General features: G+C 34.2%; 4 protein-coding genes, 2 long non-coding RNA genes and 1 pseudogene across 19 annotated transcripts; 2 read left to right on the forward strand and 5 right to left on the reverse strand.

The window, feature by feature from the left end:
- Window positions 1-11952: 11952 nt before the first annotated feature.
- On the reverse strand, window positions 11953-22348 carry LOC112751001 (uncharacterized). Of its 2 annotated transcripts, XM_072217054.1 has the most exons (4): window positions 22161-22348; window positions 20526-22047; window positions 19994-20047; window positions 11953-12360 (listed from the first exon to the last, which is right to left on the reverse strand). In XM_072217054.1, the coding sequence occupies exon 2, from the start codon at window positions 22025-22027 to the stop codon at window positions 20528-20530; it is 1500 nt and encodes a 499-aa protein (XP_072073155.1). In that variant the 5' UTR covers window positions 22028-22047; window positions 22161-22348; the 3' UTR covers window positions 11953-12360; window positions 19994-20047; window positions 20526-20527. The 2 variants fall into 2 exon arrangements, with proteins under 2 accessions (XP_072073155.1, XP_072073154.1); XM_072217053.1 differs by having other exon boundaries at window positions 20526-22310.
- Window positions 22349-32851: 10503 nt separating this feature from the next.
- Window positions 32852-36165, reverse strand: LOC112751007 (uncharacterized). Of its 4 annotated transcripts, XM_072217040.1 has the most exons (4): window positions 36022-36112; window positions 34365-35909; window positions 33728-33874; window positions 32852-33240 (listed from the first exon to the last, which is right to left on the reverse strand). In XM_072217040.1, the coding sequence occupies exon 2, from the start codon at window positions 35868-35870 to the stop codon at window positions 34371-34373; it is 1500 nt and encodes a 499-aa protein (XP_072073141.1). In that variant the 5' UTR covers window positions 35871-35909; window positions 36022-36112; the 3' UTR covers window positions 32852-33240; window positions 33728-33874; window positions 34365-34370. The 4 variants fall into 4 exon arrangements, with proteins under 4 accessions (XP_072073141.1, XP_029149181.1, XP_072073140.1 ...); XM_029293348.2 differs by having other exon boundaries at window positions 34365-36165; XM_072217039.1 differs by having other exon boundaries at window positions 33728-35909.
- A 99-nt stretch (window positions 36166-36264) lies between these two features.
- LOC112751010 (uncharacterized) lies at window positions 36265-38877 on the forward strand. The gene is made up of 2 exons (XR_003176157.2): window positions 36265-36448; window positions 38566-38877. It is a non-coding gene; the product is annotated as an uncharacterized lncRNA (long non-coding RNA).
- LOC112751009 (uncharacterized) lies at window positions 38844-42910 on the reverse strand. Of its 9 annotated transcripts, none has more exons than XM_072217041.1 (5): window positions 41052-42894; window positions 40654-40752; window positions 40151-40237; window positions 39670-39785; window positions 38844-39085 (listed from the first exon to the last, which is right to left on the reverse strand). In XM_072217041.1, exon 1 carries the CDS (start codon window positions 42778-42780, stop codon window positions 41113-41115), a length of 1668 nt encoding a protein of 555 aa, XP_072073142.1. In that variant the 5' UTR covers window positions 42781-42894; the 3' UTR covers window positions 38844-39085; window positions 39670-39785; window positions 40151-40237; window positions 40654-40752; window positions 41052-41112. The 9 variants fall into 9 exon arrangements, with proteins under 9 accessions (XP_072073142.1, XP_025655763.1, XP_072073143.1 ...); XM_072217042.1 differs by lacking the exon at window positions 40654-40752 and adding an exon at window positions 39887-39925 and having other exon boundaries at window positions 38953-39085; XM_072217045.1 differs by lacking the exon at window positions 38844-39085 and adding an exon at window positions 39887-39922 and having other exon boundaries at window positions 39465-39785; window positions 41052-42905.
- A 3273-nt stretch (window positions 42911-46183) lies between these two features.
- On the reverse strand, window positions 46184-49902 carry LOC140179001 (uncharacterized). The gene is made up of 4 exons (XM_072217046.1): window positions 48296-49902; window positions 47903-48173; window positions 47018-47118; window positions 46184-46929 (listed from the first exon to the last, which is right to left on the reverse strand). The coding sequence occupies exon 1, from the start codon at window positions 49900-49902 to the stop codon at window positions 48856-48858; it is 1047 nt and encodes a 348-aa protein (XP_072073147.1). The 3' UTR covers window positions 46184-46929; window positions 47018-47118; window positions 47903-48173; window positions 48296-48855.
- A 585-nt stretch (window positions 49903-50487) lies between these two features.
- On the forward strand, window positions 50488-52961 carry LOC140179002 (uncharacterized). Of its 2 annotated transcripts, none has more exons than XR_011872394.1 (3): window positions 50488-50749; window positions 52161-52292; window positions 52755-52961. It is a non-coding gene; the product is annotated as an uncharacterized lncRNA (long non-coding RNA). The 2 variants fall into 2 exon arrangements; XR_011872393.1 differs by having other exon boundaries at window positions 52761-52961.
- Window positions 52962-54384: 1423 nt separating this feature from the next.
- LOC112749100 (uncharacterized) lies at window positions 54385-56516 on the reverse strand (annotated as a pseudogene).
- Between the last annotated feature and the right edge of the window lie 2014 nt (window positions 56517-58530).

Consider the following 58530-nt stretch of genomic DNA (forward strand, 5'->3'; position numbering starts at 1 on the left):
TAATTTATATTAGTAATGATAATGATAAATTGTATTACTCAATTAGTAGTTTATTGCCTATTTTACACCTTTCTTAATTTTACATAATCTAAAATATATTTGAATAAATCTTTTTTTTTTGAAACTAAAGGAGCTCAACACACTAGGTGGAGCATTTAACATCAAACAAAACAAAAAGAATTAACTCAAAAGAAGCCAACAACCAAAATAAAGTAGCCTCGCATGTCGTCTCTGGCATAGCCATCAACAACATTTGGAATGGTCACCTCCCCACTCGTTATAACTGAGCATGGTCATATGGATAATTTCTTCTACACCTTTGGTTTGATTCTGAAATATTCTCCTGTTCCTCTCCATCCAAATGTGCCATATGATCACACAAAAGCACCTCATACGCTGATGTCGAGCCTCTTTCCCACGCAACCCCTCTGTCCAACTTAGAAAGTGGTCCTTCATCAACCTCGGGAAAGACCTTAGCTGGCCAAAGATAGATACCCAAGCATTCCACACCCGCCAAGCAAATTCACATTCAAGAAACAAGTGATTGACCTGCTCAACATCGTTAGTGCATAAAATACACCTCGTATCGTCCTGGCTAATTATCCCGAGTCGACTCAGCCGTTCCTTGGTATTCACCCTGCCTACCAGAACGAACCACGCAAATAGCTCCACTCTTGGTGGAACCAACCCTTTCCAGACGGTCTTTGTGAAGCTGTAGCTGGTGACCTCCTCAGATAGCAATCCTTCTTGTAGCACCTGCACAAAGGAGTTAGTCGAAAAAATACCAAGTCTATCAAATTTTCACACAACTCTATCCTCTCTAGTATTCACTAGCCTGACAGGTCTCAACGTCTCATGTAACTGACTCAGAAGGTCTAACTCCCATTGGAACAGCTCTCTCCTCCACAGGAAGTTCCAAACCCACTCTAACCCATCCCAAAACCCGCAATTCCCAATGACCGAACCACATTGGTTTGAAACAGAGAAGAGCCTAGGGAACCGATCTTTCAAGGGTCCACACTGTAACCAAACATCCTCCCAAAACCGAGTCCTTTGTCCATCGCCAATTTCTATGGCCAAGCCTGTGATTAGCTTATCCTTCAGATGTTGCTCCGTAATTTGCATCTGGCAAATATCCTTCCATGGGCCTCCTCTTGTAGGCACCACTTGAGTGAACAGTAACTCATTCGGCCTCAGATTATTACAGGAACAGACTATCTTCTTCCAAAGCGGGCACTCCTCCTTAACAAAGCGCCACCACCACTTAAACAACAAGGCAGTGTTACGGAGCATAGCATCTCCGACACCCAACCCACCTAGTTTTTTAGGGGCTTGCACCAACTCCCATCTCACCAACGCCATACCATGCCTTCCATCCTCTTTGCTCCATAAGAATCTTCTTTGCAGGAAAATCAACTTTTGAGCAACTGTCTTCGGCATCTTATAGAGGCTCAAATAATACACCGGAAGGCTATTCAAGACTGATTTGATGAGCACCAACTTGCCCGCTTTGCTTAACACATTCGCTTTCCAAAGGCTTAGTTTCTCCTCCACTTTCTCGATGATAGGCTTCCAGGTTTTAACCAGCCTCGGATTAGCTCCTAGGGGGACTCCAAGGTACTTGACAGGAAGGGTATCTTTCTTACAACCCCACAGTCTACACATACCACATACCCACTGCTCTTCACAATTAATAGGAATCAAGCTGGATTTTTCAAAATTGATACTGAGCCCTGATATCAACTCAAAACACCGCAGTAGCCGCTTGTAGTTCTTCATTGTCTCATCCTCAGGGGGACAAAACAGAATTGTATCATCAGCAAACTGGAGGTGTGATAACTCCACCCTGTCTCGGCCAACCACCAACGGAGAAATACGTCCGTTCCTGACAGCCACACCAACCATTCGATGCAAAACATCCACAACCAATACAAATAGGAACGGAGAAAGCGGATCACCTTGTCTCAAGTCCCTTTCCATTTTAAACGGTTTCAATGGCGACCCATTAATCAGGACCGACATAGAAGCTGTGGTCACACACTCCATAATCCACGCCCTCCACCTGCGCCCGAATCCTATTTTTTCCATCACAATATCCACAAAACTCCACTTGACTTTGTCATACGCTTTTTGAAAATCTAGCTTGATTATCACTGCCTCCTTTTTTCTCCCTTTAAGCCAGTGCACTGTTTCACACGCTATGAGAGTCCCATCATGTATTTTTCTACCCTTCACAAAAGCACTCTGAGTCTCCCCTACCAGCCTTGGCATCACTGATCTTATCCTCCGCACTAGAACCTTCGAAATAACCTTGTATACACAACCAACCATACTAATAGGTATGAGGTCTTTAATCTCCCTTGCGCTGATGAACTTAGGGGCTAGAGCCACCCATGTGATGTTGGAATATGTCGGTAATCTGGACGTCTGGAAGAACCTCATCACTGCTGTCGTAAATTCATCCCCAATCTCATCCCAGCACCTCTTAATGAAGTTCATGTTATACCCATCACAGCCTGACGCCTTTGATGACTCACAATCCCACACTGCCTCTCTAATTTCCTCAGCCGAAGGCATCGCCTCCAAGGTTACAGATTCTTCCTCCTCTATCCTTTCTACTAGACCATCTCTAAACCCCAACATGGGAGAAGTCTCCTGATGATATAGATCTTTATAAAACTCTGTAATTGCTATTTTGATCCTAGCTTGGTTCCTTATCATTCTCCCATTAACTATCAGAGTATCAATTCGATTATTCCTCTGCCGTGCAGACGCTATATGGTGGAAGTATCTTGTGTTTCTGTCCATATCTTTTGCTTGCCGAGACCGAGACATTTGTTTCCAGTGAATTTCTTTCCTCGCATACCACCTCTCACAGCAAGTAACTAGAGCCTTCCTTCTGGCCTCAATAGTCTCATCATACACTCCATTACTTACCATATCATCCACCTTTTTAATCTCTTCCTCAAACTTCTCAATCTTCTTATCCATCTCACCAAAGTTCTCCTTATGCCATCTTCCCAAAGGCACCGTTAAGGCCTTCAATTTCTCTGTAAAATCCAACTCCCCAAGACCTCTCCATTCCTCCTTGACCATTCTAAGAAAACCTTCATGTGTAAACCACGAATCAAGACTTTGAAAAGGCCTAGGCCCTCCCCTCATCCTTTTATCTTCCACAATGATAGGACAGTGATCTGACAAGCCCCGTGGTCCACCCCTTAACCGGGTCTCAGGGAACTCCTCCAACCATTCTACACTAACCAAAGCTCTATCAATCCGACTACATGAACGGCCACGGAATAACGTGAACTTGCGATCCGTAAGCGGCAGATCCACTAGGTGCATGTCTTGGATCCAGCTCCTGAATTCATCTGCTGACAGAGACAAACTAACAGTACCTTTTCGTTCTTCTACATTCACAATCTCATTAAAATCACCTATGAAACAGCAAGGAACCTGACATAAGCCAGCAATGTAACTCAACTCCTCCCACACATGACTCTTCTCTTCTCTAGTATGTGCACCATAGACTAAGAAAAAAGCACAATAAAAACTATTCTTCAGTATGATACCTTCAACGCATAACCACCTCTCACCCTTATAATAGTTATTCAGTTTAAAAAAAGCTTCATCCCAAATCAACAAGAGACCACCAGATGCACCGTCCAAACCTACATATTCCTACCCTGCCACACTATCCCCCCAAACCCTCCCAACATCAAACCTGGTCGCAACCTGTCGTTTAGTCTCAATCAAGCCTACCATACTCAAGTTATGTTTATTTTTCAATTCCTTCACCATTCTCATCTTTCCGTCACCCCTTAACCCCCTAATATTCCAAGAACCGAAATTCATTTGTAACTAACTTTACACACCTGTTTTTTGGTTTTGGGTCTGCACCTCCTCATCTTTGCCTTCTGTTTTGCCAATTTCCTTTTATGTGCTATTTCTTCATTTTGTGCCTGGAGGATTACCATTATGTCATCTTCTTCATTGCATAACACAGCTCCGGATTCCTTCGCCAGCTCCCAAGTCAATTTGTTCTCTAAGATCTGATCCTTTAAGCACTGAGAGTCACTGCCCCCGTCCTCTTGCTCCCCATCAAACTGCTCTTGTTGAACGCGTCCAATACCTTCCACTGTTTTGCCAACAGATCCACCGCCTTCATCCCGGTCCAGAATCGTCACTCGACACTGTTCCCTGTACCCTGACGTCACACCAAATTCTGGGTCTTGGACCGCATTCCACTCGCCATCTACCTCAACCTCCTGCCCCTTCCCAACGGCAGCTTCTCGGACTACCTTCCTTATCGCGCCGACCGTAGTTCCGTCACCCACAGAATGGCCGAACGGAAAACCCTTCCTACTCCAGTGGCGGCTTCCCACAGAACCGGCGCCACCTATCCCGACGTCTTCCCCATCTCGAGCGATCTCGTCGCATCTGTCTCGGCATCTTTCCGAAGCTGCTGGTTGCCGGTTCCCCCTATCGCCATCTCCAAGCCAGTAGTCATCCAGTCCCCCGACGGAGCTCCCCGCAACCAGATCTGGTTGACGCTGCGCAGGAGAAGGGAGAAGGCTCGAGCCCCCCTCCCCAACCGGGTCATGTCCAGCACCCGTGGAGCACCGGCCCAATCGGGTTCCATCATCCCATTCAATGGAGCCCCCTTTCCCAACCGGGCCTTGACCAGCATCCGTTAAAGGCCAGCCCAATTCGGTCTCCTCATCCATGTCAATGGCATTTGTTTTCCTTAGCCCAGCCTTCCTTAGGATATCTTGATTTTTTTGGTTTTCCTTGATAATGGTCCTTGCACTATAACAATATAGACTATTTTTTAGGATTATTATGTGTCAAAAAAAATTAAAATTTGTCAAAAAAATAAATTTTGATACTATTTTAACTATGAAAATATGTTAATAAAAGTTTTGTCAAAAATAGTATTTTTAACATATAAATAATTGTAAAAAAAAAGTTTAAATCTTATTTTGATAAATATTGGCCGTCAAAAATAATTTATTAGAAAAATTTGAGAATATATTTTTTGTGATACTTATTAACCGTCAAAAATACTATTTATTTTGACACTTATTGACCATAAAAAATTCTCAACAAAAATTTTTAACAAAGAATGAGATGAGATCTTGAAACTGAAGAATAAACTGAGATTTTGAAGATGAAAAATGAGTAGTATGATCCTAAACTGAGAGCAGTGTGATGCCAAAATTGACGGAGCTCAACGAAGAAAAGGAATAATAGAGTAAGTTGAAAACAAATGAGTGTCAAAATTGAGGAGTAATTTTTTACAATCAAATTATTCATAAGAAAAAATATAGAGAATTTAACATTTGTGATATTTGTCAAAAATATATATTAATTTTTACACTTAACTATGACTGTTAAAAAAAATCATGTTAAAATAGCTCTCTTTTCTTGTAGTGTTGGCAGCCCATTAAACCTTTCCAGCCCATTACAGAAAACACCATACTCCCATGTAACCGTTTTGGCCGACTCAGCCTCATCACTAGCACCGCTTTCACCTTCAGAAACAGCATTTCCTTGATTACAGCCATTAACAGATTGGTCCGTTACTAATTTACCGGGATTTTGATTTGCATTGCATTTAAACCACTCATTCAAAATATCACTAGAAATTACTAATCTGCCCTCATCTTCCTCCTCTCCCCATTGCACCACCATCATTAGTCCATCATGTTGGTCGTCCATCTTTGCTGGTTCCATCTGTCTGATCGGCCATGCACCCGTTCCCGTGGCCGGAGTTGTGATAACATGGTTCGAGATCTCACCGTCATTAGTATCATTAACAATAAACGTCCCCTGACACTGCAAGTCACATGCATGAAGACCAACTTCCTTCACTAATACGTCATAGTCCCCTAAATCAACTGTAATATGAATTCTCTCCTGAATTACTTCCATGATACACGTGTCAACTAGTATACGACCTGACGTGAACGTGCAGCACAATTCTGTCTCTTTTGCACATCTAACAACTGCTCCCCACTGTTCACTATCAATTTGAAGGTATCTGCAGACCAAGCAGCCAGCGGTACACCAAAACATTCGAGTCAGACCCTACGAGATTCACAACGCTCCAACTCTTGCCACTTCCAAACCCGGTGAAAAGTTTGTAAAAGGAAATTCAATTTGAAGGTGTATGCCTGATCTGCATTCATAACAGTATCAAAGGTCAAAAGTGCTTTGCAAGCTCCCATTTCCCGAACTTGGACAACAGAAGGTAGGGAAATAGCCACCATTTTTCTCAACGAAGTGAAATCAATAGGCCCCAATGTTACACCCACAAGACTTCTCTGCAGTCATTCCAAGTTTCCTGGCGCCACTGCAACTTCCACATTTTTTATATTACTTTTTCCGATCATGCTTCTTACCGTTTGCTTCGGTTGTAATTCATTCGCAGTCAACAAATGGCGCTCTTCACCGTCTTCCCTCTGTGACTCCAGACTCAGTCGTTGGTGCTGATCATCTCCAACCCGTCCCTTTCTGACATTTGTGGTGCCAGAAGATCTTCTGTATTTTGCCTCCTGTACCATTATAACCTTCCCTCGTAGTCTCAGCCGATTCATTTCTGCAATAACTTTCAACGCCCCTCCTCGCGTCGTGTACCGTATAAACGCAAACATATATATGTCGCCATTCTTATACTTCCAGAATAGATAGATATCGTTGATGCGCCCAGTCCAGTTAAACAAGCAAAACAACTCCCTCTTGGAAATGTCCTCTGGAAGATGATCCACAAAAATGGAGAAAGACTCGTGTTCCAACCGTCGATACTCTTTTCTGTTCCAAATCCGTGGATCCTTGTCAACTTCATGAGACCTACCCGTCCCTGTGTTTCCCCTCCTCTCTCGCGCTTTTTCTCACTCTCTCTCACATTTTCTCTTCCCACTAAATTAAAATACTTAATTTTCTATACTTTAATTTGTTTGGTTCTTCTTCAATCCTAGTCCTAGTATAATAAAAACATATATAGGGCTTTCCCTCACTTGGATTCTGAACATGACAGGGTTGTTTCCTTGTTGATCTTTTGTGCAAAAAATTTATTATCCATGTCTATCATTAAATATGATCAATATAATGTTTATTTCAATTAACTAATCCAATTAAAATTTATTCATATCAACTAAAAAAATTTACACCATAAACTATTTATATATCAACAAATATGCAATCAAACAAAAAATAAAACCCTAACAGCACAATCTCAATTTTTAACTACGACAACATATCTCATCAAGTCAATCTTACTTCTCTTTTATTAGAAAAATCATCATCGGACACTAAATACATTATCAAATGTCTTTAACTAATGATTTTGCAAGTTTATGGCAAAAAAAAAAAAAAAAAACCTTGCTTAAACAACTACTAGTACAATTTTGTCACTGAATTTTCCAAAAATCCTTGTTACATGAACGTGGGTTATTTCATCTTTATTTTAGAAACCAACCACATATGATACTAACAATTTCAATTCATTAGAACTAATATCGTCACGACTTTTTTATTCCGATAATATTTTATTACCAACATTAGAAATTAATTCAAAAAAAAAAATATACGAACAATTTTATGATCTAATATTTCTACATCTAATTACAACCCAACTTAAAAGTTAAAAAAAATGTCAATTATATATTCTATTGTTTTAGCGATATAATTACCACTTACATTTCACATTATTTTTATTTTTTTTTATGTATAATTTTTTGAGAAAAACCCAAAACAGCCCTGACAATTACCTTGAAAGACAACGAGGCTCTTGAAAAAAAAAAAATTCAACCCGATTCCTGACAATTACTTCGAAAGGATAACGAGGCCCCTGTGCCAAAAAAAAGTCAATGTTATTTTTTTTTGCACAAGGGCTAATCTGTCCCAAAAAAAAAGATCAGAGGCCGAATTGGGTGTTTTTTTTTTAGGGACTTCGTTGTCCTTTCGAGATAATTGTTAGAGGTCGGATGGGGTATTCACTCTAATTTTTTTTGTCTAAAGAATTGTTAACCACTTGTCTTTAATGTATTTATATTTCTCATCATCATACTTGTTTAGTTGTTTTCAGGAGTGTTCACATATACGAATAATTTGATTATCCATTTAAAATCGATCCAACCCGATTATATTGTTTCTGAATTTAATGATAATCAGGTAAAATCGACTCAGATTCGATTAAATCCGACCGTAATTGATTCGGGTATTAGTTTTAAGATCGCAGGATCCAAACCAATCCAATTAGTTTAATATTAATTAAAAAAATATAATCTAATAATATATATACATTTTTATTTATTAACCCAAAATTATTCTAACAACAACAACAACAACAACAACAACAACAACAACAACAACAACAACAACAACAACAACAACAATAATAATGCATTATCAATTTAAACTTAAATAACTATCATAATTTAAAATAATTTTGGGTTAATAAATAAAAATGTATATATATTATTAGATTTTATTTTTTTAATTAATATTAAATTAATTGGTTTGGTTCGAATTCTGCAATTTTAAAACCAATACTCGAACTAATTAAGGTTGGGTTTAATTGAGTCTGAGTTGATTGTACTTGATTACCCATTAAATTCAGAAACAATATAATTGGGTTGGATCAATTTTAAATGAATAATCAAATTATCCGTATCGATAAACACTCCTGAAAACAAGTAAGATGATGAGAAATACAAATACATTAAGGGCAATTGGTTAATAATTCTTTAGACAAAAAAAATTATGTATAAAAGACAAATGAAAATAATATAAAATTTATTCGTAAGTGGTAATTATACGGCTAAGGTAATAGAATATATAATTGACATTTTTTTACTTTTAAGTTAAATTGTAATTAGATGTAAAAATATTAAATTGTAAAATGGTTCGTACATTTCTTTTCGCATTAGTTCCTAATGTTAGTAATAAGATGTTATCGGGGATGAATAAATCTGATGACATTAGTTCTAATGAATTGAAATTGTTAGTAGCATACGTGATTGGTTTCTAAAATAAAAATAAAAGAACCTCATGTTCATGTAATACGTTGCAAGGATTTTTAGAGAATTAAGTGACAAAATTGTACTAGTAGTTGTTTTAGCAAGAGTTTTCTTTGTCACCATGAACTTGCAAAATCATTAGTTGAAGGCATTAGATAATATTTGTAGTATCTGATGATAATTTTTCTAATAGAAGAAAAGTAAGATTGACTTGATGAGATACAAAATTGAGATTGTGCTGTTAAGATTTTGTTGTGTTTGATTGTATATTTGTTAATGATATATAGATGATTTATGGTGTAAACTTTTTTTAGTCGATATAATTAAATTTTAATTGGATTAGTTAATTGAGGTTATATTGGTTTATATTTAATGATACACATGAATAATCATTTTTTGGGAGATATTGTAGATTTGTTTAAATATATTTTAGATTATGTAAAATTAAAAAAAAGTGCAAAATAGGACAATAAACTACTAATTGAATAATAAAATTTATCATTATCATTATTAATACAAATTATGATTATGATTATGATTATCATTATTATTTGTGGTGGATTACAAAATAATAATTTTGAATTTGAAGTTTTGGTTTTTGAAATAGAAAATCCAAATATTTTGTTTAAAATTAAGTTGAATCTAACATGAAATTTGAATAAAATGATCATGACCATCGTATTGTTAGAGAGGCTATTCAAAACTTTTTTTATTAAATTCCCCCTAACCTTTCTTTAATAGACTAAACCACTACTTGTGTTTATTGTAATTTAGGCCCAAAACATAATAACATTCTAAAAAAATATTAGTTAACCCTCATCCAAAAATTTAGCAAATCATAATCTCTCTTTAATTATTTTATTGACTATCTCCTGATAATGTCTCTTAGCACTAAAGTAAAGCGACATTAGTACTTATAATACTGCAATTTTAGACTGCATTGAGTCACTCAACTCTAGTGATTATCTTCCGTTTTATATATAACATTATATCACTCTCATATCTCAACAAGTGGCAACTACATGTGTAAAAAGAATCTTCATCCTACACCATAACATTCGCCTTTAATAAGTCCTCAATCTAAAATAAAACAAATAGATAAAATAGATGAAATTATAAATTGGGTTATTATAACTTACAGTGCTAATCACAGAAAAATATAATTCTTTTTTCCCTTTTTGATTTTTAAAGTAGAATTTGTTAATAACTTTACGAGTCATGCATATTTCTAAAAGAGAAAAAAACAAATAAATTCTTAATCTTTTGATCTGTAGATATTTAAATTTCTGATTTTTTTAAAACTTAAACATATTGATCTCTCATGTTTACTTGGGTGTGTCAGACCCAATAGAAAAATCAAACGATACTCCCGTTGTATTAACCCGGTTAATACAGATGCACACGTGAGAGAGTTTTTAAAATGAGACAAATTAGGCTCATGAATCGATATATCCAAATTTAAATGTCCACGTACTAAAAAGTCAGAGATTAATTTATCTTTTTTTTTTCTTAAATCTTTAATCATTTGGCACAAGAGAAAAGACGTATGGCCTAAACCCACCTTACTCTAAAGGAGAGAAATAGGAGAGGTCCACCAATTTTTTCTCCCTCCAACGATGGAAAAAAAATGAAGAGAAAACTAATTCTCTCTTTCTACTTCTAATATTACTCCTTTATTTTTTTTAATATATTTTGTAATATAAAGATAAAATTATCTTTTTATAACATTTCTTTCCTTCTTATTTTCCTTTCATCTAAACACATCTAAGAAAAATAAAAATATATTCAATTTCTTTTCTTTCCTTTTTTTCTTTTCTATTTCCTTTCTATTTATTTCTTTCCTTCTAACGAAACATAGCCTAACAGCCTTTTGACATGGATCCCACCGTTTGGTTGAACCTATTCTCTCACACACATCCCAATGACAGTGCATCCACATCAGATCTAAATCTCTAGATGTCTCTCGCTATCTACACCATAAAACTCTCCAAAAAAATTAACCACTAATCAATACTTTTTCTCAACAGAAGAAAAAAAAATTCCTAAAGTCGTTGGTCCAATCAGACTATCTCATATATCGGTTTGTAATTACATTTAATGTTGGGTCAAATCTAACAATACTAACATCTTTATGTCCTACAACAATTTAAACCATACATCAGGAATTTCTTACATAGTGCTTTAAAGACCATAAACAATACCAATTTACCATGTCCTAAACTTACATTTTCGGAAAATCCTTCTAATCTGAAAAGAAATTGACCAAAAAGATTCATGAAAATTGCTATAGTGGAAAATGGATACTCAAGCGTGTCTCAAAAGATTCAAAAGGTTAGATTCTCTTGATCTTCGCCATTTATCATATCCTTTTTTTATTTATAAGTTTATTTTTGTAACAAACTATTGCAAAATTGTTAGAACTTTGATAAGACTACTTCACTTAAAAAATTTTATAATATAAAATTTATTGTTATTACTGCTGAATTATAAGAATTCATAAAACAGATAATTTAATACCAAATTTTGTTAAAATTGGATGTGAATAAATGTGTAATTGAACAAGTCAGTATATGTAAATTAATAAATTTCAAACAATTATATTTCATTGATTTTATTTATACCAGTGTATCCATTTTTTTATCTATGACAAATAATAATAATAATAATAATAATAATAATAATAATAATAATAATAATAGCTAAAATTGGCTAAAATGATAAATAAATACTTATATTCTAAATTCGAACTAAAGAGCTCAAGTTTTATAAACAGCACAAGGTATTTTTATGAATATATATGATAAAAGAGCCTTTTTTTTTTGGGGGAGGGGGGGGGGGTTGGGGTACATCGTTTGCAATTCACATTATATATTCAAATGATTTTTAAATAGCATGACATTTTATCGAGACGTCTACAAGATCAAAAGTAGTAAAATAAAAATGAGGTATTTGAGATCTTACCACAAGGTAGTAAGACACCTTCAGACACCAATGGTGAGTGCTTTTATTAGAAAATTCAAAGACCAATGATCCCAAAATCAAAATATTGAGCTTTAGTCATGAGCACTATACCTCACAATCTCACATCACTTTTACATTACAATCGTAATGTATTTACGTAAAGCAAAATTGGACCTTAAATTACTTTTGGCAGTAACACTAGTGATGTAGAACTTGAATAATACTAGCTTTCATTGCCTTAAAGGACAAAGAATAAGTATAATTTTGCTGACACCACCTAACACAATATTGTATGAAAGATCCTACCATCGATTGCATCAGTATAGTAGCCAAGCATCTCTCTTGCTCTACCTCTTCGAAAATACGCTTTGACATTCTGCAGGGAAAAAGACTGGGAATTAATACCAATATATAATAAAATTCTGCACAGCTACTAGACTTTGACATTCTGCAGGAAAAAAGACAGGGAATTAATACCAATAAATAATAAAATTTGCACAGCTACTAGATCCAAGGAAGTATAGAATATGCAAGAATAAACAAAGTGCTTCCCTTGAATAAGCCCGAGTCCAAGATCTAAAGAGGAGCCGAAGGGAGAAGGCTAATAGATTGACTTGCTTTTTACCTTTCATATTTTGCGTGAACAAAGTTAGATAAAGTTTCATATGAAGTGGACTCATGATATTTGGACTTCGGATTGTAAGAAATAATTATTTGTCTGTACGTCAAGAAAATCAATCACACAGAACTTTTATTACTATCCATGTTCAGGATTATTTATAGATGTAAATCACCTTTTTGTCAAGGCTAATTGCTTTTGTACAATCCGACTCAGCTGCGAGGCAATTCGAAAAAAGATATTTTCTTAGAAGTTCATCTAAACAAGCTTCTAGTAAGTTTTATTTCTTATTTTCGACCACGGATTTTAGAAGTAATATTTCAAATTGAACCCTCTATTTTCTGTTTTCTGTTTCCGTAAGTTTGTAATTTTACATTTACCCCTACCACAAGTCTTTACTTTCCAAATTTCCTCTCTACCCTTACATATAATTTGTGATAAAAAAAAAAATTTATTCTGCTAGGGTTGCTCACGTCTCCGGTAGTCTGTCTTCTTTCGCCACTGCACAACGCTTCTGCAGACTGCACATCTCGCCGCTGCAGCCAGTTTGCACGGTCGTCGCCAGTTTACATCCAGTAGTCTGTGTACAAATTCTTTTTGTGTTTGAGGAACAATAGATTCTTAGTTTGGTATATATTAGCAGGTATGTAAGTGTAGTAGGCAAATACTTTGAATTTATATTGTTCATGTTTGATTGGAAATTTGAACGGCCCTTCTTAATCGCAAGTTGGTTTCCCTGACGTGCACTTATGTGTCTGGATCAGTTTATAATTTTTCTCTTGAATTTGTGTTGCTTTAAGTTGTGCTTCTTCTGTCTCTTTAATCCTATCTTTATTCTCATTTTCAATTGCTGAGCACTTTTCTTCAACTCTACTACTTCTTTTGTCTTTATTATCCGGGATTAAATGAATTACTTGTCATAGTATTAATTATAAAATGAAAAACAATGCATATATGCTGCTGTTTGTTGGTAACTAGGTTCATCCCATTGGTATCTGGACCTTTGTCGTAATGTTTTCTCCTGTTGAATTTCTTATTCTGACTTGTCACTTGATGGTTTGATATTGCATTCCAAACTGTGTTAGCACTTGGCAGCATTTGTGATCTTAACACTGACGAGTATATATGTTTATTTAGATGAAGAATTTTTCATTCTTCTGCAATTCTATGCAATTCTATTCTTCTGCAAATAATCATGAATTCTATTCCATGAGGCATCATTTTACAATTTTCATTTCCTACATTTCCTTCTATTTTTTGTAATTTGAATTTCCAGTGACAAATGTCATAACCTTATTTTTGAAACAAAAAAGAGGTTAAAGGTACACTCCTTTCTTTAAATTATACTATTTAAAAATATCACATAATTTTTTGGGTGAAAATTTTATTTGCAAAATGTATTGGAACTTTTAACTAAATAATTCTTTCGTTTTCATCTTTTTCCTTTTGACAGTGAAATGTAGCATTTTAAGACAGAAATTTAGACCCTTTCAGCTCCTCACTTTAGTAACTCTAGCTTGGTATTGTCTACAACAAGAACCTCTTTAATTACTATGGTACTTGCTCAATTGCTAGTTTTGTTACTTCTCTATTATAATTACAGCATTGCCTTCATCTTGCTGACCCTGCATTTCTTTTAAAGGTTGGCCCGGTTGGGGCCATAGGCCTGGTTTGGATTCGATTTAACCGGTTCGGTTCTATTCGATCCAATTTTAGACCGATTTTTTTAAAATTGGTGTCAAAATTTTCGTTTCGATGAGCTTTATCCTAATTTGATATAATATTCATATTTCTAATATTCTTTATCAATAATTAATTTATCAACTAATTATTTACTAATTTAACGGAGTTTACAAGCCCAATTGGCAATTACCACTCCAAACTATGTGTGGATGAAGGAGGCCCGGGTCATGTAACCAATTTGACCATGTGCGACATATTGGCTCCAATTGAATGAATATTTTCATTTTCAATAAAAAAAATATATTATAGATTTTATTGACATGCTTGACAAGTTGATACTTAGGTTTTATGATAAGAATCTTAGGATCATATTTTGTCATGACATAATTTATTTATTTAAAATTTGTTTTTTTTTTTTGAACGAAAGAGCTCAACACTCAAGTGGAGCAAAGAAAGACAAAACAACAAAAGAAAAATAATTTCGATGTATCTTCGGCATAGCTATCAACAACAGGAATTATTTACCACACTACTCTGCAGCACATGAAAATGTTTGACCCACACATTCTACGACTTTTGTTGTCTTGCTCTGAAATATGACATCATTCCGTCGCAACCAAATGTTCCATATAGATGAGAAGAACCCAACTAGCCAAAAATTGTGCCTCTCTTTTCTCATCGGCATTGATCTCCAACTCTCAAAGTGTTCTTTCAAAGTACCGGGGGTAGTCCACACCTATCCAAATTCTGAGATCCATGCACACCACACCTGCCAAGAGTACTCACAAGTAACAAATAAGTGTTGAATATTTTCAACATCTTTCTTGCACAACACGCACACATTATCATTCTATGGTAAGATTCCCAGCCTATTTAGCCGATCCTTTGTATTGACCCGCCCTACCAAAACAAACCAAGTGAATAACTTGACTCGAGGTGGAACTAACCTTTTCAAATTTCCTTTGTGAATCTGAATCTCAGAAGCTCCTCATCCAGAGTCTCTTCCTGCAAAACCTGCACAAATGAGTTAGTCGAATAAATGTCTTCGTTGTCAGATTTTCACACCACTCTATCTTGCACTTCTGCTATCAATTTAACAGATTGCAAGACATGAAGCATCTGGTCTAAGGTGTCTATCTCCCATTGACGTAGTTTTCTCCTCTATTGAAAGTGCCAAACCCACTCAATCCCATCCCAGAATCCACAATCCCCAATTACTGATCCTTTTTTGCTTGAAATCAAGAAGAGTCTCGCAAAATGAGTCTTTCAACTTTCCCACTTAGAGCTATGTATCCTCCCAAAACCTGGTAGATCTACCATCCCCTACTTCTATATCAAGGCCATCAATCATCTTCTGCCTTACATGTTGCTCCTTTATGTATACCTGCATACGTCTCTCCACGGGCCTCCTCTTTCTGGTAGTTTCTGAGTTGACAGCAAATGATTTGGGTTCAAGCTATTATAGGAGCACACAATCTTCTTCCATAGGGGGCAGTCCTCCTTTGAGAAGCGCCACCACCATTTAAATAGTAAAGCCGCATTACGAATTACCGCATCACCCACGCCCGATCCTCCTAACTTCTTAGGTGCCTAGATCATCTCCCACTTCACAAGAGCCATTCCAGGTCGTCCATCCTCCTTTCCCCAGAAGAACCTCCTCTGTAGAGAGATGATTCTTCGAGTAGTAAAAACTCAAGTAGTAAACAGACAGACTATTGATTACCGACTTAATGAGTACCAGCTTCCCAGCCTTACTTAGAACCTTTACTTTCCATAAGCTGAGTTTCTCTTCTACCTTATATATAACCGGCTTCCAAGTTTTTACCAACCACGGGTTTGCTCCTAAACTAATACCAAGATACCTCACCAGTAGGGCCGCCTCCTGACAACCCAGTAGCTAACACATTCGTCTTATCCACTCCTGGCTGCAGTTCACTGGTATCAAGTTGGATTTCTCAAAGTTAATGTTCAAACCAGACATAATTTCAAAGCACCTCAACAGCCTCTGATAGTTCCTCACTGTCTCCTCCTTCGGCGGACAGAATAATATAGTGTCATCAGCGAATTGTAAGTGTGATAACTCTATATTATCTCTAGGGTTGGCAATGGGTAGGGTAGGGTAGGGTTTGGATAGGGTTTGGACCCTACCCTAACCATACCCGCGGGTTGAAAATTTCATTAAAACTCTACCCGCGGGTTGAGAATCTCTCAACTCTAACCTTACCCACACCCTAAAGTTCTAAATCCTACCCTACCCTACCTTACCCGCAGAAATATCAAATTTTTTCAACGTAAATATAAAATTCAATCATTTCGAATCTTATACATATTAATAACATAAAAAATAAAAAACTAATGCTTTGAATTACTAAATTAACTAACTAGTTTAATGGTTGTTCACTTATTGTAAGTCATTACATAAGGGAGGTTATGGATTCAACTCTCACTTCCTTCACTATATACCCAATTTTTATAAAATATGTGTTATATATGAGGTGCGGGTAGGGTAGGGTAGGGTACACCCTAAACCCGTGCCATATCCTACTAAACCCGTGCCCTAATTATCTCTACCAACTAAGAATGGAGATATTCGACCGCCTCCCCAATCATTCTGTTAAGCACATCCACCACCAGAACAAACAAAAACGATGATAATGGGTCACCTTGACGGAGTCCCCTCTCCATCTTAAAAGGTTTCAATGGTGACCCATTTACCAGAATCGAGATAGATGCAGATCTAATACACTCCCTGATCCATGCCCTCCAAGTTCTACCGAAGCCCATCTTCTCTAGCACAGTATCCACAAAGCACCATTTCACTCTATCATATAAAATTTGGTTTCTTATATAAAGTAACTTCTATTTTGTTTCTTTTTTGGATTCCTACATAGTATAATAAATTTATATAAGGTTGAATAATGTTTTCCCTTTTTGGTTTTTAAGGTTGGATCAATTGATGTAATTTTGCATCTGGCTTTCAAAAATTCTTTCGTGGCTCTGTAGTTTTGCATCATTATCATTGCATATATATATATATATATATATCCATAAGTACTGGTAATTGTTGAGATCCAAGATGTGAAAAGTTCCTAAGCTTCAAAGAGAGTTCTAGCAACATTCCACTTTATAAAACCAAAGATTTTTTTTCTTCAAGCCATATTAAAAAGATTTAACATCAGATCTCTGTGTGTTTCATAAAGGGCAAGGAATTAATTAGTTCTATTAAGACACGAATTCAGAATATCCATATGCTACTATTCTGTTTTTCTTGATGAATAATTATGTTCTCTAACATTAAATGTGAACATAGTATTTAACTTGATGATTATGCCTTCTTATTTCCTCCATGTGAAATTAGATGATATAATAATTTTTAATTGTATCATATTGCAGTTACAATTTTTTTTGTATAGAAAATGAAGATGAGGCGGTTCTCTTTGGTGCTGAAGCCAAAGGCATTTGCTAGAGCAAGGCAGTTCTCCCAGGAGCTGAATCGGTTGTTGTGGAGTAATTCCAATATGGGTTTGTGTCAAATTTTTTAGCTTCTCTTTATGTTATCCCAATTTGAAACATTTTTATATAGTTGTGGTTGTTTGGAATATTGGATAATCATTAATAGTTCTGTTTTCATTGAACATGATTAGACCTTTAGTGAACCAAAATGGAAACTGGAAATAGTATCTGTGTTAAATACATGACTAAGGTAATCAGCAATTAGATTGTTTGAAAATTTACTTGCCTAACATTGTGTATTGTTACTTCTGAAATGAAGCTTCAACTGATAGTAAGCTAGAGGTTTCATAATCTCTATTTAATTTTGTTTATTTTATGCATAATTGTGGCCTTCTGGTCGGCAAATGGCTATCCTAATCATGCAACACTTGAAGTGGCTTTAAAATGCTTCTCAAATAAAGTTAGCACTGCAAGCGTTATTAAAAAAATGGTCCAAATGTAATGAAGTTTCTTTTGGCTTATGGTCTTCAGGTATCAGTCTTTAGTCAATGAATTGAAGCACCATATGTATTTTTTTAGTACATCTATTTTTCTTCTGTTTAATCAAAATGGTTGACTTAAATGTGCAAATGGAAAAGTTTACTATTGCAATATTACTTAATAAAAGCATTAAATCTGAGCAATTCATACTACCTATTCTCTTTTGTTTTTCTATAAATTTAACTGAGGGTATTTGTTTTCTGTTTCCAATTTAAAACATTGTGTAGGAAATTTTGGAAAAAGTGGAGACCCTTTTTGTCATCTTTCTATTTAAAATTTCAAAAACAAAAACTAAAAATATATCCTTTTGTTTTTCATGTTCTTGCACAATAAAATCGTTACCTTATTGATTATTTATGGATTCTGTCTTACATACAATTTGAATAACATTATAGGTGATGATGAATTCGATGAAGGTTACTTCCAACAGAAGTACATTGGAGGTAATTTTCCATTATAAATAAATAAATACATAATAAAATTGGATCTTCTAAGTTTCTCCCTCTTATATTCGTGTATTTTTTTGTTCTTACATGTAGATACCAATATCTTGCTCCTCTCTGTGTATGCTTATTAGGATGCTTTTTCTTTTTGTTGATTTTATATTATTGTGTTAAAATTTTATTTATGTAGTTGGTGCAATATTAATCATTTTATACTATTGCCTTTTCTATCTTTGAAGTCTGTAATACTATTACTTTAATTGACATCCACATCATGAAAGGACATACCACTAAACCCAGTTCAATTCAATCTAATCATGCTTGATTTTTTTAATTTTGATTATTTTATATAGGAGAGATTGGTGAAGGAGAATACTTTGCTTTCCAAAACTGTCAGGAAGCTTAGCAAAGATATCTATAAGGTGTAAATATTAGTATATAATTTTGTCTTTGAATGAATAATTCTTGGTTCCTTGGCTTCATTTAGTGATTTTATTAAAAGGTTTAGGACAAATATCCAATTCTAATTATTTTTCACTAAATTTTTAAGTTTTTACTATTTTTGTTTAAACAGTGTTTACCATAGATATATTCTTATTAAATTGTAGGTTTTGTATTCTCATTAAACTCCATGCTTTGTTATTTATGACGACAAATGAAGTATAGAGCATAATTGGGAGATATTGTGTTTCTGAAGTTCTGAATTTGTTGATATTTTTGAAAAAGCTAAGTAGTTTTTTGTTTCTGATTTATCACATTACATGCATGGGTTTGATGTGCTGATTTTAGGTTATTGTCAAGTCATTTTTTTTCTCTTTTTGATGTACTGATGAAAATTATGAACAACTTAAAAGGAAAAAATTTTAGGAGTATGATCCCTCTCAAGCATGGAAAATATCTCGGCGACTTAGCTGAAGGAAATGTAACACAGGAACATAACCTTTCCAAAGAAGATGAAAAGTGGAAGAAAACTATTACTCTAAATTGGCTTTTGCTACACTTTTCTCTTTTCTCAAGTTAATATTGGTTTAGTGCAGTTCACTAACATAAAAAATTTTTGTATGCATTGAGCGATATCCTAAATGCCATTACTTAATTACTTGATTCATGTAGTGAGTTTGCATACTCAAAAAATCTTTCCTTTGTTCCATTATATGCCAAATTGCCAATCAATAGTAGTTCAATCAAGCTTGGTTTTGTTACCCATGGATATTAGTACCTTGAATTAAAAGCAAAATTTGTTTACTCTATATAACAAGAAAATCAGTTACCTTCTTTGTCATGTTAATTGCTTTGGTACATTATGCCTCAGCCCTCAGGTATAACTGCATGAACACAGAAAAATGAGAAGATGTTTGCAAAATAACATTTGAGATTTCATCTAAAGCTACATCAGCCAGTTTGTGCTGCATGGGGGGAAATGAAAAGATTGTAAGACAATAAGAGTGCAGGGAAGCTTCACAACTAACACGTGATTCCCTTTCAATGATGAAATCAGAACCATTTCAGCTTAGTGCTAAATTAACATCAATGCATTTATATAATTACAGAAAAGAAAAAAAGAAATAATGATAGATACCCACAAGAAACGCATGACAACCATCTAGTCACTGCATAAAATAAGCAATGACAAAGAAAACGCTTAGGGTGGATAAAGCAGAATAAAGAGTAACAATCATGTCAAGCCCCAAAAGCATTAATATGTAATGGATAGATGATCCTGAAGAAGGTAACAAAACACAAGTTAAAAAGAAAGAGATACAAACAACATTTGTGATGTCTAACAAGAAGAATCTCATCTACCTTTATCCTTGCAATAGGCCTCTAGATATCATTTCACGAAGAAGTTTCTCAGCTTTATCATTTTCACCGTTTTCAAATAGAGCACAAATGATTGTTTCATAAGTCACAGCATCTGGTAAGCAACCACTGTCTTCCATTTTTGTCATGAGTGCCAATGCTTCGTGAAGCAGACCCTCTTTGCAAAGCCCATTGATCATAATGGTGTATGTCCGCACATTTGGACGATAGCCTTTAATGGAAAGATCTTGAAATATCTCTTCTGCCTTTTTAATTCTTCCACTTTTGCACAGGCCATCTATAAGTATGTTGTATGTATATATATCTGGATCAATGCCACTCTCTTTCATTTCTTTGAATAATATAAGTGCCTTGTCATGTTGTTTGATATTGAACAAAGCATCCAGCAAGGAACTGTAAGTGACTATATCAGCAGGTTGACCTCTATCATGCATCTTTTTAAGAAGCTCCACAGCACAAAGGATTCTCCTTGATTTTCCCAAGCCATCAATTAGAGTATTGTAAGTAACCATGTCCGGAACCAAGTTCCTGCAACGCATCTCTTCAAAGAGATTCAAGGCATCATCGACCATTTTACTTTTGCACAAACCATTAATCATGATATTGTAACTACAAACATTAGGCGACACACTACTTTGGGCCATTGTGTTGAATACATATTTTGCCTTATTTACCTCATTAACCAAACAATATCCATCCATTAAGCTATTATAAATATACACTTCTGGTTTCACACCTTGTTTCATCATGATAACAAACACACTCTTAGCATCTTTGACCCTTCCTTCCTTACATAGCCCATCAATCAAAATACTATAGGTACAAGCAGTTGGAGTAATGTTTTTCAGCATCATATGATTCAGTAAATCAATGGCTTCTTTTAGTTGACCCCCAAGGCACAATCCATAAATTAGAGTGCTGTACGTGATAACATTAGGATAAATTCCTTTAGCAAGCATTTCAGAATATAAATGAAAAGCTTCACTTAGAAGGGTAACCTTGCACAAGCTATCAATAATTGCGTTGTACATGATGACATTAGGAACAATTCCATGTCGTGGGATCTTTCTCAACACTTGAATAGCATCTGATGTGTGTCCGGTCTTACAGAGGCCATTGATCAAGGTCCCATAAGTGACTTGATTAAAGTGAAATCCATGAGCCAGCATTGTGGCATGAAAGTGCAGTGCTTTTTCAACATTACCACAGAGACAGAGGCCTTTCAGGATTGTTGTCAACGTTACGGCATCAGGCTGAAAACCCATCCTGAAAATCTTGGCCAATATAGAGAAAGCAAGCTTCATACGACCCATGCCACAGCAACAATTGATTAAGATATTCAAAGTAAATAAGTTGGGAGCAATTCCCCTGGCTTGCAATTGCTGAAAAAGGGAAATGGCGGTGGGAAAATGGTTGGTCTTGGCAAGAGATCCCAAAATCTTGGTGAATTGGATGATGGACGGAGGGCGACGCATAGAGAGCATGCGAGTGAAGGAATCAACAGCTTCATCAAGTGATTGGGGCAGAGAGTGAGAGTGAGAGTGTAGGGATGAAGTTGAAGGGAAGCAAAGACGGAGAGCGGAGAGGGAAACAGAATTTGGGAATTGAAAAGCATACCTTAATTTGATTGGTGAGGAAGAGAACAATGACAACATTCTTTTCTTGCAATCAAGTGGAGTATCGTAAAAGGGAATGCGTTGAACTGAACAGTGCTTCCACCTGAGAGAGTGAGAGCAGTATCAAGCTTATTTGATTCGTTTAAGTTGTGCGTCTTCTGCCTCATTAATCCTAGCTTTATTCTCATTTTCAATTGCTGAGCACTTTTCTTCAACTCTACTACTACTGTCTTTATTATCCGAAATTAAATGAATTACTTGTCATAGTATTAATTAAAGTTAATAGTCAAAATTAGTCTTTAAAAAATAAGATATTTTTTAAATTTATTTTAATTTTTTTTAAATTAAATTAGTCTTTAAAAAATTACGAATTAATCATATTTATCCTTAGGTCACTTTATTACCAATTTTTTCCAAAGATTGATATTATAAAACGTTAATTAATAATATATATAATACATGATATGTTTAATTGATATTGACCAAATTTATTTATGAAAAGTTATTAATTTAATCATTTTCTGCAATTACAAAAATTTTATTCCTAATATGATTTAATGACAAAATTAATAGATTTTTATAAACATATTTAATTAACATTTTACATCAATAATCGTTGAAAAAAATTATAAGTAGAATAATTGAATGACAGATATAATTAATTCGTAATTTTTAAATAATCAATTTAATTAAAAATATCTTCATAGGACGAATTTAAAAAATGACTTAAAAACAATGCATATATGCTGCTATTTGTTAGTAAATAGGTAGTTCATCCCGTTAATTGGTATATGGACCTTTGTCGTATTGTTTTTTCCTATTGAATTTTTTATTCTGACTTGTCATTTGAAGGTTTGATATTGCATTTAAAATTGTATTAGCATTTAGCAGTGTTTGCTATCTTAACACTGATATGTTTACTTAGATGAGGAATTTTTTATTTTTCTCCAAATAATCATCATTTCTATTCTATGATACATCATTTTATAATTTTTATTTTTTACATTTGTTTCTATTTTTTGTAATTTGAATTTCAAATGACAAATGTCATAACCTTATTCTTAAAACAAAAAAAGGGTTAAAACTTAAAAGTACACTCTTTTTTTTGAATTATACTATTTAAAAATATCATATAATTTTTTAGGTGAAAATTTTATTTGCAAAATATATTGGAACTTCTAGCTAAAATAATTCTTTGGTTTTTATCATTTCCCTTTTTGACAGTGAAATGTACCATTTTAAGACAGAAATATAGGCCCTTTCAACTCTTCACTTTAGTAACTCTAGCTTGGTATTATTTACAATAGGAACCTCTTTAATTACTATGGTACTTGCTCAATTGCTAATTTTGTTGCTTCTCTATTATAATTGCAGCATGGATTTCATCTTGCCGATCCTGTATTTTTTCTAAAGTGTCTTGTAATTTTGCAATCTCTTGTCTTTTAACTTCTTCAAGATCAATTAATATATTGAGAATGGTATAATATTCAATCATGATTGTTAATGAACTCTTATGATGTAAATCTCTTGACTAGACTAATTATTATATAAGTTCTTTGGTGTATTATGATGCGAAAGGAAAAGATGGATTATTTGCTGGATTATCAAGGTAGCAAATCACTGGTTTTATTTACAAAAAAAAAAAAAGAAAAAAAATTTCCACTATAGCATTGAAAGGGATTATTTGATTGTTCATGCTTTTGTTAAATCGCAATTCTATGCTGAAGTTTGAGTTCTTCAAAATTGTAGGAAGTGCAGTATACAGCAACTGAAGAAAAAGAAAGTGTTCGAAAATTTATCAAATTCATTGAGAAAAAGGACGCCGGTGCTTCATGAAAATGTTTCATTAGTTACCAAATGCGTGATGCATTTTCACATTCGTAGTTCGAGGGCTAGCATTCATGAAAGTAAAAACATTTTTATCAATGCCAATAAAGAACAGTTTAGTCTGTTTTGACCATAGTTTATGATTTATTAATTAAAATAGAAAAAAAAAACTCAGCTTGAATTGAAATTGATCCTTCTAAATACTCTCAAATAATTTAGAATTCAAAACCTATATTTTATATTGAATAGTCATGAGCAGAAATTTATCAGTATAATTTTGTGTTACATATTTATGAAGCAAAAAGAAAAAAAAAATGTAGAGGTAACGAGTAACGACACACGAGCTAAATGTTTTAACTAAGTAGGGACCAAAATTCAGATAAAATCCAAACAGGCAACATTATTACAAGTCATAACTCACAAGACATTCATATGGATCGAACATTCACTTATTATAACCGATACAGACGTAATATCAGTGGGTATTGTTAAGCATGATTCTACCATTGGTGATATGCTAATTATGTTGGTGTGGGTGGGTGTTTCATCATTTAGTTTCTTAACTAAAAGGTCAGTAGTTTAAATTCTACCTTAGACATGAAAAAAATTTTGTATTGAATTATGTTTTCAGTGTTTGTTTGGATGTCATTAAATTAAAAAATATTTTTTTATTTTTTATTTTTTTTGTTTCAATAAAATTTTAGTAATAAAAATAAAATAATAAAAAAAATAAAAATATATTTTTTAGAAGCAAAAATAAATTACATATTTTTTTAGAAGATCTTATAAAAAAAGATCATTTAAAAAAAGATATTTTCATAAAATCTTACTCAAATAAATCCTTAAGCAGATGACCATAGCAAAAAGATTAACAATTGAGTTTCATCCTCAAAAAACCAAAAAGAAAATAGTATTAGTTGGAGTGATCTGGAACATATGGTTGGAACGTAATGTCAGAATATTCAATAATAACATCGCCAGTATTGACTTTATTCACACAAAGACAGTGTCAAGCTACAATGAGTGGACTGGAGGTGATTCTTTAGGTGATTGATAGTATAGTTGGAGGTGCCAGGAGATTGTTTCTCGGTCTACAGGGGTCATGTTTTATGTTGTCTGTTTTATGTTCTGTGTTTTATGTTTGTGTGTTTTGCTTCACTGTAATGTGTTGAGCTTCCTATATTTCAAAAAAAAAAAAATAGTATTAGTAATTGTGTTTCAAACTTTTTTATATATAAATAAAAAAATCATATTAACTCTTTTAAGTATTATATGGTAATTTTGCAGGCAGAGACTATTTCGCAATCAATGACTACCAATAGAGAAAGAACGTTATTGCACAATCCATGCCAACGCAATAGAGGTAAAACAACTTCTCCACTATAGCTACGAAATAGTTGGAACCACTATATAACAACACACGCAATCTTTGCGCGTTACATTGCAGCCATTTGTTTAGTTTTGAGTTTGGAGAATTTCAAAGAAAATAGAGAGAGAATGACAGAGAAAAAAAAAAGAAAAAATAAAAGAGCTTTTGTCGCAATGATTCGGAGTAGCGACATCAACCGTTTGAATGAAGGTAGACATGTCACGCGCCACATTGATGATCAGGTTAGAATTTAAATTAATTTTTTTGTTTATTATATTATAGTTATTAGTTGGTTAATTAGTAGTTATAAGTTTAGGATTAGTTTAATATATTAGGGAATAGACATTTATAATATATAAATTAGGGAGACTTTTAAATTTAATGTAAAAATCTTTGGATTTAGACTACACATATTGTAAATTATTATGAATGAGATAAATGTTGATTTATGATTTTTTTTTTTTTTTTACCAAAGATAGGAGACTCGAATCCGCAACCTCTTAATTGAGTATGGGGAGACTATGCCACTTGAGCTATTACTCATTGGCAAATATTGATTTATGATTGATAGAGTTTTAGAGATACTTTATATAATAGGTGTTATTAGTAGCATTGGTTAAAACTTAATGTAGAAATCTTTGAATTTAAGCTAATTATTGTAGTTTATTATAATTGAGATGAGTGGTGATTTGAATTGAACTTAATGTCGAATTACATAGAGTCAACAAGTCCTATTTCCAAGGAGGAATAGGGACTCAGGAGTGGAGAGACTGCTTGATGTATTGTTACGCTACTTAGAGGATGCTAGTTTTGCCCATGTAGCTCCAGTTATAGATTTTCACTTCGATAACTCGCTCCTGTTGGCATTTGTTGAGAGATGGCGTCTGAAGACCTATTCGTTCCACATGCCGTGGAATGAGTGTACCATCACCCTTCACGATGTCAGTTATTACCTTGGCTTGTAGACACATGGGGAGTCGGTAGGTGGTTGTAGTCGAGATTTTCAGACTTATCATGGTCGTGACACATGGGAGATGATTGAGGAGGCACTTGGAGCATAGTTAGGGGTGGCAAACGGGCCTAAACCCGCTAGACCAGCCCACGTAACCCGTCAAAAAAGATGGACCGGACTGGAAAATTGGAACCACCAAAGAGTAAAAGCTCGCCTAACTCGCACTACTTAAACCGCAAGCTTTGGCAGATTTTGGCGGGGCGAGGTGCGTTTTTTCGCCGGGCTTAGTTTTTTTTTTTTTTTTTTGTAAGGGGGAATTTTTGCAATTTTTTTTGCCAAAATCCAACTTTTCCCAACCCAACTTACAAGAGTATGAAGATGAAAGTTGAGTGCTTTGGAATATGTTTATGTTTATGTTGCTTTGGAGACAATATTTATAATTATGTTTATTTTGTTTTGGAGACAATATTTATAATTATGTTTTGGATGAAAACTTAGTTTATAATTATGTTTATTAGATACTTATAATTACAAAGACTTTAATATTTGTGAATATAAAAAAATAATTTTATGTCTTTAGAAATTATAAATTTATTAATATGGTTGTGAAATTATATATATTATTTAGTAGTTAATAGTTACAAAAAAAAAAAAAAGATGAGCTTTGGCGGGATTAATCCGCAGTTAGGCGGGGTGGGGTGGAATTCTAGGATTGCCTCACTAGGCGGGGCGGGGCGGGGCGGGCTTCCTCGCTTGCTACCCCTAAGCATAGTCACTGCATCAAGAGCCGTGGCAGGGTGTGCGGTATGCCGAGCCTTTCGCCATTAAGATAACATGGTTGAAGGCTCGTCTGATACAGTTGCCTGCTGACGCTGCACCAGATGTACTCTGGCACTATGCACATTATTACATATTTAGATTGATCGGTGGGTTACCGATGACAGATAAATCTAGTGGCATCGTACATGCTAGATGGATCCTATTGATTGTTGATTTTGAGAGATGCATGCAGTACTCGTGGGGTTCTCCTATGCTCGCTTGGACCTACCACTCTTTATGCATGGCTATCAATGGGTGACTTAGCTTGATGCATCCCACTTATGCCATTTTAGAATTACCACAGATTTTCGGATTGATGCCCTCAAGGTAGGGACTTGGTGGATAATGAAGGTCAAATATCGGTTTAGAATTTTTTAAAAAGAATTGCCCCGTCAATAGTATAGTTCCAAATCAACAAATGACCCTAATCAAAGTTTAAATTATTGTCACAATTCAAATTAATAAAAATCGAAAGTTTTAAGTCCCGAATCGTTCTCCCATGGATAAAGTGAGGTGTGCGTATCATTGGATATGAGGGAAAAGGGGGGTGTAATAGCAATTGACAAAAAGTTAAATTGTAAAAAAATAAAGAAGCAATAAATGTTATTTAATTAAGAAAATGAAAGGAGATTCAAATGTTAAAAAAGGTCTTGACAAGGGTTGAGAGTCAAGGTTTTCTATCCTAGTCATTAACTATAAATATGACAATTATGAAGAGTTAATCTCACTTAGTCAACCTTAACATCAAGGGTAAGTCAAATAGGCATAATTGATCTTCTTCTCGAAATTCTAACCAACTCACTAATTAGCTTAGTGGAAACAAAATCAACTAACAACCTTAAATTACCAATCAATATTGGACATGAATGACTCAAGGTCACCTAAGTCCTTAATCCCAAGCCAAAAGTGTAAAATCAACTCTATAATTAAAAGAGATTTTATCAAACACTTGGAAAGAATAAAAGAAAAACATCATAAATTACATGAATCATAAAAGCTATAACTACCAAACTCAAGAAAGCAAAAACAACAATTCAATTAAGCATCAATAATATGAAAAATATCAAAATTGTATTAAAGGAAACAAAAATTTAACAAGAATTCATAAACTAAAGAGTAGCAAAATAGAGAAATTAACAAGAAAAACTAGACAAATTAAGATGCTAGAACATGAGAATGTAAAGAAAACTAAACTAAAACAAGATTAAAAGCTAAAACTAGAGAGAAATTAAGCTAAGAAACCCTAAATTTTAGAGAGAAGTTGGAGCTTCGCTTTCTAGAATCACCTAAAACATAATAAAAACCTCCACTATCACTCCTTGGTTCATCCCTCTTCAATCCTTGGTTCAATAGCATCAGAAATGAGTTCGATTGAGCCCAAAACGGGCTAGAAATCGCGGGTCATGTGCACAGTTAAATGAGGCATGTGCTCAAACGCGTGCGTACACACACAATGGTGTGTATGCACACTTAAACTCAATGTCCACTATAGACATATGCATATTATTTTGAAGCTCCAGATGTTAGCTTTCTAATGCCACTGAAACTGCTTTATTTGGACCTCTATAGCTCAAGTTATGATCAATTTAGTACAAAGAGGTCAGGATTGACAACTTTACAAATCCGTCATTTTTTCATGAATTCTTCCACTTTGCATACTTTTCCTCTATTTTTTCAAGTTATGCTTACCTTCAAAATCTTAAATCACTCAAAGAAACATATCAAGGCATCGAATGGGAGAAAAGTGAATTAAAAATTTGCAATTCTAAGCATAAAAAACATGTGATTCACAATTAAGCAATACTAGGAAGAGATTCACAAAAACATGCAATTTCAAAGAATAAATGCGAGGTAAGTTGATAAAATCCACTCTTTTCAAACAAAAAAAAATCATAAAATATGGATTTATCAGTGATTTTTCATTAGCTGCGAGGTCTATATGTTTACAATGCTTTTTCTTGTAGCTGCTATTTTTTTATTTTGTGATTGAACATATTGTTTTGTTTTGCATCTGTAGGTTGGTTGGGCCGCCACAACAATATAGAGATGACATGAGTTAGAGGCTATTGCAATGGAGGCAGCAATTGGACTTGGTCCTTTATGATAGGGTACTTAAGTTTACATATAGAGAACTTAGTAAATTATGTTTACTTATGCTCATTACTAATTTGACTTAAATATATATGTGTATGTTCTTTGTAGTTCTGGTGGACACCTTATGACATACAGCTGTTGTACGATATCATTCCTCAATGGGTGCGTAGTAACGAAGAAAAGCTGACACATACTACAGTAGTGTCTTTGATCTGTTTTCATTTTCTCAAGTTCTATCACCCAAATCGAGTTATTCGACAGTTCAGGGATGCACAACATATACCCGAGCTACTAGTAAACATTGATGGGCTACTTACCTTGACCCTCAGACTAAAGGATGAATGGTGGTCGACGGAGCTTGCATTGTGATATTCTTCATGGAGAGACCGTTTCGAGCCTCTGCGATAGACGATAGTGTTACCCACGACGGACCTACGACCTTCGCAAGCCTATTTTACATGGTAGTCCCAAATGTGTTGTAGTCATTTCTTGTCACGACGCAACAGTCACCTATTACATGTGTTGTTGGATGATGCTCCTCAAGAGGCCCCACGGGCATTAGCTTGCTCATTAGGGATAGGTGAAAACTACATTTCATATACCTTGAACAGGCTCTCCATGCGATATGCTAGATGAGCAAACATGGTCTAATCGAGTCTTGCAAAAGTACATGCCACTAGAGCATGATGGCATGGATAATGGATAGCCTGAAAGAGCTAGCAGTCGCAACTATTAGTGTCTAAATAAACCCTAAATGTGGATGGGTAAAATGCATCAACCAACTCCATTTCCTCGACATCAGAAAAGGAAGCAAAAAGATTACATTCACGGCCATCTTGGGAATAGCATCCATGTTTTTTTGAACATTTTTTATCAGGTAATATGAAAGCACGTTACCCCGACTAAGTTTAGCAAATGTTTGTCGGCCATTCCTAACAAACAAGTTTTGCAGCCACATATACGATTATACGTGGACTGAACAATGGTTGCGACGGGAAGGTTACACGTCCCCCTTAGCACAATATTGATGATTCACTTAGATAAGTTGGTAATCATGTGGCCAAATCTTCGGCCAGAATCACAGTGTGCCAGCCATACCTCTTTGCAAAACATATTTGTCCACGTTGCAAATTCCGATTCGAGATCTCTTAGTGCTCTCATGTATGCCAAGTATTGCTCCTCATTTGGGGAATATGCTGCATTAATCAAGGCTCGTTTTTCTTCTTTACACTTGAACTGATTCATGAAATTAGCATCCATATGACAGATACAATAAGCATGATATTCCCCTAGAGGATGCCATCCACTACCCTCTTCTTCCATTGCGGCATGTATGCCTTTAGCTCTATCAGATATGGCAAGACTATCTTCTTAGGGAGTCACATGCTGTCACAAATTCCTTATAAAGAATGACCAAGACTCTATTGACTCTGACTTAACCAATGCAAAAGCAATGGAAAGAATGTTTGAGTTGCCGTCTTGTGCAATGGCCATTAACAACCCTTTCGTATCGCCCATACAAAAGTGTGCCATCAATAGATACTAGAGGTTTAAAATACTTGAAGGCTTCAATGTAGGGAGAAAATGTCCAAAATACCTTATCAAACTGCATAGAACCAAAGTTTCGAAGCATGCCTTCATAATGTGGCACAAGCTTGATATCATGAACTAAACGAGGCAAACATTGCTCAATCACATTTAGCAACCTCGGAAGTTGGTTGTACAACTCTTCCTAATCCCCATTGATTTGAGCAATTGCTTTTTGCTTTGCCATATAAACTTTCCTGTACGACAGCTTAAATCTATAGCTCTATTCCATTATCCCTTGACCCATGTAGTACCCTAATCGGAACGGAAGGATTACTTAATTGATTAATATGTCAATTATTTTTAGAAATCTTACAACAATAACGTGATAAACATGTAACCATTCTTCCAAAAACATATGAAAAATTTTAAAAAATTTACTTTCTATCATGGAAAAGATAAGTCTGCAGATAAGGTTGCTGTTGAAATTTGAATGATCTTGAGAAATTGTTGACATCAAGCACGTGTGCATAGCCTCGTATTTATGAACATCCCAATAACCAAGATTTTATCAATATCCAATCCGAATGCTCCATCGACAACCTACAACATACTCTCTGCACTAACAATGATACTTCAAATAATCATATTCAACCACCTGATACTCTACACTCCAACAAATATTGTAGTTCTTGATGGCAAGGAGAACAGACTCTCTACTGTAAATCTATGGCCAACCCTCAGCTCCATGCTCCCATTTGTTTTATAGTCGTGACCGCCCCCTAACCAAAAGGCATCGGCTTCACTTATATAGCATCTAGGTCCAATGTCGAATAATGGCTTTGGAACTTGGGCTCGGCTAGGAAGTGGTAATGGTGGTGGCAATATATGTTGAGTTTCTGGGACAAACTCTATATCATTGCTATTACTATCAAAATCAGATTGGACTCACTCCTTGTCTTACTTGAACTCTTCAGAAACCAAATTAACATTAGATTCATCATTTGGAGAGAAGACTGAATTCTTGTGTGGAATTCGGTTCTTTCCACCTAACTTGTTCCTACTACACAATCTGTTGGGAGTTGGGACTGCTGCAAGTAAGGAAGAAGAACTATTGCCAACATCCACCAACTCAACGTAAAGTTTCATCACTTGTTCAATCATAATCTTTCCATGACAATCGAACATAACTCGCACATGATGATCATCATCTTTTAAGCACAATACCTTATATTGATTAATCCTTATGGCATCCAATGAAATGTACCGATACCCAATTTTTCGAACATGCTTAATTCCAAGAATTCCTATGTTGACTAATATCGAACTTTTAAGTTCTATCAACGAATGCAATCACCAAGTATGCATAACAATAGAATCACTGCATTCAAAATGTGCACCATCATCTTTACGTGATATTGTTGCATTCAGATAAACAACAACAACTATACATTCAGTAGTCATTTGGAGAATTTGTCTTTATGAGAAAGAAAGAAGAATAGATGAAAGACAATCCTTCGTGACAATTTCACACGCAATAGTAACATCTACCGCCATTGCTCAGTGTGTGCACTATAAGATTTTTAGGTTATACTGCAGTCCATGTCTATAATAAAGCTTGCTTACGAAATTGTTAGTGAATGTTTAAAACGGTAAAAAATTGAAAAAATATTTAAGAGTTAATATGATTTTATTTTATTAAAAAAATCCTTGTGTTTCACCATTTTAAAAAAAAATACCAAAAAGGAAATAGTATTCGTGATCTTACTAAGTTAATGGCACAATCGACTTGTTACATACCTTATTTTAAACGTAAGAACAAGATAGAAGCATAGCATACAAATTGTTAGGCTAGTGAAGACACTATTTAATATTCTTACTATTTCTTTATTTTTTTCATAGTCAAATTACTGAATCATTTCTCATTAATTTATTCAATAATTTATTTTTCTTAAATCAATTCATTTTTATTTTCTCTTTTTCCCCTATTATGCGAAATGTAGATCATTTTGAACCATACTTTTTAACTTCATTCATTTTCTGATTGAAAATATCAAATGTAATTTTTTTAATATATAACGTTTAAATGTTACTAAGATATATATATATAAACCGTACCAAATCATACTTAATCTCCAACATAATTCTTTAACTATAATTTTTTCACAAAAGAGCATTTCGCCTAATAAGCCATCGAGATGAGTGAAAAAGCATTACAAATACAAGAACCAATCAAAGCCGTTGCAGAGACACTACAGAAACACAATACACCTAACAACAACAAATTAAGGCAATGCATCGACTATGAATTATATGTCAATTCCAGCAGCAGCAGCATCAGCATGTGATGTTTAACACTCTTTCAATCTTTGATATCCACCAATGGATTCACATAAACTCCTCATCATTCCTCATCTTTAATGGCATCTGAATAAAATCCAATGGCTTTCTGCTACTCCTTCCCCTTGTAAACTAGTTATTTTCTATTTCCACCTTAAAAAAAATAAAAATAAAAAAAAGACAATGATAATTGATAAATGCCTTTTTTTTCAAAATTTTTAATGTCGATTTTTTTTGTGAAAAAAGAAAACAAACAAACAAATGGAACAATGTTTTTCATGATAATTTCAAGAATGTTTCAAATGAATCATTTGATCTATGGTAGAGCCAGCATAAAGATGAAAGTTATCAAGCCATCAACCTACAAGTTTAGCTCAGCTAACAAATGAAAATACTCTCTACTGAACAATTCCTATCGTATAAAATTACCATAATTGTTTCATTAAAACCAGATTTGATCACATAATTGTTTCTTAACACAATATTTTAACTTTAATGAGATTCGAACTTACAAGCCCGAATATACCACCAAAGTTTCTCATTTTAATTGTAAAGTTTATAGGTTTATTATTTTTCTTAACATGATTATATGGGAACATGCGATTCATGATAGAATATTCCAACTTTTTTGAGCATTAACCTGTGCAAATGTTTCTTGCTACTCTTTGGGGTGCTTGGAGATTGCGCAAGAGGCTAGTGTTTGATCAAAATCCTTTGGCTTTGAAGTTTGAATCAGTAACCTTTTTTATCAAGTTGATTGCTTTGGTACAATATGCTTCAGGTATAACTGCATGAACACAGAAAAAAGACAAGATGTTTGCAAAATAACATTTGAGATTTCATCTAAGGCTACATCAGCTAGTATGCTGCTGCATGGGAGTTTACTTTAAATATGGGGGAAATTAAAAGATCGAAAGACAATAAGAGTGCAGGGAAGCTTCACAACTAACAAGGATTCCCTTTGAATGATGAAAATCACAACCATGTCAGCTTAAGAATAAATTAACATCAATGCACATATATAATTACAAAAATAAAAAAGGAAATAATTATAGATCCGACAAGCCACATATAACAGCCATCTAGTCACCGAAAATGCCATAAAATAAGCAACAACAAAGAAAACACTTAGGTGTGGGTAAAGCAGAATAAAGAATCACAATCATGTGAAGATCTAAAAGCATTAATATGGAATCGAAAGATGATCGAGAACAAAACACAAGTTAAAAAGAAAGATACAAACAACATTTTGTGATGTCTGACAAGAAGAATCTCACCAACTTTTATCCTTGCAACAGGCCTTTAGATATCATTTCACGAAGAAGTTTTTCCGCGTTATCATTTTCACCTCTTTCAAACAGAGCACGAATGATTATTTCATAAGTCACAGCATTTGGTAAGCAACCATTGTCTTCCATTTTTGACAAGAAAGCCAATGCTTCAGGAAGTAGGCCCTGTTTGCAAAGCCCCTTTATCATAATAGTGTATGTCCTCACGTCTGGACGATAGCCTTTAATGGAAAGATCTTGAAAAATCTCTTTTGCATTTTTAAGTCTTCCACTTTTGCACAGGCCATCTATAAGTATGTTGTATGTATACATATCTGGTTCAATGCCACACTCTTTCATTTGATTGAATAACATAAGTGCCTTGTCATGTTGTTTGATATTGAACAAAGCATCCAGCAAAGAACTGTAAGTGACTATATCAGCAGGTTGACCTCCATCATGCATCTTTTCAAGAAGCTCCAAAGCACAAAGGATTCTCCTTGATTTTCCCAAGCCATCAACTAGAGTATTGTATGTTACCGTGTTAGGAACCAAGTTCTTGCGACGCATCTCTTCGAAGAGATTCAAGGCGTCATCGATCATTTTACTTTTGCAAAAGCCATTAATCATGATATTGTAACTCCAAACATTAGGACACACTCTACTCTCGGCCATTGTGTTGAATACATATTTTGCCTTATTTACCTGATTAACCAAACAAAATCCGTCCATGAAGCTGTTATAAGTAACCACATTTGGTTTCACACCATGTTTTGTCATCACAGCCAACACATTCTTGGCATCTTTGATCTTTCCTTCCTTGCATAGCCCATCGATCAAAATACTATAGGTACGAACATTTGGAGTAATGTTTATGAGAATCATATCATTTAGCAAATGAACGGCTTCCTTGAGTTGACCAGCAAGGCACAATCCATAAATTTGAGTGTTGTACGTGATAACATTGGGAGAAATTCCCTTAGCAAGCATTTCAGAGTATAAATGGAAAGCATCATTTACAAGTGTAACCTTGTAAAGGCTATCAATAATTGAGTTGTACATGAAGACATTAGGAACAATCCCATGCCGTGGGATCTTTCTCAGCACTTGAATAGCAGCAGATGTGTGTCCGGTCTTACAGAGCCCAGTAATCAAGGTCCCATAAGTGACTTGATTAAACTGAAATCCATGAACCAGCAGTCTGTCATGAAAGCGCACTGCTTTTTCAACACTACCACAGAGATAGAGACCTTTCAGGATTGTTGTCAATGTGACCGTATTAGGTTGATAATCCATTCTGAAAATCTTGGCCAATACAGAGAAAGCAAGCGTCATACGACCCATGCCGCAACAACAATTAATTACGATGCTCAAAGTAAATAAGTCGGGAGCGATTCCCCTGGCTTGCAATTGCTGAAAAAGGGAAATGGCGGTGGAGAAATGGTTGGTCTTGGCAAGAGATCCCAAAATCTTGGTGAATTGGATGATGGACGGAGGGTGACGCATAGAGAGCATGCGAGAAAAGGAATCAACAGCTTCATCAAGTGATTGGGGCTGAGAGTGAGAGTGAGAGTGAGAGTGTAGGGATGAAGTTGAAGGGAAGCAAAGACGGAGAGGGGAGTAGGGAACACAACAAGGAGAGGGATTTGGGATTTGAAGAGCATACCTTAACATGATTCGTGAGAATGAGAAGAATGACAACATTCTTGCAACCACCAACAGAGTGAGGGTAGAATCAAGCTTGTTCGAGGTTATTTACTTATTTATTTAATTGTTTCTACTTTTGTAGTTTTGTTATCTTATTTAGGCCACGGATTTTAGTAATTTCAAATTGAACCCTCTGTTTTCATTTTTTGTAATTCTACATTTACCCCTACGATTTTTAGTTTCCAAATTTCCCCTCTCCACCCTTAAACATAATTTGTGATTCTGCTAGGGTTCTTGACGTTTTCGGCAGTCTGTCTTCTTCCGTCGTCGCTGTTTGTGCAATGTGTGTCGCTGTCGTCGCCCTGTTTCTCTTTCTCGCCACCAACTCTGACTTTATTCCTTCTCCCTCCGCCTCTGCCTCTGCCACCTACTCCAAACGCATCAAGGTTCCATTCTTTTCGCTTTTTCTATGAAAACTACATGGAGTGTTGATGAAGTTCTTGTAGTTAAAAATTACGTCTTGTTTTTGACGATGTGGATAGGTAGTTGATCGATTGATTTCGTGGTGGCTATAACTAAATGACGATGATAAGTTATAAATTCATTTTGTGTTTGAGGAACAATAGATTCTTAGTTTGGTACATATTTGCATGTATGTAAATGTAGTAGGCAGATACTGAATTTGATATTGTTCATGTTGGATTGGAATTTATATTCTTCTGTAATTCTATTCTTCTGTAAATAATCATCAATTTTATTTAATGGGAAATCCTTTTATAATTTTCATTCCCCACATTTGCTTCTATTTTTTGTAATTTAAATTTCGAGTAACAAATGACATAACATTCTTCTTGGAAACAAAGTTAAAAGTATAATTCCTTTTTTAAATTATACTATTTAAAAATATAATATAATTTCTTGGGTGAAAATTTTATCTGCAAAATGTATTGGAACTTTAAGTTAAAATAATTTTTGTTGTTTTCACCGTTTCTCTCTGAAAATAAAACAAACCATTTTAAGACCGAAGTTTATACTTACCTCTAGCTCCTCACTTTTATTTACTAGCTAGTAACTCTAGCTTAGTATTGTCCAAAACAGAATCCTATTTAGTTACTGTAGTGCTTGCTCAATTGTTAGTTTTGTTGCCTTCATCTAGCTGACCTTGCATTTCTTCTAAAGTGTTTTATAATTTTGCAATATCTTGTCATTTAGCTTCTTCAAGGTCAATTAGTATATTGAGAATGACATAATATCAATTCGTGTTTATTAATGAATTGTTGATGTAAATTTCTTAGCTAGACTAATTGTTATGTAAGTTCTTCTGTGTATTATGATGCGAAAAGAAAAGATAGAGCATTTTCCGGATTAACAAAGTAGGAATTCACTACTTTTATTTACAAAATTCAATTCTTGTTTTATGATTTGTTTGTAACTTCCTATTTTCACTAGCATTAGTATAATTAGCCATCCATTTAGCCATTGCATTCTCTTTACTCAAAATTGAGTTGTGTCATTATTTTAGCTTTTCTGCCCGGTTATCATTTTTAATTCTTTCATTATCACAGCCTTGTGGTTGAATATGATATTTTTTATTTTTTTCTCATAAAGAATTAGAGGTGACAACCTGGATTAAGAATGACCTTACTCATTACAAGAAGTATAAACATACATATAACAATCCTACTCCTTTTTGGTTTTATGTTTTGGGGGGGGAGGGGGGATTGTTTATCAAATCAAGGAAAAGATTTATCATTCTTTGCTGAAATTCACTCAAGAGTGTTGCATATTAAGGTGATTGCTATGGTATTTAAAAGGTGGAGCTTAAATTGCTGAAAAAGGTTAAAAATTAATATTTAATTTGAAAAGTATATAAATAAATAATTTTTTAAAATTTATAATTTGATATAAAAGGCAAGTTTGACAAAAATTAAGTACCAATTTATAGGTGGGAGCCACTAAAATAATGAATCAAATGTTGAACTTGTCTAAATTAATATTATTTTTTATAAAAAATGACTACAATACTCTATTATAAAAAATGACTAAATACTTCTATTATATATATATTAATTTTGAGAATCCTAAATTCTAGTCTTTTATTTTTCTGTTGTCATAGGGTTTGGATTTAGAATGTTCAGAATTAATATATATATATAATAGGAGTATTTTAATCATTTTTTATAATAAGGGTATTGTAATTATTTTTTATAAAAAATAATATTAATTTAGACCAGTTCAAAATTTGATTTACCATTTTCTCGCTCAAATCAATTTGCCTAGTTTAATTTTAACAAAAATAACACGATTTAATCGATTATATGTGTTAAATTTTAATTATTAAAAACCATCTTTAAAAAAAGACATTTTAGTTGTCCTTATCCGAGTGACTCCCATTATGGGTACCATAAAATTCATCTTAAGATAAACTCAGAATTAAGAATTTGACGTTTGAAAAGGTGAATGTACAAGAGAGAATTTCCTCTCTAGCATTGAAGGATTATGATTGTTCATGCTTTTATTAACTGGTAAGTCTAGACTAAAGTTTTAGTCTTTAAAATTGCAGGAGGTGCAGTTTCATCCAGAGAGCATTGTATAACAACTGAAGAAATGGAATTGAGGAAAATGAGGCTGGTAGTTCACAAAAATATTTAATTAGAAACGAATGTTTATCCATTGTAACACTTGTATTTTGCGGGCTAACATACATGAAAGAAAAACATTTTTAGCAAAACCATTAAAGAACAGTTTATTCTATTTAGACCATAGCTTAGGATTTTATTAATTAAATAGTAGAAAACTCAAGATGATGTGAAATTGATCCTAGTGAATACCCCCAAATAATTTAGAATTAAAAGCCTATATTGATATTGAACAATCATGAGAGCCGTTAGATGATTTGACTGATTTGACTAAATTTTCATCTAAATATTGTCAGCTATCAACTTCACGTGAAGTCGATTGCATCTGAGTTTTCACCATGAATTATATGTCAATTGCAACAGCAGGAGCATGTGATGTTTAACACTCTTTCAATCTTTGATATCCACCAATGGATTCACATAAACTCCTCATCATTTCCTCACCTAAATGCACTTAAAATTGTCATTCAGCAACTATCATCATATTTATTAATCAATAAGTACAAAAATAAATGCAAGTGATGGATAAATTAACAATCTCAGCAATAAAGGGTACAAAGATATAAATAGAACGAAACCAAAAGTGCAAAGCTTGATCTTACACAAACAGCTGCACAACACCTGCCTCGAACTACCTTAACACCGCTCAAATGCATATGTGCATGCCAGGGAAATGAACTTGTGAACGTCAAGCCATTTCAAATTTTCAATCCAATATGAACAATAATATCCACATTTTGTGTAGTCTAACCCAGTAATATTCAGTATTTACCTACTACACTTGCATGCTTTCTTATATAGTTATACATAAAGACTAAGAATCTATTCCTCAAACACAAAATGAATTTATAATTTTATATACTGATCATCACCATTTAGTTATAGTCACCATGAAATCAAATAGGTTGAAAATAAAGGGTTTCAAATCATTATTTAAATCTACATAGCAAAAATTAAGCAAAGGGTATCAAATTATGGTATGCAAAGCCATACTAGCAGAATGAAGCAGAAAGGAAAAAGGAAGATACCCTAGATGCAGTTGCCGGATTAAAATAACTAGAGCTACAGCCACCAACTGCCACTTTAGGGAAATCATTGGTATCACATATGCATGTCCATAATGATTCACTACTATCTTCAGCATCTGCATAGTAGGTAAAGCATATATCATAAAGGTTGAACACATAAAAAGCATTGCATGCTTACTAGTCACAATTACAAACTTTCGGAAAGAAGAAAATCTACATTTCCACTTGTTTAGGCAAGTCTCGTTCGGTTCGTCTGCTAACAAAAACAAGAAGAAGCAACAACTAAGTAGAAAACCTATGTAAACTAATAAATCACTAAAACAATGCACTTTTTACTTCTTACTATATCAAAGACAAGTGCCTAAATATCATTAATAACAAGGTATCCTTCTAGTGACACAATTAGGGAGTAAATTACTAATCGGTTTACAAGTTATGATTACTAAACTAAACCAAATGTATTGTGGATGGTGCCACTAACCACAAAATGAGTGCTGAATCCAGAGCAACCTAATAGCAAGAACAGCAGCAACTTTGAGCTGAGACTTCATCAATTCCAACCCATACACTACAAGGAAAGTCCAAGAGTGTTTTAGCAAATCAGACTTCATAATCTAACAGGAAACTTTGAAATACTAGAGAGAAAAAAAAAGCTAAATCCATAAACATGTGTATCAGGTTCTTGCCTCTAATTCTGCATTTTTATCTATAAATGATAAGATGCAGTTATTAGATCCAAATAAATATAGAATAACCGGAATGTGAAAAAGTTAGATGGAGCTTCATATGAAGTGGACACATACTTCAAATATTAAAAAGCAAACTGTTTCATGTATGCCAATCAACAGTAGTTCAATCAAAGCTTAGATTTTCATTATCCATGTATATTTGGACCTTAGATTAAAAGAAAAATTCATTTACTCTATATGACAAGAAAATCAATATCTTGTTTTGTCAAAGTTAATCGCATTTGTATAGCCTTACACGCAACTGCATGAACACAGAAAATGCGAAGATGTTTGCGAAGTAACTTTGGAAACTTGATCCAAAATACATTAGATGGCTACATCACCAAGTATGTTTCTGCATGGGAAAATGAAAAGATTTGAAACACAATAACAAGACTGCAGGGAAGCTTAACAAGTGAGTCCCTTTGAATGATGAAATCAATATCAGTGCACAAATATAATAGAAAAGGATATAACAATAGATCCGCACAAGACACATGACAACCATCTAGACACCGAAAATGCCACAGAAAATATTTAAGTGTGGCTAAAGCAGAACAAAGAATCGCCATCATTTAAAGAAATAAACGCATCAATATGAAACGGATAGATGATCAAGTAGAAGGTAACAAAACACAAGTTAAAAAAAAGGACCTTCTAACACCGGGTAATAACCACATTTTGTGATGTCTAACAAGAAGGATCTCATCTACTTTTATCCTTGCAATAGGCCTCTAGATATCATTTCATGAAGAAGTTTCTCCGCTTTATCATTTTCACCATTTTCAAACAGAGTACGAATGGTTATTTCATAAGTCACCGCATCCGGTAAGCAACCATTATCTTCCATTTTTGACAAGAGTGCCAATGCTTCATGAAGCAAGCCCTCTTTGCAAAATCCATTGATCATAATAGTGTATGTCCACACGTTTGGACGATAGCCTTTCATAGAAAGATCTTGAAAAATCTCTTTTGCATTTTCGAATCTTCCACTTTTGCACAGGCCATCCATAAGTATGTTGTATGCACGTATATCTGGATCAATACCACACTCTTTCATTTGATTGAACAACATAAGTGCCTTGTCATGTTGTTGGTTTTTGAACATCCCATCCAACAAGGAACTGTAACTGACTACATCAGCAGGTTGACCTTTATCATGCATCTCGACAAGAAGCTCCAAAGCACAAGAGATTCTCTTTGATTTGCTCAAGCCATCAATAAGAGTGTTGTAAGTTACCGTGTTTGGAACCAGGTATTTACAACGCATTTCTTCAAAGAGATTCAAGGCTTCATCGACCATTTTACTTTTGCACAAGCCATTAATCATGATACTGTAACTTTGAACATTAAGTGACACTCTACCTTGGACCATTGTGTTGAATACAAATTTTGCCTTATTTACCTCATTAACCAAACAATGCCCATCCATTAAGCTGTTATAAGTAACCACATTTGGTTTCACACCATGTTTTGTCATCAAGCCCAACACATTCTTAGCATCTTTGATCTTTCCTTCCTTACATAGCCCATCGATCAAAGTATTATAGCTATGAACATCTGGAGTAATGTTTTTCAGCATCATATGATTTAGTAAATCAATGGCTTCCTTAAGTTGGCCGGCAAGGCACAATCCATAAATTAGAGTGTTGTACGTGATAACATCGGGAGAGATTCCCTTAGCAAGCATTTCAGAGTATAAATGAAAAGCATCACTTACAAGAGTAACCTTGCACAAGCTATCAATAATTGCGCTGTACATGAAGACATTAGGAGCAATCCCATACCGTGGGATCTTTCTCAACAGTTGAATAGCAGCAGATGTGTGTCCGGTCTTACAGAGTCCATTAATCAAGGTCCCATAAGTGACTTGATTAAACTGAAATCCATGAGCCAGCACTCTGTCATGATAGTGTAGTGCTTTTTCAACATTACCACATAGACAAAGACCTTTAATGAGTGTATTCAACGTTATGGTATCAGGCTGAAAACCCATCCTGAAAATCTTGGCCAATATAGAGAAAGCGAGAGTGATTCGACCCATGCCGCAGCAACAATTGATTAAAATATTCATAGTAAATATGCTGGGCGCAATTCCCCTGGCTTGCAATTGCTGAAAAAGGGAAATGGCGGTGGGGAAATGGTTGGTCTTGGCAAGAGATCCCAAAATCTTGTTAAATTGGATGATGGATGGAGGAGGGCGCATAGAGAGCATGCGAGTGAAGGAATCAACAGCTTCATCAAGTAATTGGGACTGAGAGGAAGAGTGTAGGGATGAAGTGGAAGGGAAGCAAAGACGGAGAGCGGAGTGGGGAACAGAATAAGGAGAGAGCCTTGGGATTTGAAGAGCACACCTTAACATGATTCGTGAGAATGACAACATTATAGCAATCAAAGAGGAGTATGGTGGTAAAATGGAATGCGGAGTTGAAGAGTGCTTCCACCTGAGAGAGTGAGCGTAGTATCAAAGCTTGTTCGAGGTTATTTGTTTAATTGTTTCCACTTTCCACTCTTTTTTGGAAGGATTGAGAATATAAAATGTTTTACGCAAGGATATTATTTTTTTTTAGATAACTATTTATGTAAATATGTTTAGATCTGAACTTTTTACAATGTGAAAAGAAAGGTTTTAGTGTAGAGTGTGGTTTAAACTTTAAAGAAGATTGTGTACCAAATAGATTTAACTATGATGCATGCATATACGGGATACGACACAATATGAGATATATCACATGCGAATTTTAAAATTTTAGATGATACGAGGACACGTATACATATAAAATATAAAGTATTTTTTAGATAAATCGTAATAATATTTTAATATTTTGTTAATATTAAAATATAAATTAAAATTTTTAATGTCTTATTTTAATTATATTAAGTATTTAAAATATTTTTTGTTTTAATAAATAATAATATATATTATATCTAAATTTATTTTAAGAATATATGTTAAGACTAGACAGGCTTATACGTGATGGTATTTAAGTGTGTGTAGGTGTGTCCAAAAAAAAATTTTTTATTTTTTATTAAGACACGTTTAAACACCGCAGACATACATGTCGGTGAGTGTTGTATCCGAAATATATTTAACACGCGAACACGACAACTCAACAAAATATCAGTGCTTCATAAGATTTAAAAAAAAAGCATTTATTACGTTTCAAAGTGAGCCTGATGCTTCAAAAGACAGGGAAGATGGAGATCTAGTGGTGCGTAATCATAAAATACTTGGCAAGGAATAGAAGATTTATTTTAGTCTAGTATTTTCAGAGGAAAATAGGGTGAACGATCTGATAGCAAATCTCAGAGCTTCGAGTGAGTACTTTGAGTAGTTTGATCCTCTTCTAAATATTGTTGAAGTTCTTTTCCAAGATCAAAATGTTGTTTGAGTTATCGAGGTTTTCTATATGTCTTTCTTTTGTTATTTAGTTTTTTTAATTTTTGTTCAAACACCAAAAAGAATTGTGAAAATAAATTAATTTTAATGATGTATGTGTAAAATTTTATACTATTAAGACATAAAAAATTAAGGATGGATTTAGTTTGCGTTTTTATTTTTTGTTTTTATTTTTAATGTTTTTTATTTTTTGAATTTTGTAAAAAATAAAGTAAAAACAGAAAGTGAAAATAGAAAATAGAATTTTATTATTTTCATTATTTTTACTTTTTCTCTTCACAAAATCTAAAAAATAAAAAAATTACAAATAAAAATGCATACTAAACACAACTTTAAAATTTTCAAAGTTGCCAAATCATTAGTCTTCTATTATCTTATTTAGGCCACGGATTTTAGTAATAAGATCTCAAATCGAACCCTTTGCTTTTCATTTTTCGTAAGTTTATAATTCTATATTGAGTAAAATTCTATCTCGACCTCTAACTATTTTGCTAGCTCTTATTTCGTTCCTCATCAATTGAAAAATGACATTGTAGCCTCTAACGATTAACCCTTCACAGACACACCCTTTGACGCCATTGATCTTTTCTTGCTTCTTGATTCTCTCTCAATGAGCGTGTTTAATTGGACAAAATCAATTATTTTATTTTCATTAATCCATTCACAATTTCACATTTAAAATTAATGATTTAATTAATTTTAGATTCAAAAATCACAAATCACTAATAAGAAACATTCAAAATTAAAACATTGAAACAGACTCAACAGAACATAAAAGAAAACAGCTAAACAGTGTCACTAACTTTCTATTGGCAGCATGACGACGACGGCGAGACGACGAAGACACGACGGTGACATGACAGCGCAGTAGCTGGATGCCTCGAACAGCGAAGTCACCGGGGGAATGGACGACGTGCTGAGCTAGAAGAGAAGGTCTGGCCGTATGGGTTTGGGAGGAAGGAGGAGGCCACGGAGATGCCGACAACCGTGGACAGCGGCGGCAGTTCCATTGACGAAGCTGGGTTTTTGGTTTGGAAACTTTGGGGAACTTTAGGCTGCGTTTGTTTGCAGAGACAGGACACTAGACAGGGACATAGAAACACAAAATCGTGTTTGACAAAGGAGACATGGACAGAGACAATGTGTTCAGAGATACTGAATTAGTATATTTTGTGTGCATCCTGACAGTAAGGATACAGAGACACTAACAAGGGACACAACTTATTTTTCATTTTTCTTTCATTATTCTTGTTGATTTTTCATAATTATATTTTTTTATTATGATATTTTTCGTCATAAATTTTTTGAATGAAAAAATGTGAATAAATTGGATTTTCATAATTTGTTCTAATTTATTACCTAACAGAATACAAGAACACAAAATTTTGTGTCTATATCCTTTATGTTTTGTTCCCAATGTCTTGTCTTGTCCTGTTTTCATAAACAAATGCAACCTTAGGGCTTGCTGGTGAGTGTGTATTGAAGGAGGGGTGTGGGAGGGGGGGGAGGGGGTTAACCGGGTTAGGGACTCGCATGGGGTGGGGGATTTTGTTTTTTTGTTTTTTGAATAACAAAAACAATGCTGTTTCACAAGAACCAATCGGTTCTTGGTCCGGTCCAATCGACTGATTCAGCGATTTCTGAACAGTTTGGAGATTGGCAATTTTAGGAAAAAGATCAGACCATTTTTCACGTCGGTTTTTGGTTGAACTGGTTCGACCGACCAGTCCGATCCGATTTCTAGAACATTGCTATTATCTTATTTTAGGCCACAAATTTTAGTAGTAAGATTTCAAATTGTACTCTCTGCTTTTCATTTTCATAAGTTTGTAATTCTATATTGAGTAAAATCTCATCTCGACCTCCAACTATTTTGCTAACTCTCATTTGTCCCCTCGTCAATTGAAAAATGATATTGCGATCCCTAACGATTAATTCCGTCCGATATTATATTCCTTCTGTTAATGTGTCTGTCCAGAACTAACATATTTTGCCTACATATCACATTGGTTGATAGGGTATCAAAGAAACCATTTCAATAGAACACCCCTGCTGTCTCAACAATATGCTGCAGTAAAATAGGCCAATATCAATTAAGGCAATGCATCCACTATCAATTATATGTCAATTCCAGCACCAGCATGTGGGAAATGGATCCTCTCCAGTTTTTTCAACACTTGACAAAATACAGTGTAATTTCTCACCTTTGATTTTAATAGTGGGACCAAAAATAAATAAGAGAGAGAATGTGGTGAATGGTTAGATTAAACACTGCACACCATCCAGTTTTTTATTCACTGGAGAGGATCCGCTCCCCCAGCATGTGATGTCCACCAATGGATTCACATAAACACCTCATCATTCCCTCACCTAAATGCACTTAAAATTGTCATTCAGCAACTATCATCATATTTATTAATCAATCTTTAATTACAAAAATAAATGCCACTAATGGACAAATTAACAATCTCAGCAATAAAGGGTACAAAGATATAAATGGAACGAAACTAAAAGTGCAAAGCTTGATCTTACACAAACAGCTGCACAACACCTGCCTCCAACTACCTTAACACCGCTCAACTGCATATGTGCATGCTAGGGAAATGAACAATAATATCCTCATTTTGTGTACTCTAACCCAGTAATATTCAGTATTTACCTACTAAACTTACATGCTTTCTAATACATAAAAACTAAGAATTTATTGTTCCTCAAACACAAAATGAATTTATAACTAAATGATGTGGATAGGTAGTTGATCAATTGATTTCATGGTGACTATAACTAAATGATGATGAAAAGTATATAAATTCATTGTGTTTGAGAAACAATAGATTCTTAGTTTGGTACATATTTGTATGTATGTAAGTGTAGTAGGGTGATACTGAATTTGGAAATTTGAGATTCACAAGTTTGTTTCCCTGTGTCTGCATCAATTTATAATTTTTCTCTTGAAGTTGTGTTGCTTTTAGTTGTCCTTCTTCTGCTACTTTAATTCTAGCTTGATTCTCATTTTCAATTTCTGAGAACTTTTCTTCAAACTCTACTCTTGGTGAACTGGATGATGGATGGAGTACCACACATAGAGAGCATGCGAGTGAAGGAATCAATAGCTTCATCAAGTGATTGGGACTGCGAGTGAGAGTGTAGGGATGAAGTTGAAAGGAAGCAGAGACGGAAAGCAGAATGGGGAACAGAATTTGTGATTTGAAGAGCATACCTTAATTTGATTGGTGAGGATGAGAACAATGACAACATTCTTTTCTTGCAATCAATGGAGTATCACAAAAGGGAATGTGTTGAATTGAAGAGTGCTTCCACCTGAGAGAGTGAGAGTAGTATCAAGCTTATTCGATTTCTTTAATTGTTGATTTGTTTCTACTTGAAAAATTTGCCAAAACTAAAGATTTAGTAATCTTTTTATTATCTTATTTTCGGCCACGAATTTTAGTAATAATATTTCAAATTGAACCCTCTGTTTTCAGTTCTTTATATACTTTATTTTTTATTTTATAGAAAAACTAGTTATTTTCTATTCTACGTTAAAGAAAACCCCTCAAAAAACAAATGATAACTGCCTTTTTTTCAAAATTTTTAATGTCGATTTTTTTTTTCTGAAAAAAGAAAACAAACAAACAAATGGAACAATGTTTTTCATGATAACTTCAAGAACGTTTCAAATGAATCATTTGATCTATGGTAAAGCCAGCATAAAGATGAAAGTTATCAAGCTATCAACCTACAAGTTTAGCTCAGCTAACAAATGAAAATACTCTCTACTGAACAATTCCTATCATATAAAATTATCATGATAAAATCTAATAAGCCATTATTAATCTTGTAACATAATATGCGCATGCAACTTGTCTTTGTAAGATCAGTATGACAAAAAGAAGTGAATAAACTTCATTAAAATCAGATTGATTATATAATTGTTTCTTTACACAATATTTTAACTATAATGAGATTCGAACTTAAAAGCTCGAGTATATCACCAAAATTTCTCATTTTATTGTAAAGTTTATAGGTTTATTATTTTTCAAAACATGACTATATGGGAACATGCAATTGATGATGAAGCGTTCCAACTTTTGTGAGCATTAACCTGTGCAAATGTTTCTTGCTACTCTTTGGGGTGCTTGGAGATTGTGCAAGAGGCTGGTGTTTGATCAAAATCCTTTGGCTTTGAAGTTTGAATCGCGGTTCCTTTATATGCATGCTTTCAGACAGGTCTGTTTGACTGCTATTGACCATCTCCTTCTACTTGGCAGGATGGCTGCCCTTTGTGGACGAAACTAAGCAGGTGGTCCCCCTGGCTGATGTGCTACCCTTCTTAGCTGGGGCTTGAGGAGAGCAATTGTTCTGCCTCTTCTTTCCTGTGTTCCATATATGCCAATCAATAGTAGTTCAATCAAGCTTGGTTTTGTTACCCACTGATATTTGCACCTTGAATTAAAAGCAAAATTTATTTACTCTATATAACAAGAAAATCAGTTACCTTTTTTGTCATGTTAATTGCTTTGCTACAATATGCCTCAGGTATAACTGCATGAACACAGAAAAATGAGAAGATGTTTGCAAAATAACATTTGAGATTTCATCTAAGGCTACATCAGCCAGTATGCAGCTGCATGGGAGTTTACTTTAAATGTGGGGGAAATGAAAAGATTGAAAGACAATAAGAGTGCAGGGAAGCTTCACAACTAACATGTGATTCCCTTTGAATGATGAAATCAGAACCATTTCAGCTTAGGGATAAATTACATCTATGCACATATATGATTACAAGAAAAAAAGAAGAAGAAGAAGGAAATAATGATAGATCCGACAAGCCACATATAACGGCCATCTAGTCACCGAAACTGCCACGAAAAAAGCAATGACAAAGAAAACACTTAGGTGTGGGTAGAGCAGAATAAAGATTCACAATCATGTGAAGATCTAAAAGCATTAATATGGAATCGAAAGATGATCGAGAAGATGGTAACAAAACACAAGTTAAAAAGAAAGAGATACAAACAACATTTTGTGGTCTAACAAGAAGAATCTCATCTACTTTTATCGTTGCAATAGGCCTCTAGATATCATTTCACGAAGAAGTTTCTCCGCTTTATCATTTTCACCGTTTTCAAATAAAGCACGAATCATTGTTTCATAAGTCACAGCATCTGGTAAGCAATCATCGTCTTCCATTTTTGCCATGAGTGCCAATGCTTCGTGAAGCAGACCCTCCTTGCAAAGCCCATTGATCATAATGTTGTATGTCCACACATTTGGAAGATAGCCTTTAATGTAAAGATCTTGAAATATCTCTTTTGCCTTTTTAATTCTTCCACTTTTGCACAGGCCATCTATAAGTATGTTGTATGTATATATATCCGGATCAATGCCACTCTCTTTCATTTGATTGAATAACATAAGTGCCTTGTCAAGTTGCTGGTTTTTAAACATCCCATCCAACAAGGAATTGTAAGTGATTACATTAGCAGGTTGACCTCTATCATGCATCTCAACAAGAAGCTCCAAAGCACAAGAGATTCTCTTTGATTTGCTCAAGCCATCAATAAGAGTGGTGTAAGTTACCGTATTTGGAACCAAGTACTCACGACACATTTCTTCAAAGAGATTCAAGGCTTCGTCAACCATTTTACTTTTGCACAAGCCATTAATCATGACACTGTAACTTTGAACATCAAGTGACACTCTACTTTGGACCATTGTGTTGAATACAAATTTTGCCTTATTTACTTCATTAACCAAACAATGCCCATCCATTAAGCTGTTATAAGTAACCACATTTGGTTTCACAGCATGTTTTGTCATCACAGCCAACACATTCTTAGCATCTTTGATCTTTCCTTCCTTGCATAGTCCATCGATCAAAGTATTATAGGTATGAACATCTGGAGTAATGTTTTCCAGCATCATATGATTTAGTAAATCAATGGCTCCCTTAAGTTGGCCCGCAAGGCACAATCCATAAATTAGAGTGTTGTAGGTGATAACATCGGGAGAAATTCCCTTAGCAAGCATTTCGGAGTATAAATGAAAAGCCGGACTTACAAGTTTAACCTTGCAGAGGCTATCAATAATTGCGCTGTACATTACGACATTAGGAACAATCCCATGCCGTGGGATCTTTCTGAACACTTGATGATTGTTGTCAATGTTACGGTATCAGGCTGAAAACCACTCCTGAAAATCTTTGCGAAAGCAAAGAAAGCAAGAGTGATCCAACCCATTCCGCAGCAACAATTGATTAAGATATTCAAAGTAAATAAGTTGCTGAAAAAGGGAAATGGCGGTGGGGAAATGGTTGGTCTTGGCAAGAGATCCCAAAATCTTGGTGAATTGAATGATGGATGGAGGGCGACGCATAGAGAGCATGCGAGTAAAGGAATCAACAGCTTCATCAAGTGATTGGGGCTGAGACTGAGAGTGTAGGGATGAAGTTGAAGGGAAGCAAAGACGGAGAGCGGAGTGGGGAACAGAATTTGGGATTTGAAGAAGAGCATACCTTAACATGATTCGTGAGAATGAGAACAGTGACAACATTCTTGCAATCAAGAGAAGTATGGTAAAATGGAATGCGATGAGTTGAAGAGTGGTCCCACCTGAGAGAGTGAGAATAGCATCAAGCTAGTTCGAGGTTGTTTGTGTCATGTTTCTACTTCTAAATTTTGAATTGGTAATGTTTAAAAATATTTGTAAGTTTATAATTCTACAATTACCCCCCAAGTTTTTACTTTCCAAAACCCTTAAAAGATAATTTGTGCATTGCCGCTCGCTGCGCCCCCTGTTGCCCTTCCTCGCCACCGAGTCAACCTCAGCCTCTTTTGTTGCTGCATTGTGTTTTGGCTTTGCTACCCTGTTTCTCGTCCGCGCCCCTATCTCTGACTCCATTCCTTCTCCCTCCACCTCTGCCTCTGCCACCAGCTCCAAAGGCATCAAGGTTCTATTCTTTTCGCTTTTTCTATGAAAACTATATGTGAGTTTTGATGAAGTTCTTAGGTAGTTGATTGATTGATTTCATGGTGACTATAACTAAATGAGGATGATAAGTATATAAATTCATTTTGTGTTTGAGGAATAAATAATAGATTCTTAGTTTGATACATATTAGCACGTATGTGAGTATAGTAGACAGATACTGAATTTATATTATTCATGTTTGTCTCTGCGTCATCAATATATCATTTTTCTCTTTAAAGTTGTGCTTCTTCTGCCTCTTAGCACTTTTCTTCAACTCTTCTACTTCAATCTGTGTTATCAGAAATTAAATGAATTGCTTCTCATAGATAATTATGAAATGAAAAACAATGAATATATGCTGCTATTTGTTAGTAACTGAGTAGTTCATCCCATTGGTATATGGACTTTTGACATAATGTTTTCTCCTGTTGAATTTTTTACTCTGACTTGTCACTTGATGGTTTGGCATTGCATCCAAAACTGTGTTAGCACTTAGTAGCATTTGCTATCTTAACACGGATAAGTCTATATGTTTGGTTAGATGACGAATTTTCTACTCTTTTTGTAAATAATCATTAATTCTATTTCATGAAGAATCACTTTATAATTTTTATTTCCCACATTTCTTTTTACTTTTTGTAATTTAAATTTCAAGTGACAGATGGCATAACATTATTCTTGAAACAAAAACAAAAAGGTAAAAGTACACTCCTTTTTTTGACTTGAATATTTAAAAATATCACATAATTTCCTGGGTGAAAATTTTATGTGCAAAATGTATTGGAACTTCTAGCTAAAGTAATTTCTTTTTTTTTTTCATGATTTCACTTTTGACAGTGAAATGTACTATTTTAAGACAAAAGTTTAGACCTACCTCCAGCTCCTCATTTTAGTAACTCTACCTTGGTGTTGTCTACAACATGAACGTCTTTAATTAATTACTATAGCACTTGCTCGATTGCTAGTTTTGTTGCTTCCCTATTATAATTGCAGCGTGGGCTTTATCTTGCTGACCCTAAACTGTTTTGTAGTTTTGCAATCTCTTGTCCTTTAGTTTCTTCAAGGTCAATTAGTATATTGAGAATAGTATAATATTCAATCACGGTTACTACTGAATTCTTATGATGTAAATTTTTTAGCTAGACTAATTATTATGAAAGTTCTTTGGTGTATTATGATGCGAAAGGAAAAAATGGATTATTAGATTATCAAATTAGGAATTCACTGGTTTTATTTACAAAATTCAATTGTTGTTTTATGATTTGTTTGTATTTTTCTATTTTCAGTAGCATTAGTATAGTTGCCCATCAGTTTAGCCACTGCATTCTCTTTACGCATAAAACTTTTTTTGTGTCATTATTTTAGCATCATTGGCCTGTTATTATTTCCAGTTCTTAGCTAGTAGATATCACAGCATTGTGATTAAAATGGAGAGTTTTCCTCATGAAGAACTTGAGGTGGCAGCTTGGATTGTGAATGGTCTTATAATGCCAGCTTGTCACAAGAAGTATAAATATCCACAGGTAACATTTCTATTATTCCTTTTGTGGAAATTTCTTTTCATCAAATAAGGAAAAGATTCATCATCCTTTTGCTTAAATTCAGGAAACATTCAAGAGTGCACATATTAAAATAACTCAGAATTAAGAATGTGATGTTTGAAAAGATGAATCTACAAATAAAGAATTTCCACTATGGTATTGAAGGGATTATTTTGATTGTTCATGCTTTTATTAAAGATGAAACTCCAATGAAGATTTTAAATTATCTTCATGTGAAAATGCTTCTTTTAGCCATTGGACAGTGATTGCAGGGTTTGATTTTAGTATGTTATAAAAGTGTTATCTTTTATTTAAAATGTGACTAAACATATAACTCAAAATTTAATCAAATATCTTTATGAGATGTTTTTGACATCTTTATAATAGGTGTCTTTATTAAATGGCAATTCTATACCAAAATTTGAGTTCTTCAAATTTGCAAAGATGCAGTTTCATCCAGAGCGCATTATATACTGAAGAAGCGAAAAGTGTTTGAAAATTTATCAAACTCATTGAGAAAAAAGACGTCAGTTGTTCATGAAGATGTTAGTACCGAATGCTTAATGCATTTTTAACATTCGTGTATGAGGGCCAACATTCATGAAAGGAAAAACATTTTTAGCAATATCAAATAAAGAACAGTTTATTCTATTTTGACTTTTGACCATGGCTTAGAATTTATTAATTAAATAAAAAAAACAGGTTGAAGTGAAATTGATCCTTGCAAATACTCCAAAATAATTCAGAATCCAAGGCCTATATTTGATATTTTGAACATTCATGCGCAAAAATTTATCAGTATAATTTTGTGTTACAAATTTATGACGAAAAAATACGTGGAGGTAACAAACACGAGCTAAATGCACTGTTTCAACTAAGTGGGTGTTGGAATTCAGATTTTAACCCAAACATTGTTACAAACCATAATTCACAAGACATTATATGGACAAGGCCTTCACTTGTTATAAGCAATGCATCGACTATCAATTATATGTCAATTCCAGCCGCAGCAAAAGCATGTGATGTATAACACTCCCTCAATCTTTGATATCCACCAATGCATTCACATAACTCCTCATCATTCCCTCACCTAAATGCACTTAAAATTGTCATTCAGCAAGTATCATCATATTTAATAATCAATCTTTAAGTACAAAAATAAATGCCAGTGATGGATAAATTAACAATCTCAACAATAAACAAAGATATAAATGGAACAAAACTAAAAGTGCAAAGCTTGATCTTACACAAACAGCTGCACAACACCTGCCTCGAACTACCTTAACACCGCTCAACTGCATATGTGCATGCCAGGAAAATGAACTTGTGAATGTCAAGCCATTTCAAATTTTCAATCCAATATGATCAATGTAATATCTATATCTCGTATAGTCTAAGCCAGTAATATTCAGTATCTACCTACTAGACTTAGATGCTTTCTAATACATAAAGCCTTAGATGCTTGGGCCCTATTACTGTGGTATATTGCATTCTTGCTGCTTAGTTTTATGGCTTCTGACTAAAATCCAATGGCTTTCTGCTACTGCTTGCCCTTGTAAACTAGTTATTTTCTATTTCCACCTTCAAAAAAGAAAAAAAAAACTCAAATAACAAATGATAACTGCCATTTTTTCAAAATTTTTAATGTCATTTTTTTTCTGAAAAAAAAAACAACAAACAAATGAACCAATGTTTTTCATGATAACTCCAGGAACGTTTCAAATAAATCAATTGATCTATAGTAGAGCCAGCATAAAGATGAAAGTTATCAAGCCATCAGCCTACAAGTTTAGCTCAGCTAACAAATGAAAATACTCTCTACTGAACAATTCCTATCATATAAAATTACCATGGTAAAATCTAATAAGCCATTATTAATCTTGTATGTGCATACAACTTATCTTTGAAAGATCAATATGACAAAAAACTCGTATATGACAAAAAGATTCCCACCTAACTTTAAATGTGGGGAAATGAACAGATTGAAAGACAATACGAGTGCAAGGAAGCTTTACAACTAACACGTGATTTCCTTTCAATGATGAAATCAGAACCATTTCAGCTTAGGGATAAATTAACATCAATGCACATATATAATTACAAAAAAGAAAAAAGGAAATAATGATAGATCCGCACGAGAAACATATGAAACCATCTAGTCACTGAAAATGCCATAAAATAAGCAACGACAAAGAAAACACTTAGGTGTGGGTAAAGCAGAATAAAGAATCACAATCATGTGAAGATCTAAAAGCATTAATACGGAATTGAAAGATGATCAAGAAGATGGTAACAAAACACAAGTTAAAATAAAGAAAGAGATACAAACAACATTTTGTGATGTCTAACAAGAAGAATCTCACCAACTTTTATCCTTGCAATAGGCCTCTAGATATCATTTCACGAAGAAGTTTCTCTGCGTTATCATTTTCACCTTTTTCAAACAGAGCACGAATGATTATTTCATAAGTCACAGCATTTGGTAAGCAACCATTGTCTTCCATTTTTGACAAGAAAGCCAATGCTTCATGAAGTAGGCCCTCTTTGCACAGCCCATTTATCATAATAGTGTATGTCCTCACGTCTGGACGATAGCCTTTAATGGAAAGATCTTGAAAAATCTCTTTTGCATTTTTAAGTCTTCCACTTTTGCACAGGCCATCTATAAGTATGTTGTATGTATATATATCTGGATCAATGCCACTCTCTTTCATTTGATTGAATAACATAAGTGCCTTGTCATGTTGTTTGATATTGAACAAAGCATCCATCAAGGAACTGTAAGTGACTATATTAGCAGGTTGACTTCGATCATGCATCTTTTCAAGAAGCTCCAAGGCACAAAGGATTCTCTTTGATTTTCCCAAGCCATCAATTAGAGTACTGTAAGTTATCGTGTTAGGAACCAAGTTTTTGCGACGCATCTCTTCAAAGAGATTCAAGGCATCATCCATCAATTTACTTTTGCACAGGCCATTAATAATAATATTGTAACTTTGGATATCAGGAGCCATTCCCACTGGGCCATTGTGTCAAATATACATTTTGCCTTGTTTAATTCGTTAACCAAGCAATACCCATCCATTAAACAATTATAAGTAACCACAGTTGGTTCCACAGCATCTTTTGTCATCACAGCCAACACACTCTTGGCATCTTTGATATTTCCCTCCTTACATAGTCCATCAATCAAAGTATTATAGGTACGAACATTTGGAGTAATGTTTTTCAGCATCATATGATTTAGTAAATCAATGGCTTCCTTGAGTTGACCCGCAAGGCACAATCCATAAATTAGAGTGTTGTACGTGATAACATTGGGAGAAATTCCCTTAGCAAGCATTTCAGAGAATAAATGAAAAGCATCATTTAAAAGTGTAACCTTGCAGAGGCTATCAATAATTGCATTGTACATGACGACATCAGGAACAATTCCATGCCGTGGGATCTTTCTCAACACTTGAATAGCAGCTGATGTGTGTCCGATCTTACAGAGCCCATTGATCAACGTCCCATAAGTAACTTGATTAAACTGAAATCCTTGAGCCAGCATTGTGTCGTGAAGGTGCAGTGCTTTTTCAACTTTACCACAGAGACAGAGACCTTTCAGGATTGTTGTCAATGTTACCGTATTAGGTTGATAATCCATTCTGAAAATCTTGGCCAATACAGAGAAAGCAAGCTTCATACGATCCATGCCGCAACAACAATTAATTACGATGCTCAAAGTATCTATGCTGGGCGCGATTCCCCTGACTTGCAATTGCTGAAAAAGGGAAACGGCGGCGTGGAAATGCTTCGTCTTGGAAAGGGATCCCAAAATCTTGTTAAATTGGATGATGGGAGGAGTACGACGCATAGAGAGCATGCGAGTGAAGGAATCAACAGCATCGTCAACTTCACGAAGGGATGGAGGCTCAGAATGAAAGTGAAGGCTTGTCCATGAACAGGAACAGGAAGGAGGGAGAGTAGAGAGTGGAACAAGATTAGGGATTTGACGAACAGAATACCTAAACCTTGTTGCATACAGCATTGTTGATTCTCCTTCTGAATTCTGAATAACAGCCACCTCCCAACTCTCAGAAATTTGCTACTGCATTTACATGTCTAGATTTTTATTACTTTTTATAAACTTTTTTTTTTACAGAATTATTTTTTATTTAGTAAAAATTCAATTGATAGTTGTTAAATAATTTAACTGATTTCATCTAACAGCTCTCAATTTTTAACTGTACTTAAATTTCTACACATAAGTACCCAACCACTTGAAAAATTAATACCTGATTACATATTTGACATAGAGGAGTGATATGGTGTAGAACTATAATTCTTTGTTCATATATAAATGTCATTTATGGAGATATAAAAGTGGTATGATATTACTTACGTATAAATGTGACGGAAGACGATTATTAAAATTGTAGGACCCAATACAGTTTAGGATGACAGTGTTACAACTTACAAGTAATCACATCGCTTTGTTTTAGTGCTTAGACATGATCAATAGATAATTAATAGAATAATTAAAAAGAGATTATAATTTAGTAATTTTTGAGAAAGGATTAACTAATATATTTTTAGAATTTTATTATATTTTGGACCTAGATTTTTATTACAATAAACACAAGTAATGGTTTAGTTCATAAAAGAAAGTTAGGGAAAGTTATCTAACAAAAATAAAAATTAGGGATACTCTCTCCAATAATACCAAAATTATGATCATTGTATTTAAATTTTGCGCTAGATTCAATTTAATTCTAAACAAAATATTTAAACTTTATATTTTAAAAACCAAAATTTCAAATTCAAAATTATTATTTTGCAACCCGTCACAAATAACAATCATGAATTTGGATTCTCTAAATTTTGAATTCTCACCTTAGAGGGTAAAGTGTGATCTCTCACCATTTATTTCATAGGTGGGATCAAGAGTAAATATGAGAGAGAAACTATTTAAGGGTAAAAGATCATACTTTACCTTCTAAAGTGAAATTCAAAATTTAGAGAATTCAAATCTAACAATCATAATCATGATGATAATCATAATTTATATTAGTAATGATAATGATAAATTGTATTACTCAATTAGTAGTTTATTGTCCTATTTTACACCTTTCTTAATTTTACATAATCTAAAATATATTTGAACAAATCTATAATATCTCCCCCAAAAAAATTATTCATGTCTATCATTAAATATGACCAATATAATATTTATCCCAATTAACTAATTAAATTAAATTTTAATCATATCGACTAAAAAAATTTACACCATAAACTATCTACATATTAAGTTATCAACAAATATGCAATCAAACAAAAAGTAAAATCTTAACAACACAATCTCAATTTTTAACTACGACAACATATCTCATCAAGTCAATCTTACTTTTTCTTTATTAGAAAAATCATCATCGGACACTACATACATTATCAAATGTCTTTAACTAATGATTTTGCAAGTTCATGGTAAAAAAAAAAAAAAAAATTCCTTGCTTAAATAACTACTAGTACAATTTTGTCACTGAATTTTCGAAAAACCTTTGTTACATGAACGTGGGTTATTTTATCTTTATTTTAAAAACCAACCACATATGTTATTAACAATTTCAATTAATTAGAACTAATGTCGTCACGACATTTTTATTCTGATAATATTTTATTACCAACATTAGAAACTAATGCGAAAAAAATTATACAAACAATTTTACAATCTAACATTTCTACAATTAATTACAACCCAACTTAAAAGTAAAAAAAAATGTAAATTATATATTTCATTGTTTTAGCGGTATAATTACCACTTATATTTCACATTATTTTTAGGGATAAGTATGATTTTGGTTCCCAACGTAGGGGCCGAAAATTTATTTCGTCCCTCGTCTTTTTTTTGCTCCAAAATAGTCTCAGGTTTCAGTTTGTTTTAAAATCGTCTTTCGAACCAAAATACCCATATTCCTTCTTCCCCAAAATCATGCCCAGCAGAAACAGAAGCATAAGCACCCCCACCACCACCCACCACCTACCACCACCATCATCATCATCATAATGGAATCATAAGAACTCAGAACCAGAACCACCACCACCACCCCCCACCTACTGCCACTCCATCATCATCTGCATCACACCAACCAAAACTCAGAAAATGAACATCATCATCGTTATCCTCATCAGAACCCAGAACTCAGATCCAGAACTCAAACTCAGACAAACAAAAATT

The sequence above is a fragment of the Arachis hypogaea genome, chromosome 15, assembly GCF_003086295.3.
Source record: "Arachis hypogaea cultivar Tifrunner chromosome 15, arahy.Tifrunner.gnm2.J5K5, whole genome shotgun sequence".
NCBI classification, from domain to species: Eukaryota; Viridiplantae; Streptophyta; class Magnoliopsida; order Fabales; family Fabaceae; genus Arachis; species Arachis hypogaea.

Bases quoted from the DNA above. Each gene is read 5' to 3' on its own strand.
- LOC112751001 (XM_072217053.1), bottom strand. From the start codon at position 22,198: ATGTTGTCATTGTTCTCTTCCTCACCAATCAAATTAAGGTATGCTTTT.
- LOC112751007 (XM_029293348.2), bottom strand. From the start codon at position 36,059: ATGTTGTCATTCTTCTCATTCTCACGAATCATGTTAAGGTATGCTCTT.
- LOC112751009 (XM_025799978.3), bottom strand. From the start codon at position 42,780: ATGTTGTCATTCTCACGAATCATGTTAAGGTGTGCTCTTCAAATCCCA.
- LOC140179001 (XM_072217046.1), bottom strand. From the start codon at position 49,902: ATGTACAGCGCAATTATTGATAGCCTCTGCAAGGTTAAACTTGTAAGT.